At 41.0% G+C, this 72089-nt stretch overlaps 1 non-coding gene and 1 pseudogene across 1 annotated transcript; both read right to left on the bottom strand.

Annotated features, from left to right (window-relative positions):
• Positions 1–16682: 16682 nt before the first annotated feature.
• Positions 16683–67281, bottom strand: LOC138390328 (cell cycle checkpoint protein RAD1-like; annotated as a pseudogene).
• On the bottom strand, positions 62598–62671 carry TRNAR-UCU (transfer RNA arginine (anticodon UCU)). The gene has a single exon. It is a non-coding gene; the product is annotated as a tRNA-Arg (tRNA).
• Positions 67282–72089: the final 4808 nt, after the last annotated feature.

The raw sequence follows: 72089 nt of genomic DNA, 5'->3' as shown, positions 1-72089 counted from the left end.
CAGACTGAAGAATGGCAGAATAAAATATTGTAAAAAAAAAAAAAAAAAAAAAAAAAACAAAGAAAACCAAAAGACTAGGTGTTAGAAGCATTAAATTGGAAAGGAAAGAATGACACCTTTCAATTAACTGAATTCTCACTTGGTGTTAATGCTCCAACTTCCCCTTCATCCTGAATCTTTGCAGCCCCACCCCAACCTCAGATATTTGGTTTACCACTCTACCTTTCACCTTTAATATTGCACATAACTGCTTGTCACGGGGATATATTGATTTTCCCTGATTTCTTAATCTATCCTCATTCTTAACTATCATTATGGTCTACTGCTTATTTTCAATTAAAATTTATTTTTCAGAACTATCCACTTGCTCTCTCTTAGCAGTTCCCTTCACTAGATACTGGACCCTAGGCTAATTTCCACTTTTTATCTCCTCCCCAGACCTGTAAGTAGGAATGATATTAAGAAGCATTTAACAAACGTTATGGCACAAGGGTTGACCATTAAAACAGGCATTAGCTGTACATGTCCCTGCCATATAAGACCTTTATGTCATTGACCTTTTGGACTAGTAATCTTGCCATCATTCTGCTCCAGCCATGTTAGCCTCCTTACACTTCCTCAAACCTTCCAGGAACACTCCTATTTCAAGGATATTTTTATGTGTTCTTTTTGCCTTGAAGATCTTTTGTCAGATTAATATAGTTTATACTCATACCTTTCTGCTGACCGTTTATCCTATATATTTTATTCATGCCATTTTTTTTATTTATCTGTACCCTACATCCACCAGAATATAAGCATCCTAAGTATAAAGACCTTTGCCTATTTTTTTCCTACTGTATTCTCAGCATCTAGAAGAGTGACTGGCACAGAGCACAGGCTCAATGATTATTTTGGTATGAATTAATTAACTAATTTAATCTACCCAACAATGCCCTTCTGTAGATAATATTATCTCCATTTTGCAAATCAGGTAGTTGTGAATCAGGGAAACTATGTAACTTGCAAAGTAATACACAGAGATGAAGTGGAAGAGCCTGATTAATCTACACCTGTTTGATTACAAAAGGAATGCTCTTTCTACCATGCCATGCTGCCTTCAAGGAGAAAAAAGTTCATGGTTTGTGTGTGGCCCAAAATGAATGCAGATGTATGAATTTTCTGCTTGCTCAAGTTCCCTTCTGGCCAAAGAACCATATTCTCCATGGTGGATCTAAATTGCTGTTGATATGTCACATATTTTTATGTTTGGATGTTGAGTCTACAGGATATATACCAGGGCCTTAAGGAATTATAAAAAGAAATAACAGTGTGGACGAGGAGGTGTTAGAGCTCAGGTCACAGACTCACAGACACAGATTAACAATTGAAGGGGAAGCAGGGGCAGAGAGAGAGAGAGAGAGAGAGAAAGAACACTATGAATTATTTTAGGTTTCTAGTTTGGAAAATTAAATAGGATGCAAATAAAAATAAGGAAGAAGGAATAAATTTACCAAAGACTAAGAGGTGTGCATGAGAGAAGTGTTGGTACCTTGTGTTTAAGATGCCTTTAGGAGTAATGGACAGAGTATCCAAGTATCCAGTTGGTTATTGGTTATGGCCTCTCCCATGTCTCATTTTGATTACCTGTCCTGTTTCCCTAGTTCCCTACTTCCTGTTTCCCTAATTCACTGTCATCAGCCCTGATTTAGCTCCACAATACCCTAACTGTTGTTCTAGAGACAGTCAAAATTCCAGAGCTCCATATCCAAAGGGACAAGGCAAAAGGAGTTTAGCTTAAAATACGCCAGTAACAGAGACAATCCAATATGGCATGAGGAGATGGTCACATAAACCAAGATTCTAGGCAGAATATAGAACTAAGAGTCCAGGGAAAATCTGGGCCACACTTCAAGCTCTCTGACCTTTCACAGAAAGACATTACTCAGCAGCAGGTATACAAAAATCCAGGGTATTGGATGAGGGGTCAGGGGGAGGATGTGTTAGAATCCTTGACTTTGCCAAGCAAGTTAAGGATTCGGAAATTTCATTTTCAGAAGGATGAAATGTGTATAGCATGGAAGCAGAGACAGGCACTCAGTTGTATGAACAACGTCAATTTAGCAGGAAGAAGGGTTGAAGGGAAGAGAAAATGTCAGCACAGTTAGCATGCATGTTAGTGGATCTATGGCAGCAAGACAAAATTCTATACTCTTCTCACTTGTAAGCTAGCTCATGGTGACTCATGCTAGAACCACCACTGGCTTAGAAATTTGGTGGGGTTCAGCATTACATGAAATGAAATAGCCAAGAGGACTCAGGTTTACAGGTTAACATCAATATTTGGCTTTGGTAATTTAGCTAAATAATATTCTCTCCAACTTTTGGGCTTGGTTTTTGTTGTTCAGATACACACACACACATCCATCCAATCCTTTTCAAGCTTGGAAGAGAAATTTCTTTAAAATTCAACTAATATTTAACAAACACCTTATATGTAACTGACACTGTACGGGGCACTGTGGATAAACAAATGAGAAAAAAAGAGGCCATAAAAAAATCTCTACTCTCATGGAGTTTCTTTGCTGGTAGGAGAAACAAAATCAACAAATAAACAAAATATATCAAAGCATGATAAGTGCTATAGAGGAAAATAAAACAGGGAAATGCAGAGCAGTGTCAGGAATTGGGGGCAGAACTGCTAATTTAAATAGAGTGGTCAGAAAAGGTGAAGACAGGAAAGTGGAAAGGCAAAATTTAAGCAGAGGACTGAGGAGGTAAAGAAGCAAGCCTGACAGCTATCAGAGCAAATGGGCTTCTAGGAAGAGAGAACAGAAAGCGCAAGGGGCCTGGGACATTCAAGGAAGTCCAAGAAATCAGTGTGGTTGGAGAGGAAAGGGAAGAGGGAAGCGAAGATGGAGGTAAAGTCAGAGAGGAAGGATTAGACCTGACTATAAAGTGCCTGATGAGCAACGTGCTCTAACTTTTAATGAAATAAGAAGTGTGCTGAGCAGAGAAGAGTGAGATATGACTTATATTTTTAATACATCACTCCGTCTGCCTAAATGATAAAGGTGGAAGCAATAGAGCCAGTTAAGATGCTATTGTAATAATGCAGGTGACAGATGAAGGTGCCTGTCCAGGAGAGTAGCAGTGGAGATAGAAGGAGTGGCTATATTCAAAATATATGAATTTAAATTATAGCAAATGGGATTTACTGATAGATTGGATGTGGCATGCCAAGGAGGAATTAAGAAAGACACTTAGATATTTTGATAAACACCTGGAAATATCAAGTTGCTACTGATGTTGAGAAGTGGAAGAACTTCAGAGGAGCAGATTTAGAATGTGTCACGAGAAGGTTAGGGATTTGGATTTGGACATGTTAAGTTGCAGATGCCTATTATTAATAAAACTTCCAGTGCATATTTCAGATACTCATATATAGTTCAGGTGAGAGTGCTGGTCTGGTCTTAAGGTATAAGTTTGGGTCATTAGCACATAGTAGTAGTGAAAGCCATAAGGATTAAGGACTTCACCAAGGGAGGGGATGCAGAGAGAAACAGGAAGTCCACTCTAAACCCCTGGCCACTCTGATGTCTGCAGCGTGAGGGGTGAAGATTGATCAGCATCAGAGACTGCAAGGGAGTGACTGATGAGGTAGGTACGAAACCAGGAAAAGCAGTGTTCTAGAAGTTAGAAGACAATTCTTAAGGAGATAAAAATATCAACTGTGGCACATTTCTGATAGAGTAGGTAAAATGAGGGCTGCAGAGATGACACAGAATTAGCAATGTGGAGTCACTGGTGACACTGGCAATAGCAGTTTTGATGGAGAATGTGCAGAAGAAAGTTAATTTGAGTGTGTGGTCAGAAAAGGGAGAATCAGGAGAGTTGGGAAGATGGCGGAATGGTGGTGACCTCCTGGATTCGTGCTCCCGGAGTGGAAGGCATGGGTCTCGGACTGCCACAACGCTAGAGGTTCACTCCCCCACAAGAACGGCGGCGTGAACCCACGGAGAATCAGCGTGGGACAGAGAGAGAACGAGAAAGGACTGAGGTGATCGGGAAATACAGCGCGAAAAACTAGAGAGTGCGGAGGGTCATCAGAGAAGGGAGCGCGGGACGGTTGTACGCACCCCACCAGAGAGTGGGGTGGGTTCAGCCCCACAGGAAAGCATCTTGTTCCCCCTCTGACCTCCACACCCACTCAATTGGGGATTTGCCCAAAGTCGGCGCAGAATTGCCACGGGAGACGTGAGCTCTGCAGAGGAGACATTGGCGGGAGGCTTTTTGGACCCTAGAACGCTGTGCGCTGTGCGCGGCTGAGGCGCCTAGCAACTGTCTCCTATACGCGGGCTGCGGGGCTGCCTCCCTCCCGGCTCGAGCAGACGCCGATCTGTCTCATTTAGGCGGGGCTGGGTTCTCCCGGTCTCGGCTCCTCTGGCCTCTGCCGGTCGCTGAGCGTTCAACCCCAGGGACAGTGCTGCAGACGGGCGGTCGCCATTGTTGGGTTTTGCACCCTAAACCCGGTGAAGTGATTGGGTACCGGGCGGCTCCCTTCCCTAGTCCACGGACCGACTAGGAGCTAAGCCTTTGTGTGAACACTGAGTGGTTCCCCAGTCACGAGAGAGTCGAACGTGGACCTTGCGGACATTGGGACGGGGAGGACCATCGCCCACGGGAACTGCAGCAGCTGGGGCGCTGGGCGAACGAGGGCGCCGCTCCCCTCCCCCATCCACTGTCTTTCTCGCAGAGAGAGACGGAAACCACCTCGGGAGAGGAAGAGGAGCAGCCCCCCCAGCGGAGGTAGCAAAACCCTGAACAACACGCGAAGGGCTCCCCCTAGCGACAGAGGAGGCAGCTTACCTGGCGCTCATGGCCTGCCCCTTTCCAGACTAAAGCTGAAAGAAGGAATCTTAAGGATTCATCCAGATGGGAAGGGCTCAGCGAAAGAACTCTGGAAGTATAAAGAATCAAGCTGAAACTTCACCCTCAAAGAGGATTACTAGTTCACCACCAATTAACACAAACCAGATTCCAAATAGCAACATGTCACAGGAAGAATTTCAAACATGGATCATAAACACGCTGAACAGCATGCAAGTAAAAATGGATAATCAACATAAAGAAACCACAAAAAAGATCCAGGACTTGGAAGAAAAATTCACCAAAGAAATTGAAATACTGAAGAAAAATCAAACTGAACTCCTGGAAATGAAGAATTTATTCAAGGAGCTACAAAACACAGTGGAAAGTCTCAAGAGCAGGGTAGATCAAACAGAAGAAAGAATCTCAGAGATCGAAGACAACACTTTCCAATTAAATAAGTCAGTTACAGAGCTGAAACAAACAAACATGAGAATTAACCACAGTCTACAAGAAATGTGGGATTATGTGAAGAAGCCTAACGTCAGAGTTATCGGCATTCCTGAGGGTGAAGAAGACAATAAGCAAGGGTTGAATAAACTATTTGAAGATATAATTGAGGAAAATTTCCCAGGCCTAGCCAAATCTCTAGATATACAGGTTCAAGAAGCTCAAAGAACCCCTGGGAGATTCATACCAAATAGGAAGACACCACGTCATGTAGTCATTAGACTGACCAAAATATCCACTAAAGAGGCCCTTCTTCGAGCTGTAAGGAGAAAAAATCAAGTAACATACAAAGGAAAGTCCATCCGAATCACGCCAGATTTCTCAACTGAAACCTTACAAGCAAGAAGAGATTGGGGCCCCATTCTCACTCTTCTGAAACAGAATAATGCCCAGCCTAGAATCCTGTATCCAGCTAAGCTCAGTTTTATATATGAAGGTGAAATTAAGACATTCTCAGATAAACAAAAACTTAGGGAATTCACCAAGACAAGACCAGCTCTCCAAGAAGTACTCAAAACAGAGTTACACATGGTCCAGCACAAGAAGGACCCTCGAATGTAACACTAATCAAGAGATAAATATAAAAACCCAGTTATCATAATGGCTCAAGAGAGAAAACAGATCAATGAAATTCAACCCAACTTGAGGAAAAGCAATCTGTCTCACCTATCAGTTCTCTCATTAAATGTGAATGGATTGAATTCCCCACTCAAGAGACACAGACTGGCCCAATGGATAAAAAAATATAAGCCAAGTATCTGCTGTCTTCAGGAAACTCATCTAACCTGCAAGGATGCATTTAGGCTGAAGATAAAAGGATGGAAATCAATATTCCAAGCAAATGGAACCCAAAAGAAAGCTGGCGTGGCGGTTCTAATCTCTGATAACGTAGTTTTCAAATCAACAAAAGTAAAGAAAGACAAAGATGGTTACTATATACTGGTGAAGGGTACAATTCAACAAGAAGACATAACTATACTTAATATATATGCACCCAATCTAGGTGCACCCAGATTCATAAAGCAAACCCTACTTGATCTCAACCAAATGATAGATAACAACACATTAGTAGCCGGAGATTTTAACACGCCACTGACAGTTCAGGACAGATCTTCCAAACAAAAAATAAACAAAGAAATAGTGGACTTAAATACAACGCTCGATCAAATGGGCCTGACTGATATCTACAGGACATTCTACCCAAAAACCACTGAATATACTTTCTTCTCATCAGCTCATGGGACATTCTCCAAGATTGACCATATCTTAGGTCATAAAGCATGCCTTAAAAAATTTAAAAATATAGAAATTATACCATGCATATTCTCAGATCACAGTGGAATAAAAGTAACAATGAACCCTAACAGAAATCCTCACTTCTACTCAAAGTCATGGAAGCTAAATAACCTTCTCCTGAACAATCATTTTATAAATGAAGAAATCAAGTCGGAAATCAAAAGATTTTTTGAATTAAATGACAAAGGAGATACAACCCATCAAAATCTGTGGGACACAGCTAAAGCAGTCCTGAGAGGAAAATTTATTTCCATAAATGCTTATACCAAAAAGACAGAAAACTTACAATTAGACAATCTAATGAATAGACTCAAAGTGCTGGAGAAGGAAGAACAGACCGATCCCAAACCCAGCAGAAGGAGAGAAATTATTAAGATTAAATCAGAACTAAATGAAAAGGACAACAATCAAACCATAAGGGAGATTAATAAAACCAAAAGTTGTTTCTTTGAAAAAATAAACAAAATTGACACACCTCTGGCTAGACTAACCAAGAACAGAAAAGAAAAATCTCTTATAACCTCCATCAGGAACACAAAAGGAGTAATCACGACGGATGCCACAGAGATACAGGATACCATATATGAATTCTACAAAAATCTTTATGCACACAAATTAGAAAACCTGGAGGAAATGGACAAATTCCTAGAAACACACAGCCTTCCCAAGCTCAACCAGGAAGAAGTAGAATTCCTAAATAGACCGATATCTAGATCTGAAATCGAAACAGCAATAAAAAACCTTCCCAAAAAGAAAAGCCCTGGACCAGATGGGTTCACACCTGAATTCTACCATACCTACAAAGAAGAACTGGTGCCCATCCTACATAAACTATTCTCCAATATAGAGAAGGATGGGATTCTCCCCAACACTTTTTACCAAGCCAACATAACCCTAATACCAAAACCAGGAAAGGATGCAACTAAAACAGAGAACTATAGACCAATTTCTCTTATGAATATAGATGCAAAAATTCTCAATAAAATTCTAGCAAATCGAATCCAAGTGCTTATCAAAAAAATAATCCATCACGACCAAGTGGGCTTCATCCCAGAGATGCAGGGATGGTTTAACATACGCAAATCTATAAATGTAATTCATCACATAAATAGAAGCAAAAATAAAGATCATATGATACTCTCAATAGATGCAGAAAAAGCATTCGACAAAATTCAACACCCTTTTATGATAAGAACACTCAAAAAAATAGGCATAGACGGGGCCTATCTAAAAATGATACAAGCCATATATGACAAACCCACAGCCAACATCATACTGAATGGGGAAAAACTGAAAGCATTCCCACTTCGAACTGGAACCAGACAAGGCTGCCCACTGTCCCCATTACTTTTCAACATAGTATTGGAAGTCCTTGCAAGAGCTATCAGGCAAGAGAGCAGAATCAAGGGAGTCCAAATAGGGACAGAAGAGATCAAACTCTCACTCTTTGCTGATGATATGATGTTATATCTAGAAAACCCCAAGATTTCAACCAAGAGACTCCTGGAATTGATTAATGAATTCAGCAAAGTCTCAGGATACAAAATCAATACACACAAATCAGAGGCATTCATATACGCCAATAACAGTCAAACGGAGAACCAAATTAAGGACTCAATATCCTTCAAAATAGCAACAAAGAAAATAAAATATCTAGGAATATATCTAACTAAGGAAGTAAAGGACCTCTATAGGGAGAACTATGAAACTCTGAGGAAGGAAATCGCAGAACATGTAAATAGGTGGAAAACCATACCATGCTCATGGATCGGTAGAATCAACATTGTTAAAATGTCTATACTGCCCAAAGTTATCTACAGATTCAATGCAATCCCTATTAAATTATCAACATCTTTTTTCACAGACATAGAAAAAATAATTTTACGCTTTGTATGGAATCAGAGAAGACCCCGTTTAGCAAAAGCAATATTAAACAACAAAAACAAAATGGGAGGTATTAATTTGCCAGACTTCAAACTTTACTACAAGGCTGTGGTTCTAAAAACAGCCTGGTACTGGCACAAGTGCCGAGACACAGACCAGTGGAACAGAACAGAAAATCCAAATATAAAACCATCCTCATATAGCCATCTAATCTTTGACAAAGCAGAAAAAAACATACTCTGGGGAAAAGATTCCTTATTTAATAAATGGTGCTGGGAAAACTGGATATCCACATGTAGAAGACTAAAACAGGACACACAGCTCTCACCCCTCACAAAAATCAAATCACGGTGGTTAACAGACTTAAACCTTAGGTCAGAAACTATTAGAATTCTAGAAGAAAACATAGGAAAGACTCTTACAGACATTGGCCTAGGCAAAGAATTTATGAAGAAGACCCCTAAGGCAATCACAGCAGCAACAAAAATAAATAAATGGGACCTGATCAAATTAAAAAGCTTCTGCACAGCCAAAGAAACAGTCACAAGAGTAAATAGACAACCTACAGAATGGGAAAAAATTTTCGCATACTACACATCAGATAAAGGACTGATAACAAGAATCTATTTAGAACTCAGGAAAATCAGTAAGAAAAAATCGAACAACCCTATCAAAAAGTGGGCAAAGGACATGAATAGAAATTTTTCAAAAGAAGATATAAAAATGGCTAACAAACATATGAAAAAGTGTTCAACATCTCTAATCATCAGGGAAATGCAAATCAAAACCACAATGAGATATCACTTAACTCCAGTGAGAACGGCCTTTATCAAAAAGTCCCAAAACTATACATGTTGGCGTGGGTGTGGAGAGACAGGTACTCTCATACACTGCTGGTGGGACTGTAAACTAGTGCAGCCCCTGTGGAAAGCAATGTGGAGATACCTTAAACAGATTCAAGTAGACCTACCATTCGATCCAGCAATCCCATTACTGGGCATCTACCCAGAAGAACAAAAGTCATTCTATAAAAAAGACACCTGCACCCGAATGTTTATAGCAGCACAATTCACAATCGCAAAGATATGGAAACAACCCAAATGCCCATCGATTCATGAATGGATTAGCAAAATGTGGTATATGTATACCATGGAATATTACTCAGCTATCAGAAATGATGGCGATATGGCATCTCTTTGGTTCTCCTGGAGTGAGCTGGAACCCATTCTATTAAGTGAAGTATCCCAAGAATGGAAAAACAAGCACCACATGTACTCACCAGCAAACTGGTTTCCCTGAGAGCACATTTGGGATTCACACCAATTGGGTATTGGACAGAGGTCGGGGCTGGGTGGAAGGGATGGGTGTATACCTACTTGATGAGTGCGATGCGCACTGCCTGGGGAATGGACACGTTTGAAGTTCTCTCTGGGGGGGATGGGGTGGGGGGAGGGGAGGAGTGCACACCTACATGATGAGAGTGATGTGCACTGTCTAGGAAATGGACACAACTAAAGCTCAGACTCGGGGGGATGGGGAGGCATGGGCAATGTATATAGCCTGATCTTTTGTACCCCCTTGATGAGCTGAAAAACAAACAAAAAATAAAAAATAAAAAAAAAATAAAAAAAAAGGGAGAATCAAGTAAAACCAAGCTTTTTGCCGTAAAGGGCCAGAGAAGTGTGTTGGGAACTGGAGGGAGATCTGGGGCTGAGAGAAGTTCTTTTTGTTTGTTTGTTTGCTTTTCTAACATGGGAGACATTACAGACTGTTTTATGCTAATAAGAATGATCCAGGAGAGAAGGGAAATTGGTGATACAGAAGAACAAAGGAAAAGTGCTTAAGCAAGTGAAGCCTTAGAATGATTTCTCTTTGAGACACGCCTTATGAAATAAAGGAAGCCCATCTAGCATTTCCCCTGTGTGGCATTTGCTGTAAAGGAATGGTGACTACCGGTGAGATCTTGGAATTACACCAGAGCATCCCACTGGGCTAGACCAGGGGCTTCATGGGTGGGCCTGGGGCCAGGAAATGAGGCCCATCACTGTGTGAGGAGAGGTATTCTTTATTGGGGGATTCCCAAGTACTATACAGGGCTTAAGTTAAGTAAACTGAATCTGTCTTGGAAGGTAGCTTAGGGACCCTGCCAGGAGAATGTGGCATAAAGATCAGTCTTACAAATAGGCTGGTAGGGAAACCCAGTGGAGGCTGGAGTGTAAGAGGAATAACACTGGCTCAGCAACACCAGGGGGCATGGCTAAAGTGAGTAGAAGAGAAGTAAACTCATCCTTTCAGAGCTGATGTCCATTTTCTCAGGATTAAGTCATCAGAGGGGTGCACAGCACGGCTGGTCTTTCCTTGGTCTTCTTTTCCTGTGCAGAAACCGAGTTCCATCTCTCCTTTCTGACCCAGTCCCTCCTTAGTGCTCAGATCCATCATCAGGGTGATCAGCAAACATGTGCCTGCCGCCTTCTCTCCAGAGAGCTTAAACTAGCAGGGAAGCTCGAGGTGGGGGAAGTCCAAATAATCCGGGTGACTTGAAAAGCTACACAGACTCTGGCACATCTGAAAAGCTTCACATACACTTCTGATAAACAGCTCCCTTCACCCTCAGGCCCAGAGGCCAGTAGAAATGACAACTGGAGCTTGAATGGGCTGAGATAGTTTTGCGTCCCTCTCACAGCCCTGGGAGAAAATTCTTGTAGAAGCTTGTATCTGATTCATACCACATAGTTACACTGATTTAAAGAAAGAAATGACTAAGAAGCTGTAAAAAAAAAAAAATGACAGCAGATGACTTATTGATATACTTTGTAACTGAGGGGCCTCAGGGATGACCTTCTTCTGGTGATTCATTCTACAGTTACACTGATTTAAAGAAGGAAGTGACTAAGAAGCTGTAAAAAAAAATGACAGCAGATGACTACTGATACACTTTGTTACTAAGGATATACCTGGAGGATGACCTTCTTCTGTTGTTAACAGGCACACTGATCTCAGGGGGCATCTAAAAGCACATATACAGTGCTCCTTCCCCACCCAGACTCCTGACCCCAAATTCAGAGCTTGAGGGCTTGATTCTAGCCTACAATCTACTTGAGCATCTCATCTCTCCTTCCTCTCATTACGTGCACTGAACAAGTGATGGATTCTGAGAATATAAAAGTTAATAAGACAAAGTTCCAGATGTTGAGTGGCTCTGCCAAGACATGGAAGTAAACATGTAATTTAATAATTATAATACCACATGATGATAATTGTCATAATTAAAGCAAGCTCAAGACGCTATGGGAGCAGAGGAGGAGCATCGAACCACACTCAGATACTCAGCCAAGAGCTGCAGGACCTCCTTCACTCTCAGCCTCAAGGCTCACTCCTACACTTTTTCCCAGTGTCAGCTCAAACAGCACCTTATCAGAGAAGCTTCAGTGACCAGCACCTTCTCTATCTCTTCCTTACAGTATCTTTCCCACACATGGCACTGACCACCCTCTGACACACATACATTTTACTTTTTTGCTTTTTTCTCTGACTCCTGCTCCTAAAATGTAAACCCCATGAGGGCAGAGATTTCTATCTACTCACTGTATCCACTTTATGTGACTCAGTGCCAGGCACATAGAAGGTGCTCAAAAAATATTTGTTGGATGAATGAATGCATGGATGAGTGAAACACACAAGAATAAAGGGCACCAAAGAGGCAACAACAACATATAAGAACTAACACATGTTGGAAAATGGAAAATGTATAGATATAGGGTAATTGACTTAGTAATTGAGAGAAAGCTCCCTGTTGAGGTAGACCCCAAGAAGAACTGATTTTGTTCCTATCACACAACCCCAGAGAGGTTTAGTGACTGGAGGCTCCAGGTTGCATGAAAAGTGAATTAATGATGAAGCTGGAAAGGAGCACATTTACTGAAAGCTCCCATGAGGAACAGATTCACTCCTGTATCCCGGGCAGCTAGATGAGTACTCATCCACCAGCTTTATGTTCCCAAGTATTAGGTCATTAAATTTGAAATGTCCAATTTCAAATCAAAAGTGTAGTTTATTATATCTCAAACAAGAGGCAGTACAATTAATTAAAGTATGCATCAAAGCTATCAACAGAGTTTTGCCATCTTAAAATGGCAGCTTGTTTATGCCAGCAGTGAAGAAGCCTGGAGAGAGAGTGGTGATGAAATTGTGAAAGGTGTTTTCCACAACTTGTTGAGAATTGACTATTTTTACTTGCGGTCTAAAGCCTGGAATAAGTGGTAGCAGTTGATGTAAGTTCTGGAGAATATGGTGGATGACAGAGTTTCCTAGTCCAACCTCTGTAATTTGAGCAGTGTAGTTTGTGCAACACGTGATTGAGCATTGTCTTGCAGGAGGATTGGCCTGTCTCTATTCACCAATCACGGCTGCTTAATTGCAAGCATCCTCATCATCTCATCCACTTGGTTGCAGGAGACATCTGCTGTAATCAATTGACCAGGTTTCATGAAGTAGTAGTGGATAATTCCAGTGCTGGGCCACCAGACAGACACCACTGGCTTTTTTTTTTTTTTTTTTTGATGAATATTCAGTTTTGAGCTGTGTTTCGGCATTTCATCTGTATCTAACCATCATGCTGAATGCTTACAAGTGTCAAAAAGAATCATTTTTCATCACATGTAACAATGTGCCTTTATGTCGTGACAGCAAAGAAAGGCAAGTTTAGAGACGATTTCTCTTCTGACGCTCATTTAATTCATGTGGAACCCATCCATCCAGCTTCTTTACCTTGCTCATTTGTTCCAAATGTTCCAACATTGTTGGAATAATAATGTCAAACCTTGTTGCTAATTCACGTGTGGGTTGAGATAGATTCACTTCCACTACAGCTTTCAGTTCATCATTATCCGCCTTGGTCTCAGGTGAACCACATGGCTCATTTTCACAATTAAAATCACCAGAACGGAACTTCTCAAATCATTGATGACATACTGTGTGTTCATTAGCCACATCCTTCCCAAACACTTTGTTGATATTTTGAGCTGTCTGCGTTGCATTGGTCCCACAACGGAACTCATATTTGCCTCAACACGAATTTTTGCCTTATCCATGGTTTCACAAAAAATGCTCTAAAAAACTTTGAAAGATAATCACAAGACACAACATGTGTTTGAAAGACTGAGGATGTACCTTCACAATAAAAATAAAACAAGAAGTGTCAAAGTGAAATGTCAAAGATATCAACTGTCAAACTCAGGACTTAAGGAAATTGGACATTTCATACTTAATGACCTAATTGACTCAGAGAGCCACACAACTAGGGGACATGAGGCACAAAAGGGTGGAAGGGGAGGCAACATGCTGGAAAAGGTGGTTTCATTAACAGTCTGCATGGAGAAAAGTGAGATCCCCAAGCTCTTTCCTCCTTGACTCGTAGAGTGGTAGAGTACTGGCAGCCATGTTTACGTCACAAGCAGAAGACTAGAACATCCCACCATATTAACTGGTCCAACAGGGGAAAACATCCTACAGTTACTGACATTTTGGCTTCTCCAGTATAAAGACCCAGGCCCTTTCCTTTTAATCCTATAATGCAACTAACTTATAAATACACCTGGTCCACACACAAAGAATTCAAATCAGTTTGTGTGTGTATGCACTTTGCTTTCTTAAATATGAGTATTCAGATATAAATCACATTCAGAAAAGTCTCTACTGTAAAAGAGAGGAAAAAAAAACAGAAAAGGAACTTAAAAGAATAAGGACAAAGCAGAAGGTAGAAGAAAAAATATCCATGGTCATCAGAGAGATAAGAGAAGGCACTGCATCAATGAAACAAACAAACAAACAAACAAAAAAATAGTGCTAATAAATACAAAAAAAGAACACAGTAATGGAAAAGATTTTAGAAATATAGCTGCTGAATGTGATAGCGGAAAAAAATTTAAATTAATAGAGTGATAAAGGATAAAGTTGAAGAGCTCTTTCTAAAAGAACATCTAGCAAACAATGAGATGGAAAAGCAGGAGCATACAGATAAGAAATACAGAGGTTTATGCCAGGATGAATAATAACCAGCTAATACGTGTTCAAGCCAGAGTGAACAAAGAAAATGGAGGAAAGAAAGTTATCAAAAAATAATATCTAATTTGATGAATGAGGGGGCAACACACAAAGACACATCATTTGGGTTTTTATTTTCAGTTTTCTTATTTTTAGTAAACTTTAGTTTTTAAAGCAGTTTTAGGTTCACAGCAAAATTGAGCTGAAAATACAGAGATTTCCCATATATTCCCTTCCCTCACACATATATGGCCTCCTTTATTATCAACATTCCCACCACAGTGGAACATTTGTTAACAACTGATGAACCTACACTGACACATCATGATCACCCAAAATTCATTGTTTACATTAGGGTTCACTCTTGATGTTGTACATTCCATGGGTTTGGACAAATGTATAATGACCTGTATCCACCGTTACAGTATCACACAGAGTGGTCTCACTGTCCTAAAAATCCTTTGCGCTCTGCCTAGTCATCCCTCCCTCCCTACTGACCCCAGGCAACCACTGATCTTTTTCCTGTCTCCACAGTTTTGCCTTACCCAGAATGCCATATAGTTGGAATCACACAGTAAGTAGCCTTTGCAGATTATCTTCTTTCCCTTAGTAATATACATTTAAGGTTCTTCCATGGTTTTTCATAGCTTGATAGCTCATTTCTTTTTAGGGCTGAATAAATATTCCATTGCCTGCATTTACCACAGTTTATCCATTCACTTATTGAAGAACATTGTGGTTCCTTCCAAGTTTCTGGCAATTATACATAAAGCTGCTATAAACACCCATGTGTAGGTTTTTGTGTGGACATAAGTTTTCAACTTCTTTGGGGAGATATCAAGGAGTGCAATTGCTGTGCTGTATAGTATTGTATTTTTTTGCTGTTTTGCTCAGGCTGATCTTGAACTCCTGGCCTCAAGACATCCTTCCACCTCAGCCTCCCCAAGTGCTGGGATTATAGTCATGAGCCACTGTGCCCAGCCTCACTTCTGATATTAATAATTTGTGTCCTCTCTCTTTTTTCCTTAGCTAGCCTGGCTAGAGGCTTATCAATTTTATTGATCGTTTCAAAGAACCAGCTTTTGATTTCACTGATTTTCCCTACTGATTTCCTCTTTTCCTTTTTAAAAAAATTATAATATTATATTGTATTCAATTCAAAAATATTTACATGCCACAAAAATTATTTCAGTGAAAACTACTCAGGAATGTTATAAAAACACCTAATAAGTGGGTTTTTACACCTTGAAATTCTTATAGGCAAATGGAAAATATCTAATAAATACTTACTGCGATACTTACTGCATTGAATAGTTTTGAGAACAAGAAGAAAATCTGTAACTCTGAAGACTGTTTTATATCCTGTTTATAGATTTCTTCAAAAGGTATACTTTAAAAATAAATCATGTAAAGAATTGTTCAGACTTGTTTGGTGATACCTCAATTTCAGAACATTTGCAAAGAAATCATATAAAAGCAAACACCTTGATGCAATTAAATGCTATTTTTAAAAAATAGTATTTTTAAAACAGTGGTTCCCAAACTTTAGCAAACATCAGAATTTTCTGGGGGAAGCTTGTGAAAATACAGACTGCTGGCCTCATCCCCAGAGTTTCTGACAAGTTCCCAGGTGATTCTAATGCTGTTGGACAGAGCACAACACTTTTGTAACTGCCCCTTTAAGATTTAGTCTCTGGGATTAAAGCTAAGAAGCAATGCCCGTATGCCTTTGCTTTTTCTAATGGTAAATAAATAAAAGAATATTTCAGATATGGCTTCATCACACTTTAAATCTTTAGACTCTTGAAATGTTTTACTTAAATAAAATAGAACACAAAATGTATTCATCTTGGCTCACAATGATTCCCATGAGTTTAAAAGGCAAAACCACAGGACAGTCCAATACTAGATAATTTACGACTACATGAAAATATTTATTCACAAACTCATAGCAACTATTAGAATACAGGGACCTTACTCCTATCTTCTCCATGCTTTTTCTCTACAGAAAATCCAGTAAGAGATTATGAAGAGTTCTGTACTCAAATGAGAACCTAACCTCTCATGCAGGTACACATAAATATCACAGTGAACTGTCACACTCAAAACTCAGATTTAGGAACTTCATCATGTCAGCAGCAATATTCCAAACATATCTGTCTATCTTCATTTCCAGTCAAAATCTGTAATAAGAGGAATCCTCAGTTATCTGTCTGAATAGATACCTGACAAGATAGGAAAAATGCCTTCAAAAAGGGTTTCAGTACTGAAATATTGTATCTGTTGACTTAGTCTGATTACAATGAAATACTTTCAGCAAATCAGAATCTTTGAAATAGTCAAGGTGGGAACCTCCTGCATTTCCAAATTAGGCTTGTCAGGAGACATGATAATCCGTAGGACCTCACTTGTCATATTCCATTTGGAGGATGCTTCATGAAGCCCTTCTGACTGCAGAATAACTTTATTAATAACATCGGTGCAGCAGAAATCAAAATCCAGAGTCTCCTCTGGCTCCTGAGTATTGATTTTGCAGACTGGCACCACTCCTCCTTCCAGAAATAGCATCCAAGGGTAACCATAACCTTGGTAACACACCCAAAGTGCAGTTAAAGTCCTTGGCATAGGACTTGATACAAGAATAGATAAACAGTTATAGAGAACAATTAAATTAATTTGAAAAGTAACTGACTCTTCTTGAGCTGTAAACTCTTATAATAATCTAGCCTTTGCTGTGAGGTCCGGAAGCTTAAGAGCCCTTCCCAGCCAAGTCCCTGGGGAGGTGAGCTGCAGCTCCCAGGAAACTGGGGAGGAAATGGACTGGTTCTCACCACTGTTGGGAGTTCTTGTTTTCAATTTTATTAATCTCTGCTCTAATTTTTATTATTTCTTTTCTTCTGCTTACTTTCGATTTAATTTGCTCTTCTTTTTCTAGTTTTCTTACACAGAAGCCTAGATGATTGATTTTTAGATCTTTCTTCTTTTCCAGGCACATCCTTTTTAAATTACAAAACAACAAAGAGAAAGAAGATCCTCAAAGCTCCCTGAGAAAGAACAGATCACATACAAGCATTAGGAACAAGAACGGCACTGGCATTCTTGACAGCAGCCCCAGAAACTAGAAGAGAGTGGAGCAACTCCTTCACCATTTGAAGGAAAACAACCTTCAGCCTCCTGTTCTACACCAGCTGGTAACTAATTACCTGTAAACGTAAAGAAGGAACAAAACTATTCAGCAATCTCCATGTCCTAGTCAACTTGGGCTTCTATAACAAAAATACTATAGAATGGGAGCCTTAGAAACAACAATTTATAAAAAAAATTTATTTCTCACAGTTCTGGAGGCTGGGAAGTCCCAGATCAAGGTGCCAGCAGATTCAGTGTCTGGCGAGGGCTGGTTCCTGGTACATTGATGGCCATCTTTTTGCTGTGTCCTCACATGGCAGAAAGTATGAGAGAACTAACTCTCTTGGGTCCATTTTATAAGAGTACTAATCTCATTGATGAGGGCTATACCCTTATGATCTAATTATCTTCCAAATGCCTCACTTTCTAATGTCATCACATTGGGGGCTAGGATTTCAACATATGAATTTTGGGGGGACAAAAATATTCAGTTCACAGCACCCCAGGATGACAGTGATGAGAAGACCTTGAACCTTGACTTGTACAGGGCCAGAGGACAACTTGTCCAAACTGAAGCAGGAGGGCAGAAAACTCAAGGAAGAATAGTTACAAAGGAAAAAATGTGTGGAGTAGGGGTGTGTGTGTGTGTGTGTGTGTGTTGCAGGTGGCAGGTGGTTACTAAGAAATTATCTGAATTTATTTTTAGAGCAATTTTACTATTTTGGTAGTTTTGAAAGTATTAGTGATAAGCACATAAAAATTGAGTAAACTAAAGAATTGTCATTAACTTCAGAAAAAAATTAAAGATGCCTAAGGAAGGAAATGTAAATGTACTAATGGCTTAATTGCGAGTTTTGTTTACATAGTTATAGTAATGCAAAAACACCAAACAGTGATTTCACTAGAAATTGTGAAATGACTGTGCTGGGGAAATGGGAAGAGGAAATCACATGTATTTGTGAAATGCGGGGCTGTCACAATGTAAGAAAAAAGAGGTGTAAGAAAACCAAATTTTCCTCTTCTATTGCAGAAAATCAATAGATAATGGACTGGCTAAAACTGGTAAGACAACATATTATTAGAAAAAGCTAAAATTGCCTCTGGTGAGTGGGATTTGGGAGTGGGACGGCATGGGGCAGGGAACTACTCTTTATCATCATCCTTGTAATAGTGTTTGAATTTTAATCTCTATTAATATGTTAATCTGATGAAACAATATTAAGTTTCTTTTCTTTTCTTTTCTTTTTTTTAGGAGATGGAGTCTTACTCTGTCACCTGGGCTAGAGTACTGTGGTGTCAGCCTAGCTGACAGAAACCTCAAACTCCTGGGCTCAAGAGATTCTCCTGCCTCAGCCTCCCGAGTAGCTGGGACTACAGCTGTGTGCCACTGCACCTGGCTAATACTTTTATTTTTAGTAGAAATGGGGGTCTCACTCTTGCTCAGGCTGGTCTCAAACTCCTGACCTCAAGCAATCCTCCTGCCTCGGCCTCCCAGAGTGCTAGGAATACAGGCGTGAACCACCATGCTCTGCCAACAATATTAAGTTTAAATCATAAAACGCTCTACTAGCTGTTCACTAAAGTACCTTCCTACTCTGTCATCCTAAGGATCTATATTCTATACCATTAATCCAAATGTGAACTACAATAAAATATAATAATATTCCAGAAGAAAACTAATTACTTCAAGCTAAGTCAATTTGAGAAAGATCCATCATGGGGAAAAAAGACACTAGGACTGGTCCTGTTAGAAAGAATCAGAGTTCTAGTCAGTGAGAATACAAAACATGGAATCCTAGGCCAATGGAATTGAATAGTCAACACTTATGGATCATCTATATACAGTCAATACTTGATCCATTCTCGAGAGTCCCTGATTGTCTCTGGCACAGAGAATTAACCTTTATCACTCAGCCACTAAACACTAGATCCCTTCCACAGGTCATCTCATGCAACCCCACAACACCTCTACGTGGTAAATATATTAACTATCCCCCATAAACTGGAATTGAGATTTAAAAAGGGCAAGTCACTCGGTTCAGGGATACCCTGCTAATAAGTGGGAGAGTCAGAACTTAAACCCAGTTATTTTCTGCTAAAATGCCCAGTCTCTTCCCATGACTCTGCCTTGCCTTTTTGGAATATTTGGACATAATTTATATACTGGATATACAGAGGAGCACAAACAGATCAAATAAACAAATCCTGCAGAGCCAGGGCCCGGCCTCACCCAACCCCACCCGTCTGTGGCTCTCACCCACCACATCCTTCCCTGTTCCTCACACGGCTGGAGACACAGTTACACCTTCCACCAGAGGAAGCAACAACCTTCAATTGCTCTAGAGTCTTCCTGCAAACAACAGAATCTACTCTGGCTAGTTTAAGGAGAAATGGGCTTTATTAAAAATATTGATCCCTCAGAGATCATTGGAAAGGCTGAACGAACAAAGTCAGGTCTAAACTCACAGAAAAAAACACCACCGTGTTTTTCACATCTGCTCCCCTCCATCCACATACACACCCCAAACTATGCAGCAAAACCGTCCTGAGTGAGGAAGCTCACTGCTTCTGCCACCAAACACAGGGTTTCGTGACCTGACTACATTGCAATTGCTCAGTCTACAGTCCTGATGCCACGGCGGAAGCAGAAATTCTACTTTGCAATTGCTGCTATTGACTAAAACCCAGCCACCTCTGAAGCCAGCTGTATCAGCAGACAGAAGCTCCATGTAGAGCCAGGTTCTCACATTGGTGACTCTTAAATCATGCCTCACTCGGAAGCATCTGGCGGGGCAAGCCTAGGTCACCTGTGTCCGTCTGGGCTGCAAGAGAAAATGAGAATTTGACTTGTGCTTTCTGAGCTGGTGAGGTGGGAATTGTTGCATGAGAATTACTTAAAAGATGCTAGGACGCCACAAATGTGACACAAGTCCACAAAAACCCACCGAAGAGAGAAAAGATTCAAGAATTACTCCCAGATTTGTGGCTTGGGAAAGTAGGTGAATAATGGTGTCATTACAGAGACAAGGAGCACCAAAGGAGGAGTGGGTCAGGACAGGTGAGGAGAGCGTGTGTTTAGTGCTGGAAGTGCTGAGTTTCAGGTGCCCATGAGATATGTAAATGAAGGTGTTTAATTGAACATATGAGCCTGGAGCTTAGAGGAAAGGTCAGAACTCCAGACAATAGCGTGGACGGCATCAGAATGCAGATGGCAATCGATGCTGTGCTGGGAGCAGAGAGAGTCTGTCAGGAGGGGGCATATTGAGTGCGAAGAGGCCAGGCCTTGGAGCCAAGCAGAGCTCAGACAGCAAGTGCTGGGGCAGAAGAGGAAGAGTGAGCAAGGGAGACTTACAAAGAAAGGTCAGCGCTGCAGGGAAAAGAAGCCAGAGCTGGGGGGCGGGGGGTGGGGGTGGGGGTGGGGGTGGTCCCGAAGGCAAGACCAAGGAGGTTTCGAGAGGGTGGGGCTCAGGAACGTAGTGTGTACTTGAACACTGCTGAGAGAGTCGATCTTAATGTTCTCACCACACACACACACACACACACACACACAACTTTTTGAGCTGATGGATATGTCAATTAGCTTGATATGGTAATCATTTCATAACGTATACAAATGTCAAAACATCACATTGTACACCATAAATATATACATTTTTTGTTAATTATTCCTCCATGGAGCTGGGGGCGGGGAGGGAAACAACAGGGTTCAAATCCAGCCAATCCTGTTTCAGATCTAGGAAACACCCAACAGATAATTATTTGTTAGTTCCAGACTTTGCCCATCATTCTGTGATTTTTAATCTGGTTTGCTCTGCTTATATGAGGACTCAGTGTTCTGGAACAGAGAGCAGGCAAAAAGGCAACAAGGGTGAGGCCCAAATAACAGCCTGAGGAGATCCTAAAGCTTTTCCAGCTTCTGAACCTCACACCTTTGCCTGCATGGTCAGTGTTTCTCCTTTTCCCCCTGGTGAAGGTGGGGGCTTTGGCGTCTGGCCGTCTCTCTGTTCTCCTGTTGGCCGTCTCATCAGAGTGTGCTGGGGTCAGGCCTTTGCCCACCTCCCCTGCCACCTCCCCTGCCACTAAGCTCCAGGCTACCCTGAACATGCCTTGTTCTCCGTTTCATCCTCCACCCTCATTTGGTTAATTCCTTTGTACCTCCAGGTCTCTCTTCAGATTTCACTTCCTCCGAAATTATTTTCTAATCCCTGCAGCCCATGTCTGGGTTCAGCACTCCTAATGTTTATTCCCATCACACCCAGGACTTCCCATCATAGCAACAGAGTGCAAAGAAGTGCAGGGGCTCTGGCACCACGCACAGCAAGTGAAAGTCCCCGTTCCACAGCCTCTGTGACCTTGGGTAAGTCTCTTTACCTATTGAAGGCTGATAGTATCCAGTCCCTGGGGGTGTTGTGAAAATTAAGAGTTTATACAGTTAAAAACCACTCAACAAACTAACAGAAAGATAAAAAGCACTCAACAAACACTGTCCATTATTATTAATATGACCATCAATATGTTGTTTTATGAGGCCTAATGTCTTGTCTGCCTTTTTCACTGAAATGTAAACTCCTTTAGAGGCAGAAACTACATCTATTTGTTTAAAGAGGAAAGTAAAAAATCACCACAGGGACTGGAATATAGTAAGGCCTCAATGTGCATTTGTTAAATATGTGATTCTCATGTGCTACATGTATATATAATTCCAAACCCAAGTTACCAAGACCCACCTCCAACACACCACCCTAAAGCTCAAGGTGTGCATTCGAAACTTCATGCTAAACAATGCTATCTACAAGTATAATGGAAAACTCAAACTCAATGTATGCTGCATTGTCATAAGATTCTAAGAACCTTCTCATCCTGACTTCTCTGTTACTATTAATAGAACATAACTCTCCCACTGGCCTAGGCTCCAAACCCTTAGTCTTCAATTAGGTCCTCTTCCTAGGGCTCTGCATCCACTCAATGTCCTTCATATTGACGAGACTAGTGACAAGGCTGAGTCAGAGGTGATTGTAGGGGGGAATGGCAGTCAGGTGAGGCTGTAATAGAAAACAAAAATCATCACCATGCCTGAGACTAACATAACCTTTACATATCAAAAGGAAGCCTCGCTGAAAGAATCACCTTTGTGCTGAACTGCAGAAACATACCTAAAGACAAGAAGAGGGGGATCCGAAGGGTAATCTTGGTATTTATATCCCAACATTTATATTCATCATTTATTAATGATAATAATTTATCATGCTATTCAGGTGTATAAAAATCAACTTTAGGTTTTTCCTTCATTCTGGCAAGTCTATTTTTGAATTTAATAATGATAAGCAGCACAGGTGTGTAGATTTCTGCAGTGCCAAAGTGGTCTGTTCTTTCATCCCTAAGGTTTTCTGCACAACTAGAAAATGTCTAGTTTACTCTTGCTTCTTTCCTATTTCTCATTTACCAAAGTAGATGAGGGGAAATTACACAATGATAGAACTAATGCAACTGGTGTTAAGCCAGGGCGCTAATTGGGACATCAGGTGAGCAGAAAGAGGAAGATACATTTTGATGTTACCAGGTTTAGCTGAGGTCCAGGGGTGACTGAACTGGCTCTGGCCAAAGGAGTGATGTGGATGTATGCGAGAAATGAAAGTTGTGTCTCTGACACCTGGGTCCTACATCTTCCTGAACACGTAGCCAGGATGTTTTCTCAATAAAGGAACAGCCAGGCGAGGTGGCTCATGCCTACAATCCCAGCACTCTGGGAGGTGAGGTGGGAGGATCACTTGAGCTCAGGTGTTTGAGGCTGCAGTGAGCTATGATCACACCATTGCACTTCAGACTGGACAACAGAGTGAGACCTTGTCTCCTTTCCTCTCCTTTCTTCTTCTTTCCTTTCCTTTCCAGCATTTCCTTGGGAAATCTTGGTATTTATATCCCAAGCTAAGAGCAGCTGTTTTTACACGTCTTCATTCTCACACTTTAACTTAGTTTATCACCAAGCCCATTACATCTCTCTTCCCTTCTTCGTCCTTAATTCAAAGAAAACAGAATCGTTCTTAAGAAAACTTGGTTAAGGACTGTCATTTGTATTGAGATGGAAATTTTTTTTTAGCGTGGGAGACCTTTTCTGGCATGGGCAACTAGCTATGTCTGAACCAAGTATTACTGCAATTTAATATTCCTAAAAACCCTGTTAAGTAAGTACTGTTAATATCCCCATTTTATAGATGAGGAAAATAGAGGCTTAGAGGTGTTATGTTAATGGTCCAAGACGAATGATAGAAATAGGATTTGAACTTTACGGTAAAGCTAGAGCACACCCTGTGAAACGATACCACACTGCCTCCTGGTGGCAACATGAAGAAATTCACCCCTATAGCCAACAGAATAAAAAACTACTGTGTTTCCAGATTTGTATTTAGGTGATGATCAGGGAAACCAATTTTCTGGTGAGTACATGTGATGCTTGTTTTTCCATTCTTGGGATACTTCACTTAATATAATGGGTTCCAGCTCTCTCCAGGAGAACCATAGAGATGTCGTATCTTCATCATTCCTTATAGCTGAGTAATATTCCATGGTATACATATACCACAGCTTACTAATCCAATCATGTATTGATGGGCATTTGGGTTGTTTCCACATCTTTGCTATTGTGAATTGTGCTGCTATAAACATTTGGGTACACGTGCCTTTGTTACAGAATGACCTTTTTTCCTTTGGGTATATGCCCAGTAATGGGATTGCTGGGTCAAATGGCAGGTCTACTTGAATCTGTTTAAGATACCTCCATAATGCTTTCCACAGGGGTTGCACTAGTTTGCAGTCCCACCAAATCTGGAAACGACACCAATTGGACATCAGACTGAGGTGGGGGGTGGGGGAGGGGATGGGGGTATGCCTACACAATGAGTGCATTGCGCACCGTTTGGGGAGTGGTAACACTTGAAGGTGCTGACTCGGGAAAGGGGGGGTGGGGAAAAAAATATGAAACTATTGTTTTTAACTTGCACTGTTCACTTAATAATTTATCATGAATATTTCCCATATTATTTCATATCATTGTACAAGAAATAATGTATACATTATGAGGACATACTGTATCTAACAAGATACACTGTTAGACTCAAAAAAATAAATAAATAAATAAATGGGTAGATTTAAACTAAAAAAAAAAAAAAAAGACTTAATTAGAAGACATAATTTAGCATGAAAACCAAAGAGACATGTTATCTACAACCCAGAATTAAGTATAGTCATGTACCCAGACCCTGTGGTACTAGACCAGGTTAAACAAGAAGCGCAAAACTGAAGTAGACATGCCTGTTATTATTTCCAATTTTACCAATAAAGTAAATCCCAAGTGAGTTTTAAAAAAAAAGCATAAAGGAATCTGAAATCTCACATCAGTAGAATTTCTTCACTTGGAAGAAATCATCATGAATGGGTAAGAAGCAGGACCTTTATTTACACACAAGAAAGCCATTACTTCTTTCTCTACCTGGTTCCTTCTTGTCCCGCTCTTCTCTTTAACAACAAAAGAAAAATCACTCTGAAAGTCAGCCCCAACAACCTGATGGTTTCTACTAATATTGACAGCAAATACTCATTGTGCAAACAGTTCAAAATTTAATAAATAACTTTGATGTATAAAACAATCTTCTTGCTGTTTCATCAATAAGAGTGAAAATGCAGTTTGACAAGATTGGACACTTCAAATGCCTTCTCCTATGCTTGCCCGAGTGGCAAGCTGGATATCTAAGCTATTCCACTTAAAATACAATAAATCCATGTAATAAATGTTTATTGAAAAAAAAAAAAAACTACTGTGGATCAGGAAGTAGAAGCACAAGAGGAAGATACAGAACACACGACTTGCTTATATAGAGGTCCCTGTGTTGGATTGTTTGTCCCCACTTCCTACAGGCTCCCCTGCTCAGTCTAGCCATCTGGCTCTTCCTTAAAAAATTCTTTTCCTAGTTTCATTCTTGTATTCTCAGGATAGCTGAGTATAAAACAAAACAAAACAAAACAAAGGACTATTTGCCTAGTTCTTTAGCTTATGTACCAGCCCAAACAAAAATGACTGCAGAAGGACATTTTTCCTAAGTTCCAGAATCACAAGATCACAAGAATATACAAATGGTTTCCTACTACAAATTTATTTTTCTGGGCTTTCCATAAGTCACTGTTCTTTCATGTCCTCCTTGCCTATTATATTGATATTTTTAGTTCAGTTCCTATTTACTTTCAATAACAGGACTGGAGGCTGTCACCACCTACATTCCTCAGACTCACAACCAAAACACTCATTCCCCCAACTGCCAGAACGTTGCTGCTGAGAGCTGAGTTTGTCTCCTAGGACTGCCCTACACCAAAGGGAGCTGCCTTGCCCAAGGTTACACCCTTCCCGGAGACATGAAGCAAGGGATTGGTCTAGCGGGAGGTTCAAGGTCACAGCCTTCTTACCTCACTTAGAGACAACTAACTGGAGGCCATCCCGGCTTAAGAGTTTCCAGAGGAGTTGGCTACAGCCCCCGTTAAAATTTACCTTCTCCCTTAGCCCAGCCCAGTTTCTCTCTCTCCTTTATAGGTGTCCCCAAGAGCACCCACCAATAATTCCTGCAGGCAAATCCCAGAGTCTATTTCTTAGGCACCCCGCCTAAGACAACGCTCAACTCTTAACTGCAGTCACATTGCAAATACTACCACCTTAAATAAAGTGCAAGAATGAAGTATAAAGATATATATCAGAAAAGGTTTCAAAAATATACCAGAACGTAAAAATAATACATGAATTAAAAGTCTGTGAATCAGTCCTTCTCATATGCTGCTAGAAAGTGTGTGATCACTTTACATTTTATAACTTTGTCATTTTACTTGTCCTTTTGCCACTTAAATTCCCTGCCCTTTAGGTTTTGCTTTTTTTTTAATTGCTAAATAAAGAGGTTTAATTAGATGCTTTCTATGGCCACTTCAAGACCCAAGTCCAAAATTTTACCTTAAATCCTCATAGTGAAAATTCCTACTACTTTTCCTACTAGGTTGTGTTTGGGAGATTATTTATTTGTTTGGGTTTTGTTTTTATCTTAAGCTGTTCATCTGGTCTTCTGATATAGTGACTGAAGACATAGATCTTTACGTCAATGTCAGCATCAATGTGTGTAAAGCATTTGACTCTAGGAAACCATCAGTATAGTAATTTTTATTCCTCATTGGGGTAAGCTTCTCTTTTTAAGTTGATGCTAAAAACTTTCACTGAAAAAAACCTTTAATTATCCACATTACTATGAAGGGTCTCAGTCTCAAAGACTCAAACTCAAATAGCCCCCTACTTTTCAGCACCCCTCCCTCATGGTATCCCTCTTCCTAACTTCCTATTGACCTTCCTTCCCTTTTAGGATCTTATTCAAATGGAAATATCAGAATAAAGATATTCTGTAAGTGGGAAATCAGTGTTACATGAGAAACCTCTATCCTAAAGTTAAATATACAGAATTTGGCTTGTATGGTCCTGAGAATGGTAAAAATAATTAACTAAAAAAAAAAAAAGCTTTAAAAGTTACTTAACTAATAAAGTCATTTAACTAATTTAGCTAGGAAAACAATGATGGGATAAAGGTTAAATTTTCTGTATTTAGTCATTCTTGTTCTCACAAGCATAGAAGAGGACAGAAAAGCTTTGCTTCAGTCAGAGTAATACTTCAATGCCCCTTTCAACTACTCCCATCAGAGAACGGGAGAAGAAATGCCAGTGACCCTGAATAGTCACAAGTTATGAGACTATCCTATATGCTTGAGGGTGGACAGTATGCAGCTGATGACAATAAATGAAATTATATACTTACAAAGCACAATCGTGACATTATCTCTGTGTCAAGAACAATCTATAGAACAGGATGAACCAAGGAACCAGCTCAAGGTCTGCCTCTCAGGATGCCCTTTTGGGAAGGTATTTGGAAAGTAACTCAGGGGGCAAAAGTGGAAAGAAAGTGTGAACAAATGACATGGGAGCATGTATGCTCATCAAAACACCAGTAATTGCCAAAGCCAAACAGGTGGCTTTGTCCCTCTCCTTTGAAAAGGTCCTCTTTAGGATGTGGACATTTAAACTGACATCATCTATAAAAATGTTCTGGCATGAAAGGGGCTTCAAAGACACACGAGAGCATACAATGGAAAGTAAACGGTGTCCTCTGGAGTTGTGCAATGTAGCAGGGCTGGAGGAAGCAAAGAGGGCGACCATCCAAGGACACACAAACAATAACCACCATCATCATTTCTAGTGTTCAACTAAAACAAAGTGAAATCCGTAGGTCAGAGATCTTATAGTGACTTAGAGATTCTTGGAAAAAAAAAAAAGGAGCAAATAATTATCATCTAGCAATTCCAGTTCCTGATATTTACTGTAGGTAATAAAGGAATGGGGCCTGGCGCGGTGGCTCACGCCTATAATCCTAGCACTCTGGGAAGCCAAGGCGGGAGGATCGCTTGAGGTCAGAAGTCCGAGACCAGTCTGAGCAAGAGCGAGACCCTGTCTCTACTAAAAAATAGAAAGAAATGATTTGGACAGTTAAAAATATATATAGAAAAAATTAGCCAGGCATGGTGGTGCATGCCTGTAGTCCCAGCTACTCCAGAGGCTGAGGCAGAAGGATTGCTTGAGCCCAGGAGTTTGAGGCTGCTGTGAGCTGGGCTGACGCAACAGCACTTTAGCCCGGGCAACATAGTGAGACTCTGTCTCAAAAAAAAAAAAAGAAAAGAAAAGAAAAGAACTCAGATGTAAATAAATAACTGTTCATCCTCACACAATTTTAACAGTAAAATATGAAAGTATTATCCAAAATGATTCAGGAAATGGTTCACCATGTTGCATACTCTGAAAATAATTACTCTGTAATATGTACAATATGACCCAAATTTCATGAATACATATGCAGGAGGAGTTTTTGATAGCAGATAACAATTTTAGCTTTAAATAGACATAAGTTAAACCCAAAAAGCATACCCTACAATTACACAGATCAAAGACTGGCCCCTGTTCACTGCCTAGCCCGTTATCAGAGAGAAGCAGGCTAAAGTTCTTATCTTCTGGGGAAAGGAAAGAACAGGGTGAAAGCTGGACGGTGAGGAAACGCAGATAGCCCCGTGTCAGGAAGCTGAAAAGGGGAAGGAGAAGGTGAATCTTTATGTCCTCAGCACTCTCTAGGCCCAGCCACAACCCCAGGGATAGAAACAGTTGTTATGCCCATGTTCAGAAAGAAAAACCAAGGTGCAGAGAGGATAGGTTACTTGCCTGAAATTACAAAGATATAAGCAGAGGAGTCAGGATTTGATCCCAGGTCATTTGTTTCCAGAGCCTGACATGCTAACCACACTCTCTGAGATAATGTCTGGTTATGATGACTGCTGTGGAGGACAAAAATAGGATGACGAGAAGAGGCTCCTTCAGTTTGCTGAAAAGTCAGGACTCACTTGAGTTTGGAAGTCTTAAATATAAATCAATAGTGACAAAAGCTTCATGGTTGTGTGATTTTTCCCACCAGTGCTTGGTAACCCTGGAGAAGTTTCAGAAGAGGCAGACATTTGGGGTCTTGCAACAGAAGAATGCTCAAATCACAGAATTAATGATATGGGGAAGGGTTATTGAAGTTATGGATCATGGAATCCAAGTTTAACAGAAAAAGGCAGTGAATCCCGGTGGAGTTAATACAGGCTGAGGAAATAGGTCAAACCCTGTATTCTGGATGGGGCAGGAGGAGACAAAGGGCAGGAAAAAGTGGTGACCGGATTGGAGGAATAGACAGTCACATAAGATATAATAAGAGAATAAAATGTGAAAATTTTATGGTTCAGCAAAAGTTCCTGGGAGTGGCCATAGGACTGGGTTGGCAAATGGACTAGAGGTGACAGTCATTGTAGAAGGAAACACCTAGATGTGAGACTCTGACTCGCTCCCACAATGTGCAACTCAGAACACATTCCAGATGGTTCTTGTAGATCTGCTTTATTATTTTTTTCCTCCCAAAGACCACTAGACCTTTCACACCACTCTGTGCCTTTTCAGTGAACAACTTTCTTTTTTTTTTCAAGTCACCTGTTTGAATTAGGAGCAAGAGCACAGCCACATCTGCCTCGGGAGCTGGTGTCTTCTCAGGTTAGCAACCAAGCACCCAGATTTGCTGGCTGTGCTGTGCTACATTGATTCTGCTTGGCAGAGGAATCCCTACAGCTCTGGGATCCTCCCACATTCCAACATAAGCCAGAAGATCACTTAATCTTAGCCGTCAGGCCTGTCATGAACCTAGAAACAAGATCGGGCAGAGATAAGGAAGACTGATTTAAGGAGCAACAAGAAAATCCCCTGGCCGCAAATAATACTCCCATCAGTATTTACATTTGCACACTGGCCTTAATAACTGCCTTCTTTGGGCTTAAAAAGAAATGAGAGAAAATTGTCGTTATTACTCCCAGCCTTACCCTCTCATTTTAGTTTCCACCATGGGAATCACTTGTGCTTTGGCCAGGGCTCCGTGGTCTACAATCAAGTTAGGAACCCAGCAGGCATGCCCACAATAGGTAAAAAGTGAACTGGTAGATCAAATCGGGCAAAAATCATCATACAAGGTAAACTCTTCACAGAAACATGGACTGCCCTTTCTCTACCCTGTAATGTCTGGGATACGCCTACTCACCCCTCCAGACCCTTTCAACTCTCCATGTTAATGAAGCCTTACCCAGCCCTTTGCCACCTTCCCCTATAAAACATTCTCTCCTCTGTGACACCACTGTTTCTCTCCACTGCAAATATTTCTTTCTAAATCTATCCGGCTCTTGTATAAAACCATTTGTTTTTTTCTTGAAACAACGAACGATGATTTTTTATAAATCCTCATTTTCCAGATACTCATTGTAATGCCTAATACATCAAATACCTTTAATGAGTATTTGAGGGAGGAAAGCAGAAAAGGCAGGACAGAAGGAAACAGGGAGGAAAAAGGAATGAGTACACGAAATCAGGAAGGAAAGTGACCATGGTTCAGTGGGAAAGAACTTGAAATTCTAGATATTCCTATTACGAAAGGTGAAGGCAGGAGTAAGTAGAGAAGTGACTATGAAACTCATTCTAATCCTAATCTCCTATCTGTCTCTAGGGCCTAGAAAGGCTAGAATGTTCCCCTACAACAATGAATCTGGATTCATATATTCTTTGTCATACTTTTTACCTATGGAGGAAAACATGGCTTAATGGAGAGGGGACTGAAGTCAAAGACTGGGTTCCCGGCTCTATGACTGGGTGGCCCTGTGACCCTGAATGTGCTACCTAAAATGCCTTCAGTCTCAGTGCCCTCACCTGAACAGCAGGTTGATCCTATCTGTCCTATGTCCTTTCGGGAAGCTCAAGTGAGATATTAACACCTGAAGTGGAAAATCTTTGTGAAATCTGAAGGACACTGCACATGGATGAGACTACTGCCATTGGATCTGCCTCCACTCAGCATCCAGATCTACCCTCCCCCAGGCTGGAGTGTATGCAGCTGTCGCCTCTGTTGCCTCTAACTCGCAGAACAAGGAGCATCCCTTGCTTTCATCATAGATAAGCTGGATGACATCACTTAGAGTTTCTACAATTCCCACATTTCTTTTCCTGCTTTACTATGTTGATATGGGTTCACAAAAATGATTAGCTTAGCGTTCATCTCAAGGAGATGGTCGGTCACAGTAGCAAAACCTTCCCTGGGTCAGTCTGGGGAAAAAGCCATCTCCTCTCCCCACTTACCGAGGGCGGAATTGGAGCAAGGAAGATGGAGAAAGGTTTTTGGAGTCCTCAGGCCATGACTTTTGGTTCTGGGCCTGGCATATATGAGTAAGGTGCTGGAAAGAGTCATTGTCTCTATTTTTAAGTTAGTGTTTACCATTGAGCAGAATACAAGAGAAGATAAACTCACTCTCGAATTGTTCTCTTTACGGTTGTCTTACGTCTTTCTCCTTTCTTCTTGCTTTCCCTTCAATAGCCTACCCTAAGCACAAATCTGAAACAATAACAGAAATTCTAGGGCTAGTTTTCTCCTTTCGGTTTCTGGCAAATCACTTCCCTCCCCCAAATTTGCCCACACCAACAAAAGGAGGATATGAGGGAATTTCAAGAATATTGCAGGAGCTAAATATTTTGGAACCTCATTAAGCAATGGGGTTTGGCATAAATCTGTCTAGCTATTATTTTCTAGGAATGGTGATGTATAGCCCTAAGATCCTGAATTTTCATATCCAGCAAGCAGAGCTAACAGGGAAAATCTACATGTTCTTTTTGTTTTATAAGATTTTTCACCTTTCCCCAAGTCGGGGGTGGGGGTCTGTATAAACTGGGGTATCCGAATGTTAATGCTGAATTGAAGATGAAGTGCCAATATTACAGGCTGAATGCCACTCAAGCCTCCATGGTGAGGAGGACCACACGGCTGGCAAACTCATGCTTCTGAATGCTCTGGTCTGGGTTCTGTGTCAGCTCAGTGCCACTGAATACAACACAATATTAAATCTTCACTCTCAGTTGGGTGGGGTGGCTCACGCTTCTAATCCTAACACTCTGGGAGGCTGAGGTGGGAGGATCACTTGAGCTCAGGAGTTTGAGTCCAGCCTCAGCAAGAGCAAGACCCCATCTCGATAAAAATAGAAAAAAATTAGCCAGGCGTGGTGGTGCGTGCCTATAGTCCCAGCTACTCGGGAGGCTGAGGCAGGAGGATCCCTTGAACCCAGGAGTTTGAGGTTGCTGTGAGCTAGGCTGACACCACAGCACTCTAGCCTGGGCAACAGAGCAAGACTCTGTTGCAAAAAAAAAAAAAAAATCTTCACTCTTCCTTTTCAAAACATCCTATATGGTCTCAATGTGCCCAGTTTACAGGCAAGCAAAGAAAGAGAAAAATAAAACAAAGTATCTCCTATATTCCCCAGTCTTCCTGATAAATTGAACAGCCATGCATGTTTTCCTTTACAGGAAAGCTTGTAAAGAAAGGCTGGGAATGGAGGCACAGACAAGTCTCTGTCGTTTTTTTCTTTGCTTATCTACTCCAACTGCCTTGAAGAGGACACTAAGTTAGAACTGAGAGGTCATGAGGTGTCAAGCACACCCTAAGTCTGACGAGAGGTCTTACATGGCTTTGCAAAGCTGCTCTACCAGCCCTGGGTGGTTTACTATCATACGTAAGAAAAACAAAACATCTGATCAAAGGTCTGTTTAAGCCAATGATTTTTTGTTTGTTTGTTTGCTTGGTTGTTTTTCATTCAAGTCTCTGTTACTTCCCATTGAAGACCAATCATAACTGACAGTTCTCTTCAGCCCTGCTCACCAGCGCCCCCTCCTGCCTCACACGCACACACGCAGGCCCAGCTGCTCTCCTTTTACACCTCTGGTGCTCAGTAAGTCCCCCATCCTTCCAGAGAAGCAAGGAGGACTTGCTGCCCTTGCCCTTTCCTCACTGGCAAGTTATAAATCTTCTAGAACTGGTTAGGAACTTGCAGAAAGGCATGCTTTTGTGGTGAAAAGAAAAATCAGCAAAAGCTCTCCATACTCAGACCAGAGTGGTAATCTCACTCGGGCTTCAGAAGAAAGAGGAGATCCATAAAAGACAACAACACAACAAGATGACAAAGTGGCATCGGTAAGTCCCGTTTTTGTTTTATTTTTTCTCTTTAACCAGATGCTTTTCTTTAATCGTCAAATGTCTTTCAGACATGAAGATTCATAATGTCTAATGCTTCTCAAGTAATTAAGTGTAGAAAAACGGAAGCAGCTCTGTTCCTCCTCCTCTATGACGGATTAATGGTACATTAAAGTACAGAAATGCCATCAGAAAACATTAGCAAAGAAATTGAAATTAGTTAAATTATTGCCACCATTATATACCTATTAAATCAACAAACTATGTGGTTTTTAAGTGCTAGGGATTCTGATAACTTGCAGGAGATCCTGGAAGGCACTTTTTAATACACATTAAGAGTCATAAAAAGTAGTTACGACTTTGACTTAGCAATTACAGTCAACGCTTGAATGGAACTTGTATGCTAGAGGGAAAAACAAAAATATGTGTCAGGTGGTGATAAGGCCAACGAAAAAAATGAATGAAGTAAAATAAAATAATTGAGCTTATAAGTGATGGAGCCAGAAATTGAATTCAAGACATTTGAGCTGGTGCTTTTCTCAAAGCTTTACCAATTTGCCTCAAACAGACCTCCTCCAAAGACTCAGGAAATTCACTGAGATCTGCTTCTCTAAGTGGAGAGAAAAGGAATGGAACTGTATTGTAGAAGCTGTAAAGAAGAGGGTGCTTCAGGACTCCAAGGTGCTTGTCCCCCTAGAAAGGCAAGTGACTTTGTTAAGCCATGGGAGATAGCTATCAGTGGCCAGCTTGTAGGACAGAGGCTAAAGCAAAGCTTGGAAACTTCCCTTCAGTCTCTTTCTTGACTTCTGGAAAGGTGGCTAAGACCAAGACCATAGTCCTACTTCCACATAAAACCTGTCTCAGGAGCCATCCTACAGTGTCTTATTCTGAGAACATGAATCCGAGCAATCATTAAACTTTTGGGTATGCAGATAACTTATCATAGGGTGCTTTTTTAAAAAAATATTCTTTTATATTAGAAGCATCATTTATGTGCAAAAGGCCTAAATTCTATGTCCCTTTAGACCCTCTTGTGTCCTTGGTGTACCAGGGTCTATGGACCTCAAAGTGCCATTTAAAAATTATGCGATTTTCAATTTAAAAGGTAGCCCAGTTACTAGTTCCTGATGTAGCTATAAGACAAATATAAAGATTTGCAAAAAAAAAAAAATTATACCACCAGTCAACTTATTGCCAGAGTATGATAAGCTGATGAAAATGACTCAAAAAAAGCAATCAGTAACCTTAATAAACTCTGCTACAAAAAATCTATTTACCTAAAATCATAAAGTTAGAAAGACACTGTGTCCCTCCTTCATTTTCTGCCCCTCCAGATTAGAGAAATGGAGTCTGCACCAAGCAGATAACTGAGATCAAACTCTTCACGGCACATAATTCATTTTTAAGTGGCTAAAGTATCATCTGTTCACATTTTGCTCCTTTCTACATAGGTCCAGAAATTATAATGTCTAGAATGCATCAGGGAAGAGTTTAGGGTAGGGGATGGGGATGTCAGACCCTTGCAACATCCCATTCCATTGACCATCTAAGGAATTATACATCCTCACTATAACATGCTCTGGATCGGGTAGAGGCAGGCACAGCTCTAATAATAACCCTTACTGGGAATGGTATTGTTATAATCTAGTATTTTGCATTTTTCATCTATAATAAACAGTTAGTAGGACCAAGGTTCACCTCGGTTAAACAAAGCCACACTAAACATCTGCTCACAACAAAAACCATAGGAAGATCAGGTAGGACTGGGCAGATTAATCTGCTTTTTGAACTCAGATTACACTAATAATTATTCTAATAGCAAACGGGACAGGCAGTGAGGCCAAAGACAGTCCATATCTCCTCTGGAAGATGCTGAGTGTGTACAGAGTTCTCCTTTTTCAAGAAAGGCAAAACAACCTGGCCTGGGGCCTAATAAAATGCATCACAGAACAAAGCACAAGAGACTTTGTTATGTTTTAGAACGAGACAGAGGCAGTGGTTGCACAACACTGTGAATGTACTGAATGCCACAGAATTTCTTACTGTAAAATGGTTACTTTCATGTTATGTAGGTTTCACTTCGATTAGAAAAAGAGAGAGGAAACTTGTTCTGAAATATTTACACAAAAAGCTACATATGGAAGCAATTATCTGGAATTTAAGAAAATGACACCCACAGAATTCATGACATAGAATTTATGAAACAAAGATCAAGAGAAATGTATATAAAGATTGATCCTAAAAGAAGAGTTTTTAAAAGGAGAAATCAAACATAGAAAAAGCAGTATAATATGAAAATACATAAGATGGTAACACCAAATCCAAATATATCAATTATCCCAATACATATAAATTAAACATGTCAGTTAAAAAAGAATGTCAGATTGGATTAAAGCATACTCCAGTCCCTATGATATTTACAATAGACACACCTAAAGCATGAAAACATTGAAGGGTTGGATACGAAAGAATGGGAAAAGATGCATCAGCCAGATACTAATCAAACAATAGCTAGTATAGCTATATTAATATTAATCAAAGACGACTTTAAGACAAATAGCATCATTAAGGACAGTTTATATACAATGATTAAATGTTAAAATCACCAAAGCAATATAACAATTCTAAACATGTATGCACCTCATTAAATAGACTCAGCAGATATAAACAAAAATTGATAGACCTTCAGGAATAAATTGACAAATCCACCATAAGAGTGGAAGATGATAGCACACTTCTTTCAATAAATCATACTTGAAGCACCTTAAAAATTTAGCAAAAATATAGTAGGAGTTGAACAATACAATTAACAACTTTGACCTGATGGAATACTTAGAAATATCTATTATATATTCAATAGGTCTATAAGAGATGTCTCAACAAATTTCAAAAAATAGTTATCATATGAATCTAATGTGTTCTTTAAGCTATGGCTATGGGAAAAGTGGGGTCCAATCTTAAATGAACTGGAATAAAATTTCTGACATTGAACATTGGATACAGAAAAGGAAATAGAAATTAAAATGTAATAGAAAAAACTTTTAAAGCCATACTTCCTGAATATGAAGTTTATGGAGTGAGAGTTTATCTGCCAGAATTTTTTAACTGCAAGAATACCATATACAAAATGTAGTTTTGTACTGTGATATTTTCAACCTAATATTACATGATAGGCAGTTTGTCATACCATTGTTCTTATCTTTTATCTAGGAACTGCCTCCACCCCTAAGTTTCTCTGTATTTCAGCCAGAAATCAAAAGACCTCTTCTATATGTAAATTTATGTCAATAAGAAACCTCCAGACCAACACACCTAGAAAATCAGAATTCCTTTTAGACTTAGTCTGGATCAACTCCCTGAACCATTTATTCTAATTCCTGCTGCAGACAAATGCACTTTCTTTTGTTAAGATCCCAGCTGTGGTGAAATAAAAGATGACTTCTATTCCCTCAGTTAACTAAAGGTCTAAAATCAGACTACCTATGGCTTTTTCTTTTCTGGAATATAGTCATTACTAGCCCTTCTTTCCACCCTAGAAACCCATCACTACTATTTCCTCCTAACTTTCTGATTAGCAACTGGTTTCCAGAGCTTTTTCTAGAAAATTTCCTACAGGCCTTACCTCACTGGAATCTCTCTCCACAGCAGCCTAGACCTTAAGTCAGAGCCTCAGGGGTGACCATATGTCTTGATAGGGTGGGAACATGTGTCAGACAGAGGTCTTCATTAATTCATGGTGGCACGTGAGAAGAGGCTTTGAAAGATAACAAGAAAAAGTGCCACTGGCTAGTTTCACTTGGAAACTCTACTAGTTCTTATTGGTTACCTGGGAGCTAAGCCCTGGAAAAGAGAAGTCAGAATTATTACAGAAACTTAAGGCTCCTCCCATCAAAGTTCTTAGCTTTCTGTTTCATTTCTCAGATAAGCCTGAACAGTTTTTCTCCTATTAACTTTAGACCTCAGCCAAAGATATTTTAGATGTTGGGAAATGAAAACAAAGAGTTCTTCCTTTATTTTGTTTCCCATATTTCAAGGGAGCTCACAACTCAGAGTAGTGGACAAAAGATATTATAAAGGAAGTAACTCAACTCAAAGCCAAGAAAATATCCCAACCAGGTGGTCCGTATAAGCAACCATGCTGAGAAGGAGTCCGGGAGCCAGCAGAATGGAAACAAGGAAAAAACACATGAGCATAAAGAGTTTCATCAAATGAAGGAGGGAAACTGAGCCTGGAAGAGGGCAGCAGCCTGAGTTAACAGAACCCCTGTGGCCTTGGGTTTGAGAGGAAAGGGTCCAACAAAGTGACCAGTCCTGCTTGGAAAAGGCCTGTGCGCCTCAGGTCTTCTAAAATCACTTGGCCTAAGGTATTCTGAAACTGTAGTAAGGTCCCCTGGACACTAGAGGGAGACAATTCAAGCAAGAAGTATTGACTATTAAAAAAAAAAGTGTGCAGAAAGAGATAAATAAGTACAGAAAATAGAAAATTGGATTTGACTATCAAGTTGCCTTTTGTGTGACTTTAGTGAGACTTTTTTTTTTTTCCAGAAATTAATGAGAATAATAAGTGGCCGGAAAATGGCAGTATAAGACCATAGTTAACAGAAATTTAGCTGTCAAGGAAACAAAAGAGGCCAATACTTCTTGGGGGGCTGGGGAGGTGGCAGAAAAAGAAGTTATTTTTAAAATGGAAGTGACAGATGTGTCTCTGTGTGTGCGTGCATGCAAGAGAGAGAGAGAGAGAAAGAGGGAGACACCGGGGCTGGGGGAGAGAGGCTGAAGGCCAAGAGTCAACAGAAATTACACAAAAAGTGAGACTAAGAAAAGAGCAGGTCAACATCCGGGGGTATCAGGAAAGGATGTGCTCTGGAGCAAAGGTGAAATTAACGTTAGAGAAGATAAATGTCTCCTCTTATGGGGTGGAAGAAGTGAGAAGATAGGAAAAATAATAATACATCATGTTCAACCAATGCATTTTGTATATATAGTGTTTTTAATAAAACTGAGAAGCACCAGCCTATTCAGTAAGACATGGTTTCTTCAGGTGGCCCCTAAGTCATGTGAAGCGTGATTATTGATCTCCATCCCTAAATCAGTGGATGGCTCCTTGTACACAGGAAAAATATGAAGGATGCAGAAGGTCAGGACCAACCACTCAAGCTCAGAACCTTTGAATTAAAATGGCTCAAAAGCAGGAAAAGAAAACACACTGAAGCCATATTCTCCTTGCTAGACTTCTGGGTGAAGATGACATTTTGAGCACAGGCTTGAATGTCACACACACCCTCCTCCCTCCCCCATGCAATGTCATGCAATGTCTTGCTTCATTTTGTTTCCAGCTTTTTATTACAAAAAAAAAATCAAATTTGATTTTGAAAGAATAAGGTAATGAACACTCATATACCCATCACTTAGACTCAAGAAATGGTAACATTTTGCCTTAATTGCAAGTATTCTGTGTGTGTGTGTGTAAATTTATCATTGAACCATTTGAAACTGGATTAGATATGATATTTAGCCATTGAATACATCAGCATACACCTTCTACATTAAGAAAGCTCTCTTACATAGCCTTGATACCTTTATCATACCCAGAAATATTATCAAAAATACCCTGATATTATCCAACATCCAGGCCATACTAAAATTTCCCAAACTGAACAACAAATGCTTTTGTGTTGGCTCTTTCAAACCAGAATCTAATCAAAGCTTATGCACTGCATTTAGTTGTTTTGTATCTTTTGTTAATTTTAAATCAGAATAGAACAAAACACATACTGCTTTTTTATCTCCATGACATGGACATTTTAAAGAGTTTTGAACAACAGCCTTATAAATTACCACATTCCTGATTTTTTGTTTCTCATAGCATTGTTTAGCACGTACCTATGTCTCCTGTATTCCTTATATAGTGGAAATCCAAACTAAGGTCTTGATTAAACACAGATGAAACATTTTCGGCAATGGTACTTGAAAGGCAGCGCTATTACTTTGTATAGCGTTACATCAGGATGCACACAATGTCAAGCTGTCCACTGTCAGTGAGGCATAGCTTGATGATGACAGTTCTCTCTATTTTAAAGGACACTTCACCCTTTGTAAAGAGCAAATAATCTGTAGGGTGGTACTTAGGTCTCATCCAAATATTCTATTTCCTATCAACCTTCACTTAATGGTTCCAAAATGCCTTGATAATTCTTGCCTGCATTAATTATTTCAGGATGGCAAAATGGTTATTTCTACTGGTATCATTTCTTCTACATTTATTAACTGGAAATATTCTACAATACTCCCAAAAGTTCTTCCTGTAAAAAACAATGCAGTAGTCTTTGGGCTATTCATCAATATTCTGGTTTTAGTTTTTTTATGTTGTTGTTTGTTTACCTTCTGAGTACATCGTGGGTGTATTGGCCAACTTTTGCTTCAGTAATGAACAATCCAAAATCTTAGGCTTATGACAACACACATTTCTTGCTCACAGGCCTGTGGTCTGGCTAAGGCCCAGCTATGGCTCTGCTCCAGGTGCTGGTTCGGCATCACATGTCTCTTGCACCATAACTTGCAATAAAGAAGCAATGACTCCTCTTTCCTAGATGGTATCAGTGCAAGAAAAAGCAAAAGCATGAGATGCCTCCTAAAGCCTCTGTCCCTTCCACCCATATTGCATTGGTCAGAGCAAGTCACGAAGTCAGTAGAGGAAGTATACTTTGCCCCTGGGAAGAGGAGACAAGAAAAGTATTTCTTAAATTTGGGCATGGTTCTATAACTTGCTCGGGCCAATGAAATATTAGCAGGCATGTGGTATATTTTCCAGCACCTTCCTTTCCACTGCCATGGTAACTAGAAGAATTTAAAAATTACTGAATCTCTGTTGCTTTGCGTCCCTAAGTGAGGCTGGTGTGAATCAGAACACCTGCCAATCCAGGACAGACACACAGTGAAAGTAAAAAATAAACTCTTTAGTTTTAAGCCACTGAAATTCTAAGGTTGTTTGTTACTGCAGCATAACCTACCTATCTTGACAAATACAAACAGTGTAAAGCTAAATCATTTCCTGTTAACTACTAATTATCAGAATAAGGAGTTGTAATAATAACTTTTATTGTGGCAAATAAGCTTATATTTCCTCTTTCTTGGTTTTCTTTTTCCTTGTTCTTTTTTTGAGTGTCTGTATGGACTCAGAAGTTTTTATTGATATGATCAATCACAAACATTATTCTTTTTGACATGCATATTGGCCCAAACATGGCCAGTGAGCCACTTGAAGATGGATCTTTTTGACAAGACCCCAATTAGTCTCAAGCATTTCCTTGATACAATTTCCTCATATAATAAGTGATCTTAAGCTCACCTTAAACATTCCCTGCCTCAAACCTAGAATCAGCCTGTTCTGTAAGGAGCCTTAGTTCCTGTTAGTGAGAACAGTATTCTAGAAAACGATACCTGAATGTGAGGTGTGCTCAATGCTACTGAAGCATAATGGTTTCGAAGCTCTTTCCTTGGATGGAGCGTGTGATTTCATTCTTTATGTCTCTGTTACTCTCTGTCTCTCCTCTTTCTCTCTCTATTTCTCTAAGTACAAACACAGAGAGAGAGAAAAAGAGAGAGGGAGACTTATGGATTAAATATAGATAAATTAGAGCTAAATTATATTACCTATAATATGTGATGTATATTATAAAGATTATGTGATTAGACCATACATAACCATATGTTCATATTGATATTTCCAACTCACGTTCAGGTTTGATATAATAGGATTTTTCACCTTCTTCTTTATTTTTATATTTGTTTCTCTTTTCTCATATATTGAAACCCTTAGATCCTAATATTATTAACCTCTTTATCTGCTTTATTCTACAATATACATAAAATAGTTTCAAAATTACAATATCAACGAAAAACTATTGAGTTAAACTTAAAATTTCCTTGAGTTATTTTTGTTCTTAGAAAATAGGATGTACAGGTAAAGGATGTACAGGTAGAGTCCTGTGTGCAAAAGACACTTGAAATAACTCCTTTTAAGGTACAGTCATGTTATCTAGGACACACGCAATTCAGTTCCTTTTTTTTTTTTTTTTTTTTGAGACAGAGTCTCACTCTGTTGCCCAGGCTAGAGTGAGTGCCGTGGCGTCAGCCTAGCTCACAGCAACCTCAAACTCCTGAGCTCAAGCGATCCTCCTGTCTCAGCCTCCCAAGTAGCTGGGACTACAGGCATGCACCACCATGCCTGGCTAATTTTTTCTATATATAGTTTTAGCTGTCCATATAATTTCTTTCTATTTTTAGTAGAGATGGGGTCTCGCTCTTGCTCAGGCTGGTCTCGAACTGCTGAGCTCAAACGATCCGCCCACCTCGGCCTCCCAGAGTGCTAGGATTACAGGCGTGAGCCACCGCGCCCAGCCTTCAGTTCCTTTTTTACAGCTTGGTTGGGAAGACAAGATATGTGCAATTTGTCTTGCGCGGATCTGAGGATGGCTTGCTCCCTCGCCCTTTTGCGATTGCCTGTGTCATTATCACAGCCATTGTTCTGTCTTTCTCCTACACTAAACTGTCTTCTCCTGCCACAGAGCTGGCTATGAAAAATGTTAAGCATTAAGTAGCCCTATACAAATTTTTTAAAATCCTTCATCTTTATAACTCTTGAACCAGATCTAGAAGATTGGATTCACATGTATAAAATTGCCATTGGGGGAACACATGATTGCAGGGAAGGTGGAAAGAATCAATGGAGAAAAACTAAAGGAAAAGAGCTACAGCTTAAGAGAAAAGGCTGGAGCCCAGCTGCGACTGTTTGGAGGGCTGCTGGTTCCGGACATCGAGTCGGGGGAGTACACTCCGGAGAAGGTTGGGGGACCTGAGTTGGAATCTTAAAATGTCTAAGGGCACGATCAGCTCAAACAGGAGGAAATGCATTTACCTCGCAATGGAAAAACAACACTAGCAACAACTGATTCTTATTTAGCAATTAGTGTTCTAATAATTTACTTCTCTTAGCTCATTTAATCCCTCTGGCAACTCTGTGTGGTAGGTCCTATGATTATGTTACCAACGAAGAAACTGAGGCAGAGGGAAATTTTGCAACTTACCCAAGTTCTTAGAGATAGTAAGTGGTAGAGTCAGGATTCAAACACAGAGGTTCTCAGCCAGAATCCAGCACATCGTAGCAAGCTCTTTCCCCAAGAGCCACGTTTTTGGCTGTGGAAAGTTAAACAATTATTCAAGACAAGTGAGATTCTCTGTTGCCTGTATAAACTGGTAATGGGAACTATTGAGAGAGTCTTCAAACCATGGTTTCAATTCCAGGTAAGCCACTTAATCCCTAGGTGACTATGGAGTAATTGTCTTATTTGGAAACCATAGTCTTACCCAAAACTGCTACTCAGATAACTTAACACTGTGGCAACTGTTTTAAGTACAAACTCTGCTTGATCATACGGCAAGTGTACCTATGAACACAATTTATATAAATGGGAAAACTGTAAGATCTCAGAGACCAGTTTGGTATGCATTTGCAAGCACCATTTCTTGTTCTTGTTTTCAAGGTTTTTGTTGCTTGCTTACATGTTTTGTACATGTAACTTTACCCTCCTTCAATGTCTGGGATTTCAATTTTTTCTCTCATATGAGCATCTAAACCTGGGCTCCAGGCACACAGCTTGGTTTTAGGTAGAAACAACTCTCGGGGCTTTCCGTGCCAATTTTATAGACCACGTAAGGACTGCAAGGTGCTCCACTGACAAATCTCACATTTCAAGGGCACTCTGCCAACTGGAAAGTGAAAAAGGAAAATGAAACAGATTTCATGGATGCAAAGTGGTGGGAAAGCACCCTTCAACGTGGCTCTCAGTTTAAAATCATGTCATTGCAAGTTAGGGCCTTTACTGTTTATGCCTTTTTCATATTCAGATCGGAATTTAAGCCAAGGGCCCACAAACATCTGTCCTTGACTTCCACCCAGCTCCTGGGCTACCACTATGCGGTCAAATCAAACAGAAAAATAATTAATAATAATAATGAATGAAATAATTACTACTCCTCTGTTCTCTTTGCTCTTTGTTGATTTCATTATTCATTTGAAGACATGACTGCAGGAAGAGTAGAAAGAATCTGGGGGGAGAAGGTAAAGGGTAAGGGCACCAGCTCAAGAAAAAAGGCTAGCAGATCACAGTTTGCAGAGAACAGAATCATCTCAGGAGAAAATTTACTAATATCAGAGGCTGTATCAATCCAAATGACACTAGCTGCTGCATCAGCCAAAAATTGCAGTGGCTTAGCACTAAAAAAATGAAATTTTTGCTCACATTCCAGTTGGCTGTAAGTGTACCTGGTCCAGTGGCTCTCCTCCAAGCAGGGACTCAGATGTAGTTTCCTGCCATTTGTGCCGCTATCTTCCAGATTTGGTTGCCAACATTGCCACTGGCATCAATATCAGTAAGCTGACAAGAAAAAAGAGACCAGAGAAAGCGTATTTGCCTTTTAACCACCCCGGCCTATAAAAGACACACAACACATCCCCTCCCATGCCATTGGCTTCCAGTCCCAACTAGATGCAAGGGAGTCTAGAAAAGGTGGCCCCTGGAAGAGAAGCAAGATTGACTGTCAGCTCTTTAGGCCACAATAGCTCTAAGAGGATTAGTCAGGACACCGTCCTGAGAGCCACTCGTTCAGGAAAAAATGGCACTAGGAAGGAATTCAAAAGAACAAAGATCACTAGCTGCTACCTCTAAAAACCTTAGATCTGGGCAGAACAAACCAGCCTAAGTCAAAATTATAAAGTCTTTTGCAGAAGGCCTGTACTTTTTTTTTTTTTTTTTATGCTTTGCTCCCTTCAGGTGTTCTCTTGATAGGCACTTAGTGTCTTCATGTTGACCCCAAGCTCTCTGGGCTCCTTGATTTAGTAGCAGTTCTGCTCCATTCTCTCCTAAGAGCTATGATCCTAGTTGAGTCGAACCCTGTCTTTGATAACATTTGCATCTTAATGTTTTTAATTAATTACCCTAGGGACCATAGAAACTTTGAACCCCACGAAAATGATTTAATCATTTTATCATGTCCAGTTTAGGAGAAATCTGACAGGCAACTAATCCTTTGGAAACCCCTCACATCACAGTACACAGGTAGCTGCCTGCTACGTATAAGTAAAGTCAACTCACTTTAATAACATACTGAAACTAATAAAATCTCTGTCATTATCATAGTTACCTATAGCCTACAATGCCCTTTAACATCTACTTACAAATAAAAATGTCATTATGAAATAGGAAAAACATCTTCCCTGCATCTCCTTGATGAGGAAACTGAGAACTGGATAAGCTAAATTACTTTCCTGATGTCACAAGGCTCGTAAAGGGTAAGCTAAAGACTCAGTCAAGATACTCTGACTCCTAATTCAGCACTCTTTCATAATTCTGGGGAAATTGGGCCCTTTCTTGTGATATCCAATACTTCTAAGGTATTTAGAAGTCTCAGTCTTTCAAATTATGTTCAAGCAAATAGTAGCCTGTTTTTCTGCTTTCTGTCCTGGTCTTTTTTTTTTTTTTTTTTTTGAGACAGAGTCTCGCTCTGTTGCCCAGGCTAGAGTGAGTGCCATGGCATCAGCCTAGCTCACAGCAACCTCAAACTCCTGGGCTTAAGCAATCCTTCTGCCTCAGCCTCCCAAGTAGCTGGGACTACAGGCATGTGCCAGCTAATTTTTTTTTCTATATATTTTTAGTTGGCCAGATAATTTCTTTCTATTTTTAGTAGAGACGGGGTCTCACTCTTGCTCAGGCTGGTCTTGAACTCCTGACCTTGAGCGATCCACCCGCCTCGGCCTCCCAGAGTGCTAGGATTACAGGTGTGAGCCACCGCGCCCGGCCTGTCCTGGTCTTATATTTGAGATTCATTTCCATCTTTTCTCTATTACCTCTCAGTCCATGTTCAGATTTTCCTCTTTCTCCACTTTAGATATTTTCTGATGGTCAGTTGTCTGAGAAAAAAGATTGATATTTTGATTAAAGTTACATGGCTGATATTATTGCATCTGCTTCTCAATCCACAGACAGCTCCCCACAATTATCAATATCTGATGTTCCCACCACCCTTGCTAAGCTGCAAAAAAGTAGGTTTCACTCTCTCCCTCCTTTGGTTTTTGTTTGTCTATTGGTTTAAATCATGGAAGCTGGTTGGACAAGCACTAAACCACAGCACTGGAAGGTGGCAGGAGAGTAAGTGAAGGTCCATGACTTGCCACATACAGGTTAAAAGGGGACCGTAGGTACAAGCCACAAAATGGGAGTGAATTTCTTCTCAAATTCCCATGCAAATTCACTGCTGCACAGCAGGGCTGGTGCGTATTTGCCACTAACTATGCTTCGGAGAAAATCTATCTCATTTACTCTATTTTCCCAGGTTCTCCACTTTGTTTAACACATTCTATTCAGCCCTCATCCCATATCCCTGCCTCTTTCTCACATCCTTAATTCCTTTCAATAATTTTCTCACAGTCTCCGTCCTTCCTTTCCTTTTCTTTGCTCATTTTTGTTTTCTAGAAATCCTTTCCTAATTATTCATTCTTGGTCCTGATATTTCTGCTCATTGCTGCCTCTCAAGCCTTACCATATTAAATTTCTTGAAGTTTTTTTTTTTTTTAATATTTTGTTGCTTTAAAATTGAGAATGAGCTTGTAGAAGAGCAGTTGGCAAAATACAGGCCACATTCAGGCTGTACCCCAGTTTGGTAAGGATCCCAAGCTGAGAATCGTTTTTACATTTTTAAAGAATTATAAATTCAAACAAAGAATAATATTCCACAGAGACAGAAGGGCCCAGAAAGCCTAAAATATTCACTATCTGGTCCTTCACAGAAAAAGTTTCCTGGACCCTGTTCTAGACTATGAAAAACTTCTGGCCTCTTCTCTATTGCCCTCCTCTGTAATCTGCATTATTCTTTGAAATTCTTTCCCCAGTTTACTAAAGCAGAGGATATAGAGTTACAGGGCAACCAGCTGCAAAAAGGAACTGGAACCTAAGGCCCCTAATATTTTTCAGGTGGCATTAGAAGAGTTTAGAATCTCCTTTTATTTCTATTTTCTGTTTTGTGAGTAAAGAACCTTTGGTCAGAGAGAACAAATCCTCAGATCACAGTCTTTACCCTCCCAAAGGAGCAGTGGCATACTAGAGAACCAGCACACCCTCCTCCTCCTCAGCCCAAGAGAGGAGGAGGGAAACATGAGGGGGGAACAGCATGGGAGGCAGAAAAAAGATTGTGTAGGAGAAAGGACTGACTAATTTATTCTCCAGGTGGGTCTAGGTAGTGGCAACGGATCTTCCCAAGCCACAGCAAGCTAGAAACTGATTTTATTATTTTTCCCACATTTGAATGATGCCTCCTCTCCTGCTTCTGACTCTCCTGTTAGCAGGCTGAGGTGTGACTGGAGAGGTAAAGAGCCCGGGAGGCAGTGATAGCAGCGTCCCCCGGGGGCAGGATATTGGCATGCCGGTCCTGCTGCCAAGCCTGACTGCTTCCCTGAGACACATGTCAGAGCCACGTTGTTGTGAGTTGGTAACAGTATATCCTGGGAAAGCCTCCACTAAAAATCCTGACCGTTAGGAGAGGAAATGTGCTTTCTGTCAGCAAATCAGGACGAAAGCAAAATAACAGATAACCAGTAACACACTGGAGCAAGCTTTATAGCCAAGCCCTACCTAATGGTAGGCGCATACTAGCTGTAGAACAAGCTACACTCCCATGCTGAGCCAGAGGCTGTGAGCTTAGATTTAGGAGACAAATATAAAAACAATAACAATAACAATACTGTTAAGGGGAAAGATCCTTGCAGGCCCATGACATTGGACTAGAATGTAAGCAGCCCATCTAGTGGTGTGCATTTGCTAATAAATGTTCATGAAACCTAGGTGGACTGTTATATTTTAATCTAAAGCTCAGACAGGATAAGTCACGTGTTAAGGGTCCCATGGTTATAAATGACAATACTGAGAATAGAGATATCAAGAGAAAGAGCACAGATAAAATTAGTTGAATGGGGCTTTGACTCTCAAATCAGCCACCTAGAAGCGATGTCATTTTGAGTAAATTATTCATCTCTTTGAGCCTCAGTTTCTTCATCTCTGATGTTGGAATAATATCTACTTTTCAGGGGTTTTATGAGGATTAGAGGTTCTTTTTCCAATGAGAATGGCTCCTGGCTGACCCTCCAGAGGGAAAGAGGACAGAGAAAAGAAGGCGTGTAGGTGCCAGGTATTTACTCCAGGAAACGCTGGGACAAGGTTAGCCTGAGTGTCAAGACACCAGAATTTCAGGCAAAGATATATCCATATTTCCATGTCCTTTGTCAGACAAAAGATTAGAAAACATGCAGTTCTTACAATCAGTCCTACTGTGACTAAAAGAATCCCTGGCTACAAAAAGTATTTCAACTCTGGGGCCGGGAATTCTGAGCAAACCATTTGCAAGTAACCCCCCTCCCACTCATTGCTTGAGGGGCATTCCAGACCCTTAAAAGCTGTGTGCCAGGGAATGCCCCTTCTTTTCTGCCTCTAATTTTGAATCTTCTATTTTCTGATATTCTCAGCTTTCTGGAAGCCTTCTGAACACATTCATGTGACAGGAGATATTTCCTATCTGAAAATGGGACTTAGGGAAGGAGTAAAAGAAACAGAGGAAAATTCACGACCAACATTTCACTGGCCTGGAGTCTCCACCCATTTCCTGTATCGTGGCTATCTCTCCAGGGGGTTACTAGGTAATATCTCTTCCTCCAGGTTTGCAAAGTCTCTCTGGTATTATCAGTAATGAAAATGTCACCTGAAATGGATAGAATCACTCTGGAAAGCAATAAAGCATGCCATGGCAAAGGTGAACAGGAATATAAACTCTGACTCAGAAATCCTATTCCCATGTATATAAGCTGAAATCTAATCTTCCAGCAGCACTGTTCATAACAGAAAAATCCTGGACACAAACCACATGTCCATCAAAGGCAGAATGCACCAGTAAGTTGTGTTACACTCACTTCATGGAGCACTATACATCAGTGAACATAAACTTTTGCACATCCAAGAACATGGATAAATCTCAAAAAAAATCGTGAAGGGGACAAAAACAATTCAAAGAAGAATATGTTTCCATTTACATAAATTTTAAAAATAAGCAAAATAAAATAACATTATTTAGGGATACCTGTATGCAAGATAGAACTATAAAGAAAGCCAAGGGGATGGTGGTTTCCCCTGGGGACTGAGAGGGGGATGTCTTCCAGGAGGTTCACCCAAGGGTCTTCAAAAGAACTGGTAATGTTCACATTTTAATCCAGCTGGTAGGATCTTGAGTGCTTATTTTATCATTGAAATTATACTTTTTAAACTGCTCATATACATTTTGCACACCCTTGGGTAGGTATAATTTGTTTCACAATAAAAAAGTTAATGTAACCCAAATGTGCAGGGGGCCCCTTGGATTGCTTCTGCTCTGACTCCACACTATCAGGAGTGGCAACCAACACCACCAGTGTCAGCCCTGATCAGTGCTGTGGTCTGAATATTTGTGTCCCCTCAAAACTCATATGCCGAAATCCTAACCCCTAACATGATGGTGTTTAGAGGTAGGGCCCATGGAAGGCAAAGTCTCTGGTATGATCAGTAATGAAAATATAACATAAAATTGATGTAATCACTTTGGAAAGCAAGGAAGCATACCCTGGTGAAGCTGAACAGGACTGTAACCTATGACTCAGCAAGCCCGTTCCCTACTGAGATCCCTAACAGGCCTTCGCAAGTGCCCTTACGAAAGAGGCACGAGGAAGGCCGTTCACCACTTCCACCATGAGGACACAGCAAGCAAGTACCGTCTATGAGACAAAAAGTAGGACCACACCACACACCGAGTCTGCCTTGATCTTGGATTTCCCAGCCTCCAGGGCTGTGAGAAATAACCACCTGTTGTTTTAAGCCACCTGGTCTACAGCATGTTGTTGCAACAGCCCTTTGCCTGCAATATTCATCTCCCTACTTCCCATGTCGCCAACTGAAAGTGGCTTCTTGTCCATCCTAACCAAAGTGGGTCTGCCCATCAGTCTCCATGGCAATCCCTGACCTGTTCTCTTCATAACTCACTACAAATTTTCACCACTTGGTTTATGTTTTCTGTTGCTTTCTTTTTTGTCAGTCTCTCCTACTAAAATACATGCCTCACGAGGGGCAGGACTTTGTACCCCTTGTTTACCACAATGTCCCCATTTCTCGGCATGGCCTGGTATGAAATAGTTGCCAGGTATGATGATAGGGGCAAGATAATAACAAATTTATCATAAACCCAGGATCAAATAATAACTTTGTTATAAATTAATGTATCACTTCTCTTGTGCCAGACCTTGTGCTGGGGAGACAGAAATAAAAGACAAATAAACACGGTGTGGCAAGTGACACAACAGAGGTGCACACAGGATGTGACAGATGGGAGAGGCAGGGTACCTGATCTGGATGGGGAGTGGAAAAAGCCGTCCAGAGGAGCTGATCTCTCAGAAGATGTCTGAAGTCAGCAGGTGAAGAAATGGAGAAAGGGCACCCCAAGCAGAGCAAAGATAAAGTGTACAAATCCCAGGAGACCATTGACTCTCGTGACTCCCCCCCATCTAACTCCTCCAGCCAGGAGTGTTTAAACCAGGACCTCTACCTGCTGCTCTACTGACACTCCCTTTCCTTAACCCAAAACTAGAAAACATGCCACACTTCAGAACATGACCTCATCCCACCCCTCTATCTCCAGGAAGTACTATCTTATTAATTTCAGGAACAGCTACTTTAAAAGACATATTCAACACACCTTTAAAATGTACATATTTCAAGCAAAAGTAACAGCTTGGAATACATTCTCTGAGTACAAATTTGCCACGTTAATCTAAATGAGAACACATCTCAAAGATGACTGCGCTGGATCAGAATATTATTCATTCCATTGTCAGCGAAGGCAGAGCTTTAACAACCCCAGAGGCAGGACCTGCTGTCCAGGAACCTTTTGGAACGGTGTGCTTATGACAGAGAGGTGCTGTGGCTGTGCTGTTAAAGTTGCTCTATCAAAACCTTTATGGTTGTTGGGGGGAAAGCCAGAAATGAAGGCAGATAGCAAGTATAAGGACAAGAATATAAAAATAATCAGTAGTTTCTAAGTCTATTAATTTGTGATTCACAGGGGCTATTTCTAATTTATACTCTGTTAAGAAGAACCTAAATAGGAGGTTTCTTTCCACCTTAAGGATCTGGAATTCTGCCTTAAAATATAACAGGTAAAATCAGAAGAACCTTTAGAAATAAGCTGGTTCATCTCTTCATTTTATAATTGAGACCAAATAGTAACACATCAAGAGCCTCCATATAACTAAAATTTATATGGTGGTTAACTTCACGTGTCAACTTAACTAGTCCACATGGTGCCCAGATATTTGGTTAAACATTTGTGTAAAATGTGCACAAATGTTCTATACTTGAAAACAGCCTTGCATCACCACAGCTAGTTCACTACATTACTCCCACTGTTTTGACTGCTTTTTGACCCATCTGTTAGTCTTTGTGACTGCATTTCCATGCCTACCTAACTTTGCTTCTGTGGCCTTCCATAGAAAAGCCCTTGCCGGTATCCTAACCCCCCTCTGCCTTTGCGCATCCTCCACACTGCTCTACAAACTGTTTCCTAGTCAGCTGACTCTCCCAACTTCAATACTTCAAGATTTCTTTACTCTCCTCATATATTTGATCCCTCTAAATCTAGATTCACTCTCAGCAAATTACCCAAACTCTTACTTCACAGAAATCGTGCAGTCCATTTGATAAGAACTCCTTCAATCTCCTAGCTGTAGCAGCTTGAATAGTGGCCCCTAAAAAGACATGTCCAGGTCCTAACACTTGAAACCTGTGAATGTAACCATTTTTTTTTAAAGTGCCTTTGCAGATGTAATTAACTTAAGGATCTTGAGATGAGGCCATTGTGGATTTAGGATGGGCCTGAAATCCGATGGCAAATGTTCTTCTAGAGAAAGGCAGAGAAATATCGGAGAAGCAGAGGGATGGCCAGGTAAAGACAGAGGCAGAGACTGGAAGAATGCAGCCCCAAGCCACAAAACCTGTTCAGAGGGAGTGAGACCCTCATACCTTCATCTTGATTTGGGACTTCTAGCCTCCAAAACTTTGAGAGAATAAATCTGTGTTATTTTTGAGCCACTTAGTTTGCGGTAATTTGTAATGCATCCCTGGGAAACTAATGATGCTACCTATGCTGCGGCTTACCTGCATCCATACCTGCCCCATCCACCTTCTCTCCAGTTATGTAGCAAGGTAGATATCTCTGATTGAAGTCTCCCACTTAAGACAACACAATAAGACACTGGTTAATGGTGCGAGTCTAAACTAGATTGCCTGGGTGTAAATCCCAGCCCCTCCACTTACTATGTGGTATTGGTTATTTACAGTACTTCTCTGTGCCTCAGTTTCCTCATCTAAAAAAATCAGATAATAATAACAGTACCTCTGTCAGAGAGATCGTCTAAGAATTGAATGGTATAAAGCTCTTGAAGCAGTCCCTGCACAAAGAAGGGTGCAAATTTTTAACTGATATTATTTCTGGCTGCCTTTTCAGGGACTAAACTATCTATTGAGTACTCCCCTCCCTTGTTCTTTCAGCCTTTCTTTCTTTATGGAATAATTTCTGTGAGCATTTAAACATTCTTTACCATTCCCTATCCAAAAAATAAACAAAGACCCCCACTCACTTAACCATACTCCCCGCTCCCGCCCCCACCCCATCCCTGAACTCCATTTCACAACACATTTTTGAATGTACACCCTCACTGCCTCCACTTCCTCACCTCTCACTTGCTTGTGAACTCACCAAAATCTACTTCTGGCACTCCTCCGAAATTGCCCTAGACAATCCACATATTACTAAATTCCACAGAAGTCATCAGCCCTTCTCAACTATATCTGACACTGTTGCACACACACTCTTTTTGAAAAGCTTCCTTTCATTGGCTCTGGCCCAGCCCTCCTGGTCCTCTTCCTGCATCCCTGGCCAGTCTCCTTTGCTGGCTTCTACTTCGTCTAACAATTCCTTAAATGATGGGTGCCTTGGGACTCCTTCTTCGCCATTCTTCTTTCCCCACTCTACCTTCTATGAGATATTGACCACTCCCAAAACATCAATTTACTCTCAACAGACTGATCATTTCTAACTTGTATCTCTGGCCTAGATTTCTCTTCAGAGTTCCAGCCTTATATATCTAGTTGCCTACTAGACATACCTTCTTGTACGTCTTAGACATCTCAAATTCAACATGTCTAAAGTGGAAATACTCATCTTCCCAGGCCTTTCTGAGGATCTACTTCTTCTGGTTAAATACCACCTCTATTCACCCATTTGCTCAAGCCAGAAAGCCAGGGGTCATCCCGGACTCTTGTCTTTCCTTGAGCTCTTACAGCTAATTTCTACCAAGTCTTATCTGTATGACATCTGAAATAAATCCTCAGATTCATTCACTTCTCTCCCTCTCCATTGCCCTAACACAGGCTAATGCCACATCACACATACCTTTACACTGGTCTCCAACTCAGCTTCCCTCCAGCCCTTCTCCAAATTCCAGCTGGAATAATCTATCCAAACTGTAAATCTGAAATTGGTCACCTCACACACACACTTAAAATCTGTCATCAGCTAGTATTTTCTCTTAGGATAAAATCCAAACTCCTTAAAAAGGTTTATCAGCCCTTCCACAGTCGGGCTGGCGGCATTAGTCTTCCCTCTCGCAGTCTGCCGTGTGTGTGTTTCTGTTGTCCCTTTCCTTCGCGGCTTCAGGCCACTTCCTCCAGGAGGCCCTCATGACTCTCCAGCTTCCAGATGTTCCATGGTATTCCCGTATGTCCCCTAACAGTGCATTCACCATAATGCTGCAGGATGACTTAATCCGTGTCTACCTTCCGCACTGCACGGCGAACTCTGTGAGCACCAGAAGCCTGTCTTGTTCCCCAGCCGTCACCAGTCCCTCTCAAAGCTCCTGACCCACTCACTGCAGGCACTTCATAAAGACAGGTTGAGTAAATAAACAAATGCTATTTTCCTTGGGGAATGATTCAGTGGTACTTTATACTTGTATTTCTCTAAATTCTGTTGAATCATGACTGAATTTGTAAAAGTATAATGACCGTAATTAAGAGTTATTGACTGAGTTATAGGAGAGGAAGCAGTTAGAATAATTTTTCCCTGAACTCTTTTATAGAGCAAATTTGAAGGAAAGAAAGTATTTAATGAAAATCTAGAAATTGGAAGCAGTTTAGTAGTGTGATCGAAAGACCTGGGAGAAAAACCTAGTGTGATCTAACACTGCACTCAGGTTAAGATGGACTATAAAAAATGACTTATAGCACACTGGTTTCCTAAGAGATCAGCTTGGAAACTATGAAGAAACACACATGTCAGTTAAAGATACTAGAGGAAAATAATTTGAGATAAGAAGTAGGTGGACAACAAAATCCACATTTGAGGGGCTGCTAAATAAGACATTGTTTAATCTGTACAGGTGGTCATCTGTATTTTATACATGTTCAACCAAAAGTCTATTTATATTCATGCCATTCCAGATAAAAGTCTGACGTTTTATTTCTCTTTCTTCATAATGGATCATGGATGAGGTTTATAGACAACAAATGAATTTAAGGAAGATAGAGGTAGTATTTGACCCAAAGACCAAAATCAAATCAGAAAAGAACACATTTCAATGTTTCTACTTTGAACCACAAATATAGGAAGTAAAAAGGTATCTGAAAAATGAAACTCAGAATTAACTGGGGAAAATGCTACATGCAAGAACACTAACTGTTATAAGAATAAAGGTTTTAGATTGTGCACGAGAAAAACCCGGCTGGTGATGTTGAGCGAGCTGTGCAGCAGGTGGCGCCCTGAACCAGTTAATGTGAAAAGGAAGCTACAATGGACTCAGACACACCTACAGTTAAGGAATAAAATCACTTCCCTTTTGTGATATATATATTCTCACCACACACTCAAGAGATTATGGAATCCATATCTTCTGTAAAACACGCACGTACGCTCGCACTGCAGACACATTCCTCCGTGAGGGAACAGAGTTAAAACACTTTATTATGAAGGCAAACATTAACAGGCTGGAAGTACAAATATACATATATATGTATGTGAATGGAATCTGTTTATCAGGGCCAACCCATCTCCTGCAAATGGGTCCTTAACACGGCCTAGCAAATACTCCACATTTCTCTGCTGTATTATTACCATTATCTCACTCTCCGCAATAACTAACACGAATTTCTGTGCTCTCTTCAAACACCTAGCCCCTTCTCTTTTTCTCAGTTATTCTCTATCATGACATGGCTCCTCGTTTTAAAAGAAAGCAGAGAAGCTGCCACTACCATTGCTATCACATGAAGTTTTCTCATCTTCCAGATATCATTCAAGCCTGCACATCCCACCCTTTTCCTTCCAATAGTAATAGAAAAGCCGCCCCTCCCCCAGCTACCTACAGTTAATCCCTCCCCTGGCACTCTGTGCCCCACCCCCCACCTTCTCAGAAACCTTGGCTATCATGTATGCTCGAGCGCTCTCTCTCTCTCCCCCATATTTAAGCTCTCCCTCTCAAAGATTTCCTCCCAAATGGCTTTCAAACAAGTTTAAGTCTCTCCTACAAAAAAAAAAAAAAAAAACACCCAAATAAAATGAAATGGGTGGAGCTATAGATACAACAAGTTTGGCCATGAATTGATCATTGTTAAAACTGAGTGGTGGGTACATGAGGATTCATGATACTAGTCTGTCTAATTTTATTTATGTTTGAATTTTACCATAATTAAAATTTTAAAAATAAGAAAAACACACACAAAAAATTCTTGTTTGATTCCTCATGCCTTCCAGCTCACGACCCTCTCCTCATCCCTTCTCAGCTGAACTTTTAAAAGTTGCCTTCATGTGTTCTCTCAATTTCCTTACCTCCCACTCCCCCTGTGGTCCCCTCCAGTCTGGTTTTTCACTCTGATACTCCACAGAAACTAAGATAGCTCTCATCCTTGACTTCCATGCCACTTAATCCAGTGGATATATATTTCAGTTACCATCGTTCTTGACTTCTCAATAGTGTGTGATACTCAATCAAGTCCCTTCGTAAGCCCTCTCTTCCTTTGGTTTCAGAAATTATAATATTCTGGTTTCCCTTCTATCTCTCTCTTGTCACTACTTCTCTAACTCCTTCTCTCTACTCTGTTGTTAAATATTGGCGTTCCTCTTAGCTCATTTTTAGGCCCTTTCTCTTCTCACCCTGTATTTCTCCTAGGAGATTTCATTCATACAGTTGGCCCCAAATTCCACCAACATGCATATGACTCCCAGAATTAAATCACCAGTTCAGACCCTGACCCAGCCCTCATCTTCCTACATATGTGACATCGCCTCTAGGATACCTCAAAAGCACCTCAAAATTAGAAGCTCAAAACTGAATTCATTATTTTCTTCCCCCAACTTGACCTTTTTCTGGTGTCTCCCATCTTAATGAATGGTATGCAAACCAGAGATCCCAGAGTCATCCCATCAGCTCTTTCCCCTTCGTACCATTTCTAATCCATCAACAAATCTGCACGTTTTAGCTCATAAGTGTCCCTAAACTCCATCTTCTATCTCCACCATTACCACCACCACCACCATTATCACGCCCCAAACCCAAGCTAACATTTTCACAACTACTGGTGGTAACTTCTAATTTAGCTCCAGCTTCTATCCTGGCAGTCTTCCACTCTGTCCTCTGAGCAGCAGCTGGAGTAATCTTTCCAGAATGCAAATCTGATCATGTTATTCTTTGCCTTAAAATCCTTCAATGGTCTCCCATTGCTTTTAGGATAAGAAAGAAAAAAAACAAAAACAGCACTTACGGGGACTACAAGGCCCTGTGGTGTCTGCCTCCTGCCTCTCTCTCCAGCTTCATTTCACACCACTTTCTCCCTTCCTCTCTCAAACCAAACTCGCTTTTCAGTCCTTCATACGTGGCATTCCCCTCCCTCCACAAGGCCTTCGTGTATGCTGTTTCTCTGTCTAGGATGCTCTTTTCTTCATTCTTTGCCGAGTTATTTCCAGTACACTTACCTTTTGGATTCAAGTGAGGAGACACTTCCTAGAGGAAGCTTTCCTTGATTTTCCTAAAGAGGTCAACTCTCCCTGCCTTACACTTTCTTTGCTCCATGGGTCTCTCCATTTACCGATGCAGTTTTACATGTATTTGTGTGATAATCTCTGCCTCTTTTGCTCATCATTGTCCCTAGTTCAATGCCTCAGCACATAGTAGGTACCAAATAAGTATTTGTTGAATGAGTAAATGAATTAATGTCTACTACTCATTCAACTCTGTCAGGTTTTCATCTACTTGATCTGTCTCTGGACTCCCTCAGCCTTCATCTCTGAGTAGATAATCAAGGACCACAAGCTCATTTTTAATACTAGCAGAGTTCTATGCTTTTATAACTAGGGTATGCCAGAAGCCCATATGTGGAGCATGGCAGACATCACTTTTTACTCTAATATTTGAGGCCAGATAATTATTTTTTATACTTAAAAAGAATACAAGTAAAACCTAAATTTTGTACTAGAATGTAGCATACAGTATACTGTACTTGGCACGCACCGCTTTAGCCTCTGCTTCCTGATACCTGGGAGTAGACAATCACTCTCCTCTGCCCTTAGGAGCAAGTGTAACTACAAAACTTAAAAAAAATAAATAAATAAGTTACATAATTAGAAAATTTTTAAAGTTTCATGCTTTCTCAAAATAAATATAACTAGTTCTAAGTTGTCTACTTTGGATGGTACTGTTTCTCTCCAAAAAGTGGTCTATAGGTGTAGCAAAAAGAAGACAAGATTACTAGCAGTTGTTAGTGATTCCTATAAGGTGCTCCCCTGGGACTCAGGACTGAGCTGGGTCCGCAGCAAGGACTTCTCCAAGAAAAAGCTTTTACCAAGAAGGCAACAGCCAAGCCCTGCTCTCCTGTCTTCTCCCAGCTCCCTAGGCATTTGTTTTTAGTTTAATTCCATCTCTCAGGACACCAGCCTGCCTTCTCAAGCTAGACACCCCTGTCTGCAAACCTGGCTTTAAAGCCCTGTGTCACTGTACACAGTGAAGTCCTCATGTGACCCTCTCCACAGGGCCTAGGAAGCTGGAGGATTGTTGCAGGGCCTCTCTTTCTGCTCAGAACCGCAGAGAAGAAAATCCAGGAGTTCCACAGTGGCCGCAGAGGGAAGAGAGTCCTCTCAGAGGGTAAGTGCTATCTACAATACATTATGCATTTCTTTACTTCCACTCAGACTCCACTATGCTCAAGCATTTTCAAGGGATAGAAACATGTGGTCCATAGCTAAACCCCCAAAATGCTCACACAGTCTCCAAGAAACTAGCCTGATATGTGTAATCTGAAGAAGACTGGTTGAAAGAATTGTCCACAAAGAAAGGAGGCTCGCACTGTGTATGTATCTATCTAGACAATTTACAGGTAACCTTATTTAATTCTAGGTATTATTTAGATCATTTTCTAGAAGAGAACATAGAGGCTTGGAGAGACCTAGTGCATGGCCAAAATCATACAAGTAAACAGCAAGACCTCAGATTCACACCCAGGCCTGGTCATTCCCATGAAGCTGCTTCTCCTACTATGCTCATGGTTATCAACTTCCCTTATCATAATACCCCATGTCTCACCATTCATTCTCTCAAAAGAATCATCATGTACAGTATCACCATCACAGAAGCAAAAAGATACAACTAACCTCCAAACAGGACACAGAGAAATTTAAAGATATTCTGTTCCATTACAATTTATGGCAACTACTAAGAACATAAGCACTGCAATTGTGTTTTGGGGGAGTAAGTTCTACTAGCTACAGCTTTTAAATATAAGCTAAATAAACATTTTCACTAGTAGGTAATAACTATAGTAATGACAATAAATAAAAATAACTAGTTCCAGACAAAATATAAGTGATTTGTGCCAAATCAATTCTCCAGAGATGATAAGTCACTTTTGTAGGTGGCTTTTGTTATAAAACTCTCCACGTCTGGTGGTACCAGCCCTGCCACTTGGGAACCACAGAGCCACACCCTGCTGCTTCTAAAGGCCTTTGGGCCCAACGAGCCTGCCTGGATCTACCAACAGACAAAATTAGCCTTTAACATATAAACCAGAACTCTTTATTCCTCTGCTCAAACCCACCAAGGTTCTCTCTAGCATGTAGGAAAGCATGGAGTCATTTTTTTTTGTCATAATGATTGGGGGCCACTTCTAGCTATAGAGAGGAAGGGTACCTTGGATCTACGTGTCCTGCCGTGTGTAGGAGCACCCCTCCTAAAGAAGTGTCCCATGGTGTGTACTTCTTTTGAATGACCTACTAAAAACCTTTTTGTTGTTATCTGAGCCTAAGATCTAACTTGTTTTTACATATGAATACAGAGAGTTTTCTGATTTAAAGCTTCCTAAGTTTTTCAGGAATGCAAAGTACTGTGCATTTTGCAAGATTTACTTTGCTTCGATCAAAAATTTATCCAAAAGTATTCACCAGTTTGGAAAATCACAACACTGCTGGTGAATAACATCCCTCATGATACTTAAGTCAGCAATGCAACGTGCCTGCATTGATCTGCACACATAGCTGTTGCATTCAAGGTGATTCTTCATATAGATGTAAAGACTGCTAGTGTGGCATTTACATATTAAAATACATACCATTTATTACAAATTGATTTTCTTATTTCTCTCTTATAAGTAGGATATTATCTTGATTTGTCTTAATTATGTGCATGGGAAAGTTATATTACCTATGAATTTCATTGCACGACAGTAGAGGGGAAGTGAGAATATCCTGGCCTTAAGGAGGTAGAGTTGGATGTGACAGGATGGAGAACACTGCCCTAGACGACATCCGCTGTATTGAACTCTGAACCTGACTCTCCCCCTGGCTCCCTCTGCTGCACCACACTGACCCCTGTGCTTTCCCATCAAGCCAGTGCCCACTTCAGGGTCTCTGCCATTTCTCTGTTTGGAATGCCCGTCCTCTACCTCTCACTGTCCTCCCTCACTTCATTCAGGTCTTCACTCAAATGTCACCTCCTGTGAGAGGTCTTCCATGACCACCATTCTTCACATCACTCTCCACCCCATCATCCTTTAAATTCCTCCACAGTATATATCTCTACCTAAAATGCTATTATAATATTTACTTACCTATCACTTGTCTACATCTTGGGAATATGCACTCCGTGAGGGAGGTGGGAACTACTATTTTAGATCTCAGTGCCTGAAGTAACAGAAAGTGGCACAAAGTGGGTACTTGATGAATATTTGTTCAGTGAATGAATTAATCTATGAAGATACTGCCTGTGTTCCTGCTCCCCGGGAGCTAGGAGGAATCTTTCTCTTTCCTGTCTACATAATTCATAGCCAATCTAAGTCAGCATTAATTCTTTCAAATATATCCATCAAATGACTACCATATTTAAGGCTCTGAGAATACAATAATAAATAAGGAATATCCTTGCCCACATACTTTGCAATTAATGATCAGCTCCAGCACCTCTGAAGCACTTGAATCCTACAGTGAAGTGACTTTATTAGAAAAAACACCCATTTCTATTTTATATTCTGAGTATCTCTAAAAGACAGTAATTATGATATTCCTAAGTTAGGAGTTATCCCTCGTGTATTAAGGAGAAAACTGTTATCATGTACAGAAGGATTTTTACTCATGTGAAAAATCTTTCCCCCAGTCCTGGTGACATCCTTCTTCAAGTTCCCAAAACATACCTCTGCCCCACTATGAGACAGAGAGAGCTGAAGGCTGGGTGATGGTCGAGCAAGAGGAAGTTTCTAGGTCCACTGAATGGGGTAGCCAGCAAGCCTCTCTACCTACATGGCTGAGATGAAGTCCCCTCTCTAAGGCACAGAGGGACCACCTGCCCACTGAAGGACCGCACCAGCTACAAAAGTCCAATCTGCCCTCTTTCTTAGGAAGCACAGGTCAGCGTCAGCCCCAATTGATGGTGTACAGCCACCCTGGATGCTCCAGGCAGGGAATGATCATGCAGACGCTTTCCTTTCCCCACTTTGTGTCCAGGCACCTTTCCCACAAGCTTAGGAGAGAGACGAAAGCAACCTGAAAACTAACACAGCCTATATATTTGTACAGAGCTGTACAATGGGCTTCTCATCCATTTTCACATTAATATAACCTTGATTTTATAAATAAGCAAATTAAAGTTCATATGTTTAGCAATTTGGCAAATCTGTAATTAAACCAAGGTCTTCTAACTCCAAGTTCTGAAATAGAAACAACAGCCTAAAATCCGGTTTGTGGAATTATTAGTGGATTTTAATTCTCACTGGCATAGAACTTCACATGAGGAACTGGCTACACTGCACCATGATCAAACCCTTGAGCAAATCCAAATTCAGTGTCCACTTGGGCACACATACCTTCCCGATTCCCATCCCACCCCCATACCCCACAATTCCATAAAGTCTAATAATTATTCCTAGAAGGCTTCTAGAAATGAGCACACCTTAGAATGGGCCAGAATGAACCCACACCCTTGCCCTGACCTTTAACAGTAATACAGGAACAACATCCTCCCTCTCTCTGAATTCTTCAGGTGGAGCAGCTCCATTATAATAGCATGATACAGGAGGAACTAGAAAGATGTATGTAGTATCCTGGATTATGGTTGAAAAATGTGACATACCCCTTTCCTGAACTCTCTCCTCCTCCCCCCGACCCATACACTTTTTTCCTTTCAGGCCAGGACCTAAAGCAAAAATATCTGAGATAGGCCAAGTTAACAATAAACAAAAGTCTCCAGAAAGAAAACCAGATGCCCAGGAACTTCTGGTCCACACAAGGATCCTCCAAAGGTCTATCAAAAGGGGTTGATGGGAGACAGTTAATATCTAAATTGTCTTTCCACCAAGGTAACTCAGAAAGGCAAAGCTGTGTAGGCTGTTACTACAAGAATTTTAAGTCCCTTTAAAGTACTGTACTAATTCAAAAGAATTTCAAGAGTTTCAACTTGCTACACACATGCACATGTTGAAGGAAAAAAACATCAATCTCCCTCCAGAGTCGTCCTGTCTGCCCCATCAACCCCCCACCTTTTGGCGATGCAGTGTCCTCTGCTGGGTCCCACGTGGGACGGATGCTGACTCTGCCCAGAAGTCCAGGGATGCGTGTCTTCTCAGGTTTCCCGGGTTCACCTGAGGTGGAGGTCAGCTCTTGGCAGGGGCAGCAATATGCAAGGGAGAGAGCCAGAACAGCCCAAAATAGAAACCCAAGCTACATACCAATCTGACAAGCTCCCAATCTGGCTGAATGTGGCCCATGAGATGAGACAGGGAGACAGCAGAAGTGAATGCAGGATGAGAGAGGAGGTGAGAATATGGCTTGTTTGAAATAGAGAATTATGACAATAACAGTCAGATACAATCCTCAAACCTTGCCCTGTAAAGAGAAAAGGGTACAAACTTTTTACAGTAAAGAGCATTTAAGTATAAGACCTTTGGGTCTCTGGAGACAAGCTCATCCAACTTGCTGCTGGTTATTAGTGTGTTGCTATGTGGTTTATTCCACTGAGACAAAGAACAATGATTGCATTTCACCTTACAGATGAGGAACTGAGTAATGAACCTTAGCTCAAAAGGCCTTAGGAATACAAAAGGACAGCTGACAAGACAGTGCCAGAAATTATCCTCCGTATGACTTGTCCATCTCCTGACCCAAAAGGGAGCACCTCGGTCAAGGCAGGTATTACCTCAGAGGACAGCTGGACCTTTCCCATTGACATATGGGACAATCTGCCCTTTGGTGTTCTCAGAGATAAAAGGAGAGAATCACAGTGGTCCCTAAACCCATAACCTGGCATCTTGGTAACTATATACCAATTTTTCCTACTATAAAGCAGAGGATTCAAAGGCTCTGCCAGTCGGACTGAGCAGAGAGACACAGCAGACATCTGAGCCTCTTCCAGACAATGAAAATCAGTAAGGGAGGAACAGAGAAAGAATGGAGAAAGAGGGAAGGGAAACGGGGAGGAGGTCTAGGATTCCCAAGGAAAGGGGTTTCCTTTCTCTCCCTCAGAGCCTCCAGGGAAGAATAAATATAATTACCAACTTAGTATGACAGCCTTCAAAATAAAAGAGGCACCTGCCAGGTGACCATCTCTGCCGGGACTCGAACCCGGAACCTCTGGATTAGAAGTCCAGCGCGCTCGTCCATTGCGCCACAGAGACCTCACCACACACACAGCATCAGCACCAGAACTGAAAAAGCACATACCTTCTGCATCACCGAGCCATCTCAGCATCCTGCTCTCTGAGCGGTGGGGGGACAGGGACAGCTGGAAAATCTGGAGTGGAGATCCACCAGCCGACTCCATCAAAGCTTTTCTCAATACCACGGTCCCGGGGTCCTTAGAGGATTGGAGGACTGTGACAGTGGTCATTTTCCCAGTCCAAGAATCCCTGATGGAGCAGGACAGAACTAGAGCCTTTGCTCTCCTTTCCTCTCCATCCCTAAGGGAGGAGATGAAAATCTCGCTATTCTCATGCTAATTAAACAGAGAGCACCCAACCCGGCAGAGAAAGCAGAAGCCATCTCTACCTCCACCCCTATTCCTTCACTGTGGTTTCATCCCAGTCCAGCTATTCTCAGACAGGGGCTGGGCAGAGCTGGAGGATACAGGAAAACCCTGGATCCTAGAGACAAAAGAGCTGCTTCTGCAAAGAAACACTGTGAATCACCGCGGCAGAGAATGGCAGGGAAGCTGAGCGTCAGGAGACTGTTCTCAGGTTTAAGAACTGTATCGGCCAAGCCCAGGGAAGAGGTAATAGGAGTCTGATGTGATGTTCCTTCGGCATCTTCACTAGAATTAAGGATGGGAGTGGAGAAGGAACAGTGTTGTGTGTGTGTGTGTGTGTGTGTGTGTGAGAGAGAGAGAGAGAGAGAGAGAGAGAGAAAGGGAGGGAGGGTGGGAGAAAGTATGTGTGTGCACATATAGGGAGGGACAGTGGAAGTGGCAGATCTCTCTCTGATGAAATACACATGTTCCTCACACAGCCCTCTATGATTACTTCTCTCTTCCCCAGCCCAAGCTCCTGCCATTCTTTTTCCCCAGGGCTGCCTAATTTAAAGAATGAGGATTACTCAGCTGTCTGAGCTTGCTAGAGGCATCACAGTACAATCAGACTGACCATCCCTCCTTAACCATAGGTAAAGACCTCCATACCCAGTTTAGATGCAAGAAAATGATTCCTAGTTTTAAAAGCCTCCTAGAGAAACAATTCCATAATCACTGTTGCTTATAATTTCCACTGTGCCTGTTCTTCTGAATGTCTAATCTAAATTCCTCTTACCTCACCTTCAGCTCATTTTCTCCCCTTTGGTTTCCCATGGGGATAATTGGCCTCTACACTCCTGAGGACAATCCATTGATTGAAAGACTCTGATTCACCCAACTCCCACTCTGAAGGCTATGACAAAAGCAGAGAGCTAACTCAGACACCCTCCTCCTCCCTCGTGTGTGTCCACAGCCCACAGCTCTGGCCCTTGAGAGCAGACTCCAATCCGACTCAAGGTAGTTCTTTCTAAACTGTGGGACCAGGTAATGGCCAGGTGAAGGAGCAATCTGACTAAATGAAATGTTTACATTAGAGGATCTTTAGGGTCCTTCTAATTCTAAGACTACAATTACACATCTCATGTGTCCCTACCCATTCATATAGCCCCAAGAATGAGACCCGTGGAGAACACGACCAAGGTGATTCAGTCCAGTCAGCATTTCTAACATCTGAGGGAAAGCAGCTATTCCAACCAAACTTGCCCTCCATCCAGAATCTAAAGACATGAGCTCAGAAAAGTGAAACTGATTGTGTATATTATAAACCTGAAACAAGGAGGCACAGAATAGGTCTATCTGAACACATTTACCCTAGACAATTTCAAGAACCTGACAGAGGAAGCTGAATGCCGGCCAGTAACAAGGTCCTGATCAAGAAGTTAGTCGAGAGGTCTATGAGTTTGTAAAAGGAAGCTCAACCCCACAGGCCAGCCACTCCAATGCAAAGGAAAGGAAAGGCTAGATGCTCAGGATACTTCCTGCCAGGTTCAGTGTTTGTTTAGACACACACACACACCCCCCTGCTCTTCATTAAGATATTGTCCTAAACCCAAGAAATCTGTCAGTCCCCTGAGTTATGTCCAAAGCTCCATTGCCTCTTACAAGATCATGTGTTCTGTACAACCTGAATAAAGAGTCCCAGCTCTCAAATGCCTTCCAGGAGCTTCATGCATTGTTTGCAAAGTTCTCACTTGGTGCTCGGGATACAGCTAATGAAAGATAAATAATGGCATGGTCCACCCTCAAGGATCCCATAGACAAAGTCCAATGTAGGAATGAGTCTGAAATATGTATGTGAGAAAAGAAGGAATAAAACTTATTGTCCATTAAATAGAGCATCCATTTTCCAAGTCCACACAAAGACCATATCTCTGGACACAGAAAGATCCAGTTTCAATAGCAAACTATTGAGACTCTGAAGAAAATGAGTTGACTTCTCTGATCTTCCACTTCCTGATTATAAAGTGAGGGCAATAGTACACACTGCTGATAATGGTTAGCTGAGATTTCATAACGCAGAGTGTGTGTCCCTTTCCTCAATTCTCAACTCAATTGCCTGGGTTGCCTCCTTCCCTTTGAATACCCTTCCTTCATCCTCCTCCCACCACCCCACAGAAATCTCTCCATTCCAGGAAAAAAAATGCCCCCCACAACAAGAATCTTAACAGGACCCCTTACATACTTATAATTTATATTAACAAAAACACTCTGTATTTTGTCCAGGGGCTTTTTTCAAATAAGAGATGTCTCTCTGACATCTCTTATTTTGCTCTATCATCCATAAATCAGACAAAGCTTCTTGATAGTGGAAATAATGTCTCTAAACTAGGTTTTTAATTTAAAGTAAGAAAAAAAAACAAAGAAAGCTAAAAGGGACAAGAAAGATGAGGTTTAGTCATTCAAAATGATTGAAGACAGTACATCTTTTTCTTCTTTTAAAATAGGTGTATGTCATTCGTGTTTATGTAAACCCTTAGGAAGATAAGTACATTCCTCTTCCAAAAATAATTTGTACTGACTTAATTCCCCAAAGATCTGTGACTCAAACATTACTCACGCCTCTAATTGAATACCACTGTGTGACCCTACAGACAAACTGGTGATGCTCACATATTATTTCATTCATAAAGTGTTGCTGGGATACATATGATAAATGACAAAAAAATTTTCCCTTTCTACTGTGGTTCTACTTACTCCCTGAAGGTACCTAGACCAACTATCCCATGTTTTAAATGCTAAGGGATGTTAGATGAAGTAAGACAATGAAATCACCATTTGGACAGCAAGGTCCTTACACAGTATACTTTCACCTCCCAGTCTCTACAATGTCCCAAACCTTATTCATTCACATCTATTGTGGGCACAGCCTCTAGAAGTGATTTCCATATACCAGATCCTCATGTCCTCATCTATTTCCAGCTCCCTCTTCCTATCTCATCCCCAGGAGTCAGCCGACCTCATCTCTCTTGTGAGCACCTCCCAGGGAGGCTGGAAAAGGCACTTTGCAATGTCAGGCATATGGTGCTTGGCCTCCTCTGCAGATGATCAGATCATAACTCCCTACCCTTAAAGAAGAGTAAAATGGACATACCTACAATGCAAAAGCCCTTCAGGTTCTTTTCCAAACATTTTGTCTTGTGGGGTCTTGCCTCATGCTCAGATCTTTATTCCTCTTTTTCTGACCCATCATAATAAAGCAGTTATGTTCCCAAAGCCTACTGTTTCCCTTCTTCCTAGCCTGTGTGCTTGACTGCAGATTTTTCATTCCCTCCCCATGCCCTTTCCTATCCTCTAAGAGGAAAGAAGTGAGATAATCCAGGTAATAATTGAGCCTGAGAATCAAGTCAAGGGAAAACAAGTACAGAGAGAAGTTTCCTTTAATCATCCCATCCAACTTCCAGAAACCATTCCGGGTCTAGCCCAGTCCAACTGAGTTACCCAAACCTTCACAAAAGTAGACCCAGAACTAAATCTATCTTGATGAGCAGCTGGACCTCCAGGGCTAATCAAGGTCACGGTCACAGTGGAGTCAAACTGAGGTCCATCCCCTAAGGAATCTGAGAAATGGTGAAAAATCTGGAGATAGAATCTCCCTTTCCTGATTACCCCTCTCCTGACTCCGACAGACTTCTCCAGAAAGTGGTCTAGAGGATTCCAGACAGTGTGTTTCTAAGGACATGAAGACTCTCTTTAGTTAAAAAGGATGAAGAAGCCAACAGTGTTTACCAAATGGGAGGGCAGTGGGCTATCATGTTCTGCCAGATCTTTCTGGAAATTTGGGGAGAAACTTTCTCTCTGCTTCACCCAGACCTGACAAGTGAGTTAATTCCTGGTTAAACACTCTAGTTCAACCCCCTTTCTCCTCTTTAGAATCAGGGCTGTCTGTGCCACTGTTTCTATCCCCAAGCCATCTCCTCTTGTGTGCCCAGTCCCAGCTTCCTGGTCCTGTCTTCTTGTTTCTTCTTGCCAGCCCCATCAATTTCTCTTTCTTCCTTAAGGTATATAACCCTCAATCATTTCCTGCTTTAAAATGTTCTTTTCCCCTCTGTCCACACCTCTCCACGTTCATGTCCATTTCACTTTTCCCAACATTCTGCAGCTGGTATTCCCTAATACTTTTACCACCCAGTCCCTACCTGCAATGCTCAGTTTCTCGGCCACATCTCCACCTGTGCTCCTCTGCGCCAAGATCCATCTACTCCAAACACTACTATCCAAACGCATTGTTCCTGGTCTCCCCTAGATTCAGCCCACTGCTCTTCTCTGTCTCTGCCCCATTAGCCATCATCGTCAAGGGGCCCTGAGTTTCCCAGCCTCCGACCCCTCATCATTATACTCCATTGCTTGGACCCAGAGTCTTGGTTTTGCCAGCCCTTCATTCTCAGACTCCCTTTTCCCTTCCTCCAGATTTCATTCTCCAGAACTTTTTACTTGCCCACCATCCTTCCAGTCTCCTCTCCTTAAGTTTTCAATCTATAGTACCTGTTCTTCTGAACCTCCTTCACTCAGTCCATACTGTGCCACATTGCTGAGGCGTGTCCAGAATGACTTGCTGGTCCATGCCTTCTTCCCCATGTTTACCCTCAGACATCTTGAACTCTGCCTGGCTCTGCAACACAACTGTGTTTGTTTTACTTCTCTGCCTGGGACTCTGTGCACCACTGGCTTTAAAACTGGGAGGCCCTGAATAGGGCCCTGCTAATCCCCATGGCATTGAGTTGCCATGGGGATGGGCTGGCAACTAGGCTCCTTAATCTTCAGTCCCTATGGGGCCCCTGGTCCTTAAAGGGCCAGACGCTCTAGGCCAGAGGCCAAAGAATAAGAAGACGGATCCTTAAAGGGTCAATGATTCCATGGTGATAGCCAAGGATTCAAGAACATTGGTTTTGCCTAATATTATGAGTAAATTGGGCTTTTGTTGTCTTTTTGCCTACCTCAGCTCCACATCCCATTCAGCCTGGAAGAAGCCTTGAGAGGAACACAGTAAAGCAGACTCCACAATGGCAAGAGAAGAAAAGTGTTCATCTTTTACAATGTTTCAGTTCAACTAAACAGAAAAGTATGACCATGAAAGTTTCGATCCGAGAGAATAAACTCGTCCTTACACAGGAACCCATGTCTGACAAACTGCAGAGGGGTCAATACATGGTTTATTCTTATACAGAGTAGGTCATTGACTACGCAGGAGTAGCCCATCTAAAGTGTGTCCCTAAAGAACATCCCGTCCCTACCCTGAAGACAGAGCCCAGGGGAAGCACTTTTACCTTGAGTACACCAGTTCCTCTCCTCTGTGCTCGGGGTCTCCTCCTGCAGAGGTGGTTGCTGAATTTCCAAGGCCCTTCTTCGTGCTACCTGTCTATGATTCTAAGAAACAGCATTAACGGCAGTGATAATGATAAAAGTATTTTCAATTCTTTATCTCATTTTATCATCAAAACTATCCTAGATTAGGAGAAGAATAATTACCATTATCCTCCTTTTATAAAAGAAGAAGCTTGCTTGATCAAAGACATTTGGTTTGCCCAAAGTCACCCAGCTCATACGTGGTGGGCTGCACAAGCCCCCGGTGCAGTGTCCTGACCTCTGTGCCCACTCCAGGCCCCCACAGAAGGTGCCGCTGAGAGCCACAAGCTCTCCCATTATGATTTGTTCCAGGATCAAGAATCTGGAACCTTTCCCTCCAGATCTCTTTCTGGTCTTTGTAATCGTAGAGTAGTGTCCTAAGGATAGGATGGGGGTGGGAGGGACGGGCCCGGGAAGGGTCACAGGGTGGAGTAAAGGTCTCGGTGAGCTAAGTGAGCTCTCTATGATCTCTTCCTTAGTTGCTCATTCCCCTCCCAGCTACCTTAAGTTAAAACATAAGAAACTGATGTCCAGGTGAATCAAACAACTTGCTCAAGATCAGTCAGACAGTCATTCACAAATCTGGTTCTCAATTGCAAGTTTTCTGACTCCCAATTCAGTGTTCTTTTTATTTCATTACAGTGTCACCGAATCGCTCTTTTTAAATTTTTTAAGGTGACAGATAATATTGTATGTTTTTATTGCGTACAGCATGATGTTTTGAAGTATATATATCTTGGGGAATAGTTATCTCTAGCTAACCATTATGGAAAACAGTAAGCAGTTTCTTTAAAAAAATTAAAAACAGAACTACCATATATCCAGCAATCCCATTGCTGGGTATATACGTCCAAAGGAAATGAGGTCAGTATGTTGAAGAGGTATCTGCATGGAATTACTCGACAGCCTTTAAACTAAGATTGGTGAAGAAGGGGTGGGAGGAAAAGAGTAAAATGCTTCGTATTCAGTCTTAACTATAAACTTGAAAACAAAAAGTATCAAATAACCTCTTTTAGGAATCACAGAATGCTCAAAATGGAAAAGGAATTTTAAATAATTACTTCTTTTAACCTTATGCATCAGTTGAATTTTGGCCATATGCTTGTATTACTTTTATAAATGTAAAAAAATCTAGTTTAAAGATTAAATTGATAATGCTAAGTAGGTGAATGTTTGCTCTTTATTTTTTATATTTCTGTAGTCTATAATTTTTGTCAAGCCACTCCATCTGTAATTACATAGATTAGTAAACTCAGGCCCATAGAAATTAAATTACTTACCCAATATTACAAAAATAGACTATCAGTTATTATCCAGTTGGAAAACTACAGACTTTCAAGTCAGCATAACCAGGGTTTGAATTCCCAGCTCTGTGTGATGATGGACATCTAAAGGCACTGAAATGACTCTGAGACTCAGATTACTCATTTGATTTTAAAAATCCACAGAAGTAATAACACCTCGCATGTAAGGTCATTATAAGGACTAAATGAGATAAAGGATGGAAAAATCCTCAGTAGACCAGGACCTGACAGTCTCTATTTTTAAAAAGAATAGCTTGTGCTCAGACTTTTTCCCTTTTCCCCTCTGCCAAGCATCCTTCCTAAAATCACCAACGGCTTCTTCCTAATTATCAAATTCAACAGTCCCACTTCACGTTTCTGCAGCATTCCACACTAGTGACCACACCTGCATCCTCAGAAATGTCCACTCCCCTGCATCTGGGGTGCTCCCTCTCTCCTCACTGGCCTCCTGGTCCTCAGGCCCTCCTTCTCTGTCTCCTTCACCAGCCCCCCTCTTCCTTCTTAAATATCAGTGTTCCAAAGAGCAGCATGCATATCAGACTGCAAGTCAGAAGGTTAGCAGCATTTTTATATTACTATATAGCAGAGAAAATAAATGATAGGATAGGACAGGACAGAATAAAAAAAAGAAAATATCAGAGGGCATAACCCTCTAAAAAGACCATGTATTGTTTCATGAAATTTTTGTTTCAGCTACACGTGAATGTATATGTATGGGCATGTATGTTCTGAGTCATAATACAAAAAATAATTTCTTCTGTGGGTTGTGGTCAAAAACACTGCCCTAAAGTGTGCCTGGGCTCTCTTCTTTTATATTTTCTCCCTGGATAATCTTAAATGGCACCACAGCATGTAGTAACAACCATGTACTGAAAACCCTCTTATCTATATCTTAAAACCAGACATCGCACATGAAATCCAGCTGGTGTACTCAGCCATCTTCACAGTACCATCCCCCATCCCTGCATGACTCACAGGCATCTCAGTTGTAAAACGTACAAATTGGAACTTATATTTCCCCATGAATCTTCTGCTCTTCATAGTGTACTAATTTAGTTAATGCTTAGCACCATCCCCCTACTCATTTATTAGTGTATTGATTCTACAAACCTATAAATCCTTACTGCATAACAAGAAATGTGCTGGGCCATGACGACACCATATCTATCCTTAATAAAGTCACAGTCAGAAACAGAAAAATAAACAGAATCATGAAACAAAGTTGTCTAACTATAGAGATAGGTCCAACATGCTACAAAACCAAAGAAAGTGGGCAAACTAATCCAGTCTGAAAAGTTTAAGAGTTTTCTAGAGCTATAGACCTATGCTGAGGTTTAAGGTAAGAACAGCCGTCAATCAGAGCAAAAGAAGGGTTGGGGTAGTGGAGAGAGACTGTGTGTGTGTGTGTTCGTGTGTGTTTGTGTGTGTGTTGGGGAGGCCAAAGAGAGAAAGCATTCTAAGAACAGAAAACAGCACAAGTAATCATATAACCCAAAACCATCTTATCTGTGGAAGAAGCTACAAGAAACAAGATATCTTCTTGCTTAAGTCCAAATTCCCAGGTAGGAAGTGACAAAATATGTGGCTGCAAAGATCAGGTCATGAAGATTGTCATATGTCATGTTAAAGACCAATTTTGATCCTGCAGGAGATGCAGGGGCACTGAAGGGTTTTAAGTAAAGCAGAACTGTGATTTGATTTGCATTTTAGACAGATCACTGGCTGCTGTGCGGTGGATGATTTCAAGAGGGCACAGTAAAGAAGGAGGCTTTTGCAGTAGTTTAGATATAATGGAGATCTAAACCACAGTCATAGAATTGGTTACATTATAGTAAATTGAAAGAAGATTGCTTTGATAAAAGCAGTTTTAGGGAGACAAAACCCACCATCCAGTCTCTTGAGCCAGAAACAAGGAGCCTGTCAAGATCTCTCCTCCATCTTTATCCTCCAAATGTGATCAGCTACTAAGATCTATCCATTCTGCCTCTTGAAAAGCTCTCAGATCCATACCTCACTTTCCATTCCCATTGCTTTGGCTTAGTTCACAGAGTTCATCCTCTGTAACAAGGACTGTTTAAATATTTTAATAATCCCTCAGTTGTCTACCTGTAACCATCCGTCTTCCCTTCCACCAATCAGCCTCACCACAAACACAGCAATGGAAGGCAAAACCTCTCTGCATTTCTCTATTGCCTAGAGAAGAGCCTAAAAGCCATCTATAACCCAATTCCCGTCCATCTTTTTAACTTCATTTACTATTATCCCCAATCTCATCCCTCAGCTTATGTTGTGCAATGCCAAAGTACTTCAGCTCCCTAAATGAAAAAAAAAATTAAAAAAAAAAATTCCTGGTCCCATACTAGCATACCTTGGTATGCTGTGATA

Source organism: Eulemur rufifrons, chromosome 8 (genome assembly GCF_041146395.1).
Source record: "Eulemur rufifrons isolate Redbay chromosome 8, OSU_ERuf_1, whole genome shotgun sequence".
Taxonomy (NCBI): Eukaryota; Metazoa; Chordata; class Mammalia; order Primates; family Lemuridae; genus Eulemur; species Eulemur rufifrons.
The sequence above is the reverse complement of the archived record's forward strand: the minus strand, read 5'-3'. Positions and strand labels throughout refer to the sequence as shown.